The sequence below is a fragment of the Haematobia irritans genome, chromosome 2 (genome assembly GCF_050003625.1).
Source record: "Haematobia irritans isolate KBUSLIRL chromosome 2, ASM5000362v1, whole genome shotgun sequence".
Taxonomy (NCBI): domain Eukaryota; kingdom Metazoa; phylum Arthropoda; class Insecta; order Diptera; family Muscidae; genus Haematobia; species Haematobia irritans.
In genome coordinates, this window is record NC_134398.1 from 189,248,471 (window position 1) to 189,320,559 (window position 72,089).

Consider the following 72,089-nt stretch of genomic DNA (forward strand, 5'->3'; position numbering starts at 1 on the left):
ATCACAATTGTGACAAAATTGTCTATAGAAATAAAATTTTAACAAAATTTTCTATAGAAATAAAATTTTGACAAAATTTTCTACAGAAATAACATTTTGACAAAATTTTCTATAGAAATAAAATTTTGACAAAATTTTCTGCGGAAATAAAATTTTAACAAAATTTTATGCGGAAATAAAATTTTAACAAAATTTTCTATTGAAATAAAATTTTGGAAAAATTTCTATAGAAACAAAATTTTTACAAAATTTTCTATAGAAATAAAATTTTGACAAAATTTTCTATAGAAATAAAATTTTGTCAAAATTTCCTATAGAAATAACATTTTGACGACATTTTCTATAGAAGTAAAATTGTGAGAAAAATTTGTAAAAAATAAAATTTTCACAAAAATTTCTATAGAAACAAAATTGTGACAAAATTGTCTATAGAAATAAAATTTTGACAAAATTTTCTATAGAAATAAAATTTTGACAAAATTTTCTACAGAAATAACATTTTGACAAAATTTTCTATAGAAATAAAATTTTGACAAAATTTTCTGCGGAAATAAAATTTTAACAAAATTTTCTCTTGAAATAAAATTTTGGAAAAATTTCTATAGAAACAAAATTTTTACAAAATTTTCTATAAAAATAAAATTTTGACAAAATTTTCTATAGAAATAAAATTTTGTCAAAATTTTCTATAGAAATAAAATTTTGGAAAAATTTCTATAGAAACAAAATTGTGGCAAAATTTGTATAGAAATAAAATTTTGACAAAATTTTCTATAGAAATAAAATTTTCTAAAGAAATAAAATTTTGACAAAATTTTCTATAGAAACAAAATTGTGACAAAATTTTTTATAGAAATTAAATTTTGACAAAATTTTCGATAGAAACAAAATTTTTCACAAATTTCTATAGAATTAAAATTTTGACAAAATTTTCAATGGAAATAAAATTTTGACAAACTTTTCTATAGAAATAAAAATTTTTAATAGAAATAAAATTTTGATTCTAATATTCCCCAAAATCTGTTCTCTTCATTTGTTCAGTCACGCCAAAACATCTTCCCAGCACAGACACGCACACTTTGGAGAAAACCTCAACAAAGGTTTGCAATGTTTACTTATTTGCATCTTAAGCCATGATAAAATCTCCTAAGTAAACAAAAGGCATTTTTTGGCGCTTTTTGCTATCACAACAAAGTCATAATAAACAGAGAGAGAGAGAGAGAAAGTATTCCCTCAAAGCGCATGCCCGAGTCGAACATGTGTTCTGAGCGATAAAAGCCTCAAAGCTTTTTTACATTCCCCAAAGCTTTCACAGAAATATTCGGGTAAAATTTAGTTATTCTTTAATTGTCGAGCGGAACGGATTTATTTTTTCTGGCTAAGTGAACGCATGTTGTGCCAAGTCATAACGAAACCTATGGGCCAATAAAAGAGGGTCGATAGCGGAAGGAGTGTAATCGAGGACGGGATTTCTCTTTTTTGTTTTCTATTCCGTGTGTTTTTGGCATTTTAGTCTATCAGTGTTTGAGTGAGTGAGTGTGGACTAGTGCGAGTGATTGTGTTAACAAAAAAGGCCAATAATGAGAAATGAAAAAAGGGAAAAAATCAACAACCAATAATAAAAATTAAACAGGGCTAAAAAAACAACACACTCACCACTATTCCAAATACCTGTCTGTATGGCCTCTGTGCATTGAGAAATAATCATTCCCTATAATTAAATATAGGTAAGGGGCAAAAAAGCACCCTCGTCTCTTAATAATCCATAGAACTCTTGTGATTGCTAGAGCCCTTCTAAGGTGGAACTAAGGGTGGACGGCGGGGCATACCCTAGCCCCAACACAGCGGAAATGTTAATGACTGTTGGAAATGAAAAGTGATTGACATCTTTTAGTTATTTCTCTGTCGCCAGGATATCGAAAGAATGTCGCTGCTTCACCATTGCTCACGCAAGAAATACGTCGATTGCTGTGACTACAAAGGATTTCAAAGCCATGCGATTTCAAGTGATGACACATAGATAGAATGTGAAGTGATTTTATTGTGCTCCTCCTCCTCCTCGCAAAACAAAAGCAAAAAATTTATTTCGTATATGTAACTCTTACATATATGATACGACTTTATTGTTATTATAATAAAAAAAGTACATATGTATGTACTTTTACTACTGGTATTCATTCAACTACAAAGATATTGACAACCAACCAACCTAAAAAAAATAATCCATATTTGGATAAAGGCCAATAAATTCTGCAGAGGAATTGAAGGAGATTTGTTATCTCTACATTGCTGTTGTTTCCGTAACCACTCGTTTCAAAGATGCCCATATCAAGGTCGGTATGATAAGAGAGCAAAAATAAAAAAAAAAAAAAATAAACAATTCTAATAAAATTATCATAATTCATGGAATATGTATTTGACCTGTAATGATACGTTTGCTGGCTTTTGGCGCTATGTAGTCTCGATTGTTTATCATTTTAATATTTATTTATCCCCCCATCATAGGATGGAGGTTAACTAAAATAATTTTGTCATCGAAATATGGGGTTCTGATAGAAAGTCCAAATAAACCCAGTATTGAAAAAATGAAAATCCAAATGTTTTAACTCGATTTTTTAAAAAACCGCACCCTCAAAAAATTCGCCACTTTAACATATACCCCAAACACATTCTGCTTCAAGCATATGTATTAATAGGATTGGTCTAAACAAAATATTGTTTATATTTCTCAAACATATTATGTTTCAGCTTAGACGTACATTTGTAGAAACAATTTTAATAAAATTTTCTTTGTGTATATATTTTTATGGCGCCAATTGGTTACTTGCAGCATACTATCTAGGTCTCTCTTTCTAAACACATATATGTTTATAGGCTATATCTAAATTAATATATGTTTGCATCCAAGCATATTGTATTTACAAAAATGTTATGCCAGCATAAAAATTTTATGCCAGCATAAAAATTTTCTTCTAAAGGCACAACTTTAAAAGCACTTCCAAAAATGTCCTCCCAAAGATGTTATTTATTTTAACTGCACAGGAGTTCAGGAGTTCATACCCACCACCATAGAATGGTGATGGGGTGTATAATAAGTTTGCCATTCCGTTTGTAACACATCGAAATATCGATTTCCGACTATATAAAATATATATATTCTTGACCAGGGAGAAATTCTAATGGCGATTTCGATTGGGAAAAAAGGTGCAACATTCTCGAAATTGATTGCAAAATATCAAGGACACTATCTTAGATTTTGGATCCGGTATCCCTTACAATATTATGAATTAACAATAACTTTGGAATGACAATATCATTTGGGCGAAAAAACAATGAGGGAAAAAGTAGTGTAACACCAAGGCAACATATTTTTTGCGAAACGAAAACGCCCTAAGACGATATAAGCATGTCCGTCTGTCTGTCTGTCTGTTGTAATCACGTTACAGCCTTCAATAATGGTGCTATTGTCCTGAAATTTGGCACAGATTCGTTTTTTGTTTGCAGGCAGGTCAAGTTCGAAGATGGGCTATATCGGTCCAGGTTTTGATATAGTCCCCATATAAACCGACTTCCCGAAAAAACCGTAGTTTTATCCAATTTGCCTGAAATTGAAAATCTTGAGGTACTTGAAGACCATAACAAGTATATACGACCGCAAGTTCGGCCAGGCCGAATCTTATGTACCCACCACCATGGATTGCGTAGAAACTTCTACGAAAGACTATCATCCACAATCGAATTACTTGGGTTGTGGTATCTTAAAACTTCTTAACATCGTTTTCTAAATTGTGATTTAGTCCATACATGGTATATATTAGACAAAAAAGTTATGTATAGTTAAGTCTACAAATAATTACGAATCGATATGGACTTTTTGTACGTAGAGAGCCAGAATTGAAATATGGGGGTCGCTTATATGGGGGCTATATACAATTATGAACTTGATATGGACCAATTTTTGTGTGATTGGGGATCGATTTATCTGAGGGCCATATATAACTATAGACCGATATGGACCTAGTTAAGCATGGTTGTTAACGACCATATACTAGCACAATGTACCAAATTTCAACTCACTCGGATGAAATTTGCTCCTCCAAGAGGTTCCAAAACCAAATCTCGGGATCGGTTTATATGGGGCTATGTACGATTATGGACTAATATGGACCACTTTTGGCATGGTTGTTAAATATCATATACTACCACCACGTACCAAATTTCAAGCAGATCGGATGAATTTTGCTTCTCCAAAAGGCACCGGAGGTCAAATCTGTGGATCGGTTTATATGGGAGCTATATATAATTATGGACTGATAGGAACCAATTCCTGCATGGTTGTTGGATACCCTATACTAACATCACGTACCAAATTCCAACCGAATGGGAAGAATTTTGCTCTTCCAAGGGGCTCTGGAGGTCAAATCTGGGGATCGGTTTATATGGGGCCTATATATAATTATGGACCGATATCGACCAATTTTTGCATGGGAGTTTGAGGCCATATATAAACACCACGTACCAAATTTCAACTGAATCAGATGAATTTTGGTCTTCCAAGAGGTTCCGGAGGTCAAATCTGGTGATCGGTTTATATGGGGGCTATATATAATTATGAACCGATGTGGACCAATTTTTGCATGGTTGTTAGAGACCATATACTAACATCACGTACCAAATTTCAGCCGGATCGGATGAAATTTGCTTCTCTTAGAGGCCTCGCAAGCCAAATCGGGGGATCGGTTTATATGGGGGCTATATATAATTATGGACCGATGTGGACCAATTTTTGCATGGTCGTTAGAGACCATATACTTACACCATGTACCAAATTTCAGCCGGATCGGATGAAATTTGCTTCTCTTAGAGGCCTCGCAAGCCAAATCTGGGGATCGGTTTATATGGGGACTATATATAATTATGGACCGATGTGGACCAATTTTTGCATGGTTGTTAGAGACCATATACTGATACCATGTACCAAATTTTAGCCGGATCGGATGAAATTTGCTTCTCTTAGGGGCCTCGCAAGCCAAATCGGGGGATCGGTTTATATGGGGGCTATACGTAAAAGTGGACCGATATGACCCATTTGCAATACCATCCGACCTACATCAATAACAACTACTTGTGCCAAGTTTCAAGTCGATAGCTTGTTTCGTTCGGAAGTTAGCGTGATTTCAACAGACGGACGGACGGACGGACATGCTCTGATCGACTCAGAATTTCACCACGACCCAGAATATATATACTTTATGGGGTCTTAGAGCAATATTTCGATGTGTTACAAACGGAATGACAAAGTTAATATACCCCCCATCCTATGGTGGTGGGTATAAAAAGGTGTACGGAAAATGGTGCCCATCGATCCATGTTTTGGTATAGCCCCCATATAGACCGATCTCCCGATTTTGCTTCTTGGGTGTCTAGGAACTGTATTTTCTATCCGATATGCCTGAAATTGAAAATCTAGGAGTATTTTTGGACCTTAAAGAGGTGTATCGAAAATAGGGTGTATCGGTCCATTTTTTGGTATAGCCTATAGACCGAACTCCCGATTTTACTTCTTGGGCTTCTAGAAACTGCATTTACTATCCGATTTGCCTGAAATTAAAAATCTAGAGGTATTTTTGGACCATAAAGAGGTGTGTCGGAAATAGCCCGTATCGGTCTATGTTTTGGTATAGGCCCCATATAGACCGATCCCCCCGAATTTGCTTCTTGGGCGCCTAGAACTGTATTTTCTATCCGATTTGCCTGAAATTAAAAATCTAGAGATATTTTAGGACCATAAAGAGGTCTGCCGACAATGGTGCCTATCGGTCAATGTTTTGGTATAGCCCCCATATAGACCGATCTCCCGACTTTATTTCTTGGGCTTCTAGAATTCGAAATTTTCACCCAATTCGTCTGAAAGTGGAATTCTAGAGGTATTTGAAGAACGTTAAGAGGTGGTGAGTATTGGTCCATGTATAGACCTAGGTTAGGTCTTTTTGCTCTTGTAATATATATGAGGTGATCATATTCCTTATCTGTGTGTTGTTTCAAGAGAATAATGTTATATTTGGACGGGGAACATGTAACATGTATATCGCATCAATGTTATTTTCTCCGGAATTATGGAGTTAACTTAAGCAAGCATGAGTATATTTGGTGAGATAAAAATATGTTTAAGACAAAAATGTTCCATATTCGCCTTCCAAACATAACGTTTTGCTCTTGAAACATATATGGTGATCATATTTCTTCTCTGCGTGTAGTCGATATTTGCACGGAGTTTGCGACTGTTATCCATACACCGACTTATTCCACTGAGCTCAGCTCTCAATGTCAAAGAACGTCCTTCGGGCTGGCTTTTCTTCTATGACCAGAGTCCAAAGTTAGTTAAGGTGAAATCATCCTGTGATTATAAGACCATCATCGGATAGGGGTTGGGTGCTACCGTGGTGCAATGGTTAGCATAACCTGCTTGGACACAAAGGGTCCTGGGTTCGAATCTAGTTTCGAACGAACACCAAAAAAGTTTTCTGCGGTGGATTATCCCCTTTCAGTAATACTGGTTTCATTTCTGAGTGTTTTAAAGTTTCTCTATTTGGTTTCACAGTAATATGAAACGCCATTCGGTCTCAGCTATAAAAAGGAAGTGCCTTGTCATGGAACTAGTTTACCCTAATAGTTTAACTAATCATCAAATATGTTACAATCAGGGATTATAAATGATGTTGACGAAAAAGTACTAAAAATGTATTAAAAATGTACTTTTCGAAGTCAAAAGGTGCTAACATTACATAATATCAAATTTAAAGACTATTGTAAAAGTATACATATATTTAAATCTAGACCGATTTGGAAAATATTTTTAGGTTTTCTAAAAAAAACTTATTTTGTTAAATTTGATTTCTGCAGAAAATTTTGTCAAAATTTTATTTTCTTTAGAAAGTTTTGTAAAAATTGTATTTCTTTAGAAAATTTAGTCAAAAATTTTTTTTTTTAGAAAATTTTGTAAGAATTTTATTTCTGTGAAAATTTTGTAAAAATTTTATTTCTATAAAAAAAAATTTGTCAAAATTTTACTTCTATAGAATATTTTGTCAACATTTTATTTCTGCAGAAAATTTTGTAAAAATTTTATTTTCTTTAGAAAATTTTGTAAGAATTTTATTTCTTTGAAAATTTTGTAAGAATTTTATTTCTGTGACAATTTTGTCAAAATTTTATTTCTATACAAAATTTTGTCAAAATTTTATTTCTATAGAAAATTTTGTCAAAATTTTATTTCTATAGAAAATTTTGTCAAAATTTTACTTCTGTAGAAAATTTTTTGAAAATTTTATTTCTATAGAAAATTTTGTCAAAATTTTATTTATATAGTAAATTTACACAAAATTTTATTTCTATAGAAAATTTTCTCAAAATTTTATTTCCATACAAAATGTTGTCAAAATTTTACTTCTATAGAAAATTTTGCCAAAATTTTATTTTTATAGACAATTTTCTCAAATTTTTTTTTCTATAGTAAATTTTTTCAAAATTTTATTTCTGTAGAAAATTTTGTGAAAATTTTATTTCTATAGAAAATTTTGTCAAAATTTTATTTCTATGGAAAATTTTCTCAAAATTTTATGTCCATACAAAATGTTGTCAAAATTTTACTTTATAGAAAATTTTGTCAAAATTTTATTTCTATAGGCAATTTTGTCAAAATTTTATTTCTGTAGAAAATTTTTTGAAAATTTTATTTCTATAGAAAATTTTTTGAAAATTTTATTTGTATAGAAAATTTTGTCAAAATTTTATTTCTATAGAAAATTTTGTCAAAATTTTATTTCTATAGAAAATTTTGTCAAAATTTTATTTCTATAGAAAATTTGGTCAACAATTTATTTCTATAGAAAATTTTGTCAAAATTTAATTTCTATAGAAAATTTGGTCAACAATTTATTTCTATAGGAAATTTTGTCAAAACTTTATTTTTATAGAAAATTTTCTCAATATTTTATTTATATAAAAAATTGTATCAAAATTTTATTTCTATAGTAAATTTAGCCAAAATTTTATGTCTATAGAAAATGTTAAAATTTTATTTGTATAGAAAATGTTATCAAATTTTTATTTCTATAGAAAATTTTGATAAAATTTTATTTCTATAGAACATTTTGTGAAAAGTTTATTTCCATAGAAAATTTATGAAGAAGTAGGGTGAGTACAACAAATGTGGTATACCCATTTGTTTTTCGATAGCCAAATTTTTTCTCCGACGATGGCTAAGATTTTACGACATTCATTTCACTCGTAGTGTTAGCCATCCACGCAACTATGAGCAAAAAATAAGAAACCCATAATTTTGGATATATTTGCGAATTTATTAAAAAGCACATTAAGCACGAATTCATAAAATGTTCAGGTAATGTGGTACACCATAATGTAGATTTTCTTTTGTAGAAAAAATAAATGCAATATATGTATCGCAATTGCATACATTTTATGGTTATTTAGTACTAGTCAGTTATTTACATCCGAAAATTAATAAATTGAAAATATACGTTCACACAAAACGAAATGATTAAGAACCACCAAAAAAACATTCGAGTACGGCACAATGAAAGAGTTGCAAAAATCATACTGATCTTTGATTACTTCATTCTTTGACAGCTACAATCTATTCAGCTTGGTTTAGTTATTCGTGTGTTGTTAGATAGTGAAAAAAGCTACTATACCATATTACCATCCTGTACCACATTTGCTACACTCACCCTGCCTCTTGGCAAAATCTACCAAAATAAAGAATTTACCAATTTACAAAGTAAAACTTTTATAATTTTTGGAGAATTTTACTAATTGTGGCAACCGTCTCAGGCGCCAACTCTAAGCATTATTGCCAAAAACACCATGTGTGTATTTCTTCTTCTTCTTCTGGGCGTTTCAAATATATAAACTATCTTATAATACTCTGTTCCTCAGTGTTGCGGAAAAAATCACATTTCACGTTTGACGTTTGCGGACGAATGTGGTGTAGACAATATTCCTCTCAAAAATGTAGAAATCCTGTAATAAGAACTAAAATATCCTCATTTTGGAATATGTTTATTTCTTCAATGTCAGCTATTTATAATTTTTAGAGTTGAATTGATATCTGAGAAACGGCCACATATAGGACAGAGTAACTCTATATAGAGTAATTGTGATTAAAAAGTACCAAATGGCTCGCGGTCGTGCCACGGTGCTTTTGGCAGTCGAAATGTTTCAAAAAAAAAAAAAAAAAAAAACACAAAAGTGTCAACTTTGTGGAATACCCCAACTGAATAGCATTATTGTAGTGTATAACATAGTCGGTTCAACCCATCTTTAGCTTTTTCTTCCTAGGCTGAATATCAAATTCACCTGTTTATCAAATTTCTATGTAATTATATCTATAAAAAAATGCTTGTTTTACTCATTAATAATAACAACAAGGCACATTTTGGTGCCTTGAGCCATTATATCCTGTAATACATATTCCTTAGATATAGCCTGAGCGAAGCCATTTATAAAGAAATCAACAATACATGACACAAAAAAAAACAATTATTTTGCTTAAAGGCCTAAATAGACGCATGTTACACTTCAAATAGGGCATTAAATCAATATATCGATTGTCGGTTTTTTATGTTCAGTTGTAAGCCCTAATGAACTACATAAATAGGCTAGTTGCACAGTGTCTATAGAAAGTGATTACATTATGCCAACAATTTCTTTAGCCTCTATTGTGATGACTATTATTATATATATCAAAAAAAAAAGTTTAAGTCTGCTGGTAAACAGAATAGAAAAATGACTTTTTCACTTTTGCAAATTTTGACCAATCTATGAAAATATGAAAAATTTTTTACTTTTTAAAATTTAGTTTCAACAGTGATTAGTTTCGTGAGCGAGACTGCATGAGCATTGAGAGGGCTATTGTTAAAAAAAAAATAATAATAAAAAACAACAAACAACAAAAATTCTGAATTACAAATGAAGCCCCTGTGCCTATTGCTGCCCTTAGGTTAAATTATCATTAATCGCTTGTCTTCTAATGAATAATGTTTTTGTCTTTATACAACTGCCTTTACTCTATTCTCTTTTGATATATTGGGACTATCGATTGTAAGCCAACATTAAGAACCAATTGATGTATAGTATTACATCATGTAATTGTATTAGGTAGAAATAATCCGTTTTTCAAAAAGAAATGCCGATAACCCATTTCACTACACTGTGAAAATAGATACTTAGAAAATATTTTTTTTTTTTGCTTCAAGTATGATATCAAATTATTCAATTATTTTTAACAAAAATTATTTCAATCACAAAATATACAAGAACAATATTTTATGTGTGTTGTTTGTTATTTTCATTCATTGAATTCAATTAAGATTTTAATTCGAGTGATCAAAACTGGAGGACAAAAATTTGTCGTCCGATTTTTCTTTTTGCACCGATTGTCGGTTTAGCAGAAAATCCCATATTCGCTTCACCGGTAGAACCGGTGTTTTCATTATACCCCCGATTATTTTATTATACCCCCGCCATAAGATAAGGGGGTATACTGGCTTTGCCATTCCGTTTGTAAGATATCGAAATATTAGCTTCAGATTGTAGGTTGTGGTAAATTCTTAGTCGATCTCGCTATGTCCGTCCGTCTGTGGAAATCAAGTAAACTTCCGACCGCAACAAGCTATCGGCTTGAAACTTAATCGGTTTGCTATTGATGTAGGTCGGATGGTATTGCAAATGGGCCATATCGGACCAATTTTAAGTATAGCCCTCATATAAACCGATCCGCAGATTAGATTTCCGGAGCGTACAGTAGGTGCCAATTTCATTCCATGCAGCTGAAATTTGTTAAGTGATAGTTAGTATATAGCTTCTAACAACTTTAGAAAAAATTTTCCATAATTACATATACACGCAACGAAAAAAAAAACGTTTGGAAAACGTGTACCGAAAACGTTTTTCTTTTGTTAGAGTTTTTTTAATTGCTTTGTAAATTTTAAACTTTTATCACCAAAAAATTCGTTTGTTACAAAATTTTTATTTTTTCAATAAAAAAAGTTATTTTTGAAACAACAACACAGTCCATTTCGTTTATATCAAACACTGTTCTTTTCTGACTTTAGGTCTTTAATAAGACACATTTTACAGTTCAACATTTAATGTACTACAATGTAATGTTGAAAAATTTTCGGAATCTTCCGAACATATCTGGAATATATGTAAAAAAAAAAACAAACAAAAAAAACTTTGGTCGAAGCAGGGATCGAACCCACGACCCTTGGCATGCAAGTCGGACGTAGCAACCACTGCTCCACGGTGCCAAACTAAATGTTTGTTTCTGTGAAATAAACTTTGTTTATCCGGTTCGTGGGCGCCGCGAGCTATGCTATATAAATATAATTTATATGGATATTTATCTATTGATGACCATAACAGGTACATAGCTCAGTGGTTAGTGTGTTGGCTTACAAAGTGCATGGTCCGTGGTTCGATTCTCCGTCCAGGCGAAAGGTAAAAAAATGTTAAAAATTTATAAAATCGTATAATTTCTTCTACATTGTTGGTATTACAGGAAAAGGTGTTAAGAACTAAAAAAAACCCCGTGGATGTGAGAAAGATGTGAGGGAAACTGCAATTAGCAAGAAAACAATGTTTTTTTTTTTTAGTTTGTCTTTATGAAATTGTTTTTACATCCTGGAAAAGAATAAACGTTTATCACAAAAAGTATATACTTTTCTTCCAAATACACTTCCTTACAGCGAAAAGCAAATGAGAAACGAACTTTGTTTGTCTAAAATTTCGGAAAGAATTATTTTTTTGCGTGTAGTCCTCACATAAACAGACTCCAAAGATTTGAATTCCGTAACCACTAGGAGGGACAAATTTCATTCGATCCGGTTGTGTTAAATTATGGCCTCTAACAATCATGCAAAAATGGATCCATATCGGTCAGTAATGACATGGAGCCACAATATAAACCGATCCCCACATTTAGCAAATTTCATCCGATCCGTTTGAATTTTGGTACGTTATGCCAATATATGGCATTTAAACACCATAAAAAATTAATCTATATCGGCCCTCATAAACAGATTCCCAGATTTGATTTCCGGAGCCTCCAGAGGGGTAAGTTTTAATCGATCCGATCAGGTCTATTCATAAACTTCAATAAGAACACTTCCAACTGGATGTATTGTACATTTGAATTAAAAAACGTATGGTCATAATTTAATTAACTATTGGAGTATATTTTTTTTCATTTATTATTTTTTAAAATTTTCAGTAAAAAACGTTTGAATTGGCCACGTCGGTTATTTTTCTTTAAAAAACACCTTCCAACACACAAAAACTTTTTTTTTGATTCAATCCAATTAATTGAAATGTCTTCAATCACAGAAATGATAGTATCAATTAAAAAATTAATTGAGGGTCAATTAAAAATTTAATTGATCCAATTAAAAAATTAATTGATAATATTAATTTTTGAGTTTGCTTTGTATTTCAATTAAAAAATTTGTTGAATCAATTAAATTTTTAGTTGAATATTTTTTAAAACTCAATTAAAATTTGAATTCGAAAAATTTTGGTGAATTTTTTTCTGTGAAAAACGCTGAATTTTGAAAATTGGAAGTTGTTCCACAAACATTTCTTTTAAAGCGCATACCGAGATCCCCTAGCGATTTTTCCACTTCTGATGCAGTCCTTGTGGACAAGTCTTAGAAAGTACGGAATTAAGCCGTTTTAAGTGAAAATTAAAGTTTTGGACAATTAAATGTCATGAAAACAAATAGAAAATTAATAAAAAGTAAAAAAGGAAAACAAAACTACTCGCAAATTTGTTAGGCACCGCCGACTAAAAACCTTTTTTGGGAGGTTCAAGTGTAGTTCACTTTGGGTTGAGTGAATTACCCGAATTTATACTGATAATTGGTTGATAGTTTTGCTACAAGTAGAGGTTGCTGATGAGGAATGTGGTAATTCCGGAACAGCTGTACATTCAACCGTCTTGCAGTCTATAGGGCTTTGCCCAAATAAATTTGACAAGCATAATTTCCTCTGTTGGTTAAGCTACACTTGTAGTTTAGTCAATGCATGGTTTTAAGCTGAAATCAAAAACAGCAATAAAATTCAAAAATGCCGTTTGACTTTTTCACATTCTTGTAAGTTCCTTTGAGAAGGTTTTGCAAATTACGATAATTTTTAATTTTTCGTTGATTTTTAATGGAAAAAATATATTTATACAAAAAATATATGCAAAAAAAATTAAAACGATGTACGTATAAACATAAAAAATATTTTTTTTAGAAAATAGTAATATTTCAATAATAAAAAAATGAAAAACAATTACAACAGCATTTTTCATTTATCATGACCTCAAGCCAAACGATAAAATCCCAATAATTATAAAATTCCAAAGGTCAACTAAGAAAACTAAACAAAAAATATTTAATAAAAAATTTGCGCTAGTGAGATTTGAACCAGCGTTCTTTATTGTTGCATTCATAATAAAAACAAGTATATACGGCCGTAAGTTCGGCCAGGCCGAATCTTATGTACCCTCCACCATGGATTGCGTAGAAACTTCTACGAAAGACTGTCATCCACAATCGAAATACTTGGGTTGTGGTATCTTAAAACTTCTTAACATCGTTTTCTAAATTCTGAGTTAGTCCATACGTGGTATATATTAGACAAACAAGTTATGTATAGTTAAGTCTACAAATAATTACGAATCGATATGGACTTTTTGCACGGTACGTAGAGAGCCAGAATTGAAATATGGGGTCGCTTATATGGGGGCTATATACAATTATGAACTTGATATGGACCAATTTTTGTGTGATTGGAAATCGATTTATCTGAGGGATATATATATATAACTATAGACCGATATGGACCTAGTTAGGCATGGTTGTTAACGACCATATAGTAGCACAATGTACCAAATTTCAACTCACTCGGATGAAGCTTGCTCCTCCAACAGGCTCCAAAACCAAATCTCGGGATCGGTTTATATGGGGCTATATATGATTATGGACTGATATGGACCACTTTTGGCATGTGTGTTAAATATCATATACGATCACCACGTACCAAATTTCAACCAGATCGGATGAATTTTGCTTCTCCAAAAGGAACCCGAGGTCAAATCTGGGGATCGGTTTATATGGGGCCTATATATATTTATGGACCGATTTCGACCAATTTTTGCATGGGTGTTTGAGGCCATATATTAACATCACGTACCAAATTTCAACTGAATCAGAGGAATTTTGGTCTTCCAAGAGGCTCCGGAGGTCAAATCTGGTGATCGGTTTATATGGGGGCTATATATAATTATGGACCGATGTGGACCAATTTTTGCATGGTTGTTAAAGACCATATACTAACACCATGTACCAAATTTTAGCCGGATCGGATGAAATTTGCTTCTCTTAGAGGGTCTGCAAGCCAAATTTGGGGGTCCATTTATATGGGGGCTATATATAATTATGGACCGATGTGGACCAATTTTTGCATGGTTATTAGAGACCATATACTAACACAATGTACCAAATTTCAGCCGGATCGGATGAAATTTGCTTCTCTTAGAGGGTCTGCAAGCCAAATTTGGGGGTCCATTTATATGGGGGCTATACGTAAAAGTGGACCGATATGGCCCATTTACAATACCATATGACCAACATCAATAACAACTACTTGTGCCAAGTTTCAAGTCGATAGCTTGTTTCGTTCGGAAGTTAGCGTGATTTCAACAGACGGACGGACGGACGGACGGACATGCTCAGATCGACTCAGAATTTCACCACGACCCAGAATATATATACTTTATGGGGTCTTAGAGCAATATTTCGATATGTTACAAACGGAATGACAAAGTTAATATACCCCCCATCCTATGGTGGAGGGTATAAAAACGATGTACGTAAAACATAAAAAATAATTTTTTAGAAAAATATTTAATAAACAAATTTTCCGCTAGTAAGATTTGAACCAGCGTTCTTTATTGTTTCATTCATAATAAAAATAAAGGACATCTCAGGAAGTAGTTAGAATGTCATGCCGTGGTGTCATATTAGTAACATGAGTGTGCTAAGGCATTCTGTTATGGTACCAACAGACCCAAGTTCAACTCTGGGTGGAAGCGAAGAATTTTTAGAGAATAAAAAAATAAAAGTATAACAATAAATACCAATAAAAATAAAAAAAAATAAAAACTGAAATTGGAAAAAAATTGTTTTTTATTTTTTTTTTAATTTCTTCATTCAAATGAACTTCCAAGGCACAACTTCTAAAGCAATACAAAGCATCCAAAAAATGAAGTACTTCCGTCCTATGAAAAGCTCATGTAAAATTCATTGGATATGATCCCAGTTTGCATTACTTCGAAATCCAAACAACTTTGTTTTTTGAAGTTTTTTTTATGCTGGGAATTTCAGTGCTTCCAAATTTACAATTCTTATTGATTTACATAATATCGACGTTTGTAATACAGTTTTTTTCAATTATATTAAATGAACCTAAATTTAATAAAATTAATCTTACTTATGGGTTCACTGTTTCTTGTGTGTAAAAGCCAATGACCACAGATCATCTGATAAAATGTATTTTAAATTAAAAATATAGTTTATTGACTCGAATGCAAATATGTGAGTATTTTATTCGATTTGACCTGACTTGAGCCTTCACTGTTACTCTGAATCGATCAAAACAAGAATTGTAAGCTATACTAATATAAATTATTTTGAGTTGTTGTCTCTCTGCAATGCATCCAAACTGGAAGCTTAACATGGAATCGGGCAGCACTCAGTGATAAGAGAGAAATTCACCAATGTGGTATCACAATGGACTGAATAGTCTAAGTGAGCCTGATACATCGGGCTGCCACCTAACCTAAACCTAACTTAGACTGGTACCACCAGAAAAAGTCAACAAAAATGTGTATAGACGATTTAATTTTATTTTAGTTCTTTTTTTTTTTTTTTATTTTCATGTATGGATTAAACCCTTACAGACTAACAGTAATATATTACATTATATACATATTGTTTGTTAATATATCAAGTATTTAATAATAATGTTATCTTTTTCTTTACATTGTATTTCTCTTCTGACAAATCGTTGTTTTCAAAGTTCGTTCGAAAGTATTCAATGTGGAGCAGTTCAAAGTTGCGGGTAGGTCTAAAGGGTACATTGAATGATATGCTGTTAATAAGGAAGTCAGATTTAAATCTTCCGTTAATTAAATCAACCATAAAACAGATATTCAGCATGGTACGTCTACTTTTCAGTGTAGGTAATTTGATGAGCGATAGTCTTTCTTTGTAAGACGGCAAGGTTTGAGGTGTCCAGTTATTCCGACGTAAACAAAACAGTAAAAATTGTTTCTGAACAGATTCAATACGATTGCAATGAATTTGGTACTGTGGGTCCCAAATTACAGATCCATATTCCAGGATAGGACGCACAAGTGAAGTATATAAGTTTCTTGTAACAAATGGGTCAGAAAATTCCTTACTCCAGCGCTTGACAAATCCAAATGATCCATAGGCCTTATTTACAGTCATAGAAATGTGAGATCTAAAATTTAGCATGCGATCCAAAAGTATTCCAAGATCTTTAAAGGATTCAACAGTTTCAAGCGTTGTGCCATTCAAGTTATAATTCGTGTCGATATAATTTAATCTATAAAAAGAGATATGCTTGCATTTCCTTATGTTCAGTTCCATCATATTTGATGAGCACCATCTGTACATGCTATTCAGATCAGATTGGAGTAAGGATTGGTCATCACTATTCCGAATAACCTTTATAATTTTAACATCGTCAGCATACATGAGAGTGTAACCATATTTAATGGCTGATGGAAGGTCATTTATAAATAGGCAGAAGAATAGAGGGCCAAGATGACTGCCTTGTGGAACACCAGAAGGCACATGTATTGATTTTGAAATAATGTTATCAAATACTACAAATTGTGTACGATTCTTTAGATAACTTTCAAACCAGGATACCATTAATTCACTGAAGCCCATGCGATGCAGTTTGTACAGTAAAAGTGAATGGTCATTAACCATTGTAGTCAATTCCAAGATATTTGTTATGGTCGAACAAGATTTACGGAAGCCGTGTTGTTTAGGCGATAGAAGAGAGGAGACTTGATGATTCAAACTATCAGAAATAATTTTCTCCAACAGTTTTGGAATAGCACTTAATTTAGCAATGCCTCTATAATTCGTAATATCTGACTTGCTTCAATTAAATTTTTCCAAATGAAAGAAAATTTTCCTTATTTAATTGTTATACCCTCCACCATTAATATACCCCCATATTAACTTTGTCATTACGTTTGTAACACATCGAAATATTGCTCTAAGACCCCATAAAGTATATATATTCTGGGTCGTGGTGAAATTCTGAGTCGATCTGAGCATATCCGTCCGTCCGTCCGGCCGTCTGTTGAAATCACGCTAACTTCCGAAGCTATCGACTGATATGACTGAAACTTGGCACAAGTAGTTGTTATTGATGTAGGTCGGATGGTATTGCAAATGGGCCATATCGGTCCACTTTTACGTACAGCCCCCATATAAACGGACCCCCAAATTTGGCGTGCGAGGCCTCTAAGAGAAGCAAATTTCATCCGATCCGGCTAAAATTAAAAGTAAAATTAAAAGTATATGGTCTCTAACAATCATGCAAAAATTGGTCCATATCGGTCAATAATTATATATAGCCCCCATATAAACCGATCCCCCGATTTGGCTTGCAGAGCCTCTAAGAGAAGCCAATTTCATCCGATCCGGCTGAAATTTGGTACATGGTGTTAGTATGTGGTCTCTAACAACCATGCAAAAATTGATCCACATCGGTCCGTAATTATATATAGCCCCCATATAAACCGATCCCCCGATTTGGCTTGCGGAGCCTCTAAGAGAAGCAAATTTCATCCAATCCGGCTGAAATTTGGTGCATGGTGTTAGTATACGGTCTCTAACAACCATGCAAAAATTGGTCCATATCGGTCCATAATTATATATAGGCCCCATATAACCCTATCACCAGATTTGATTCAGTTGAAATTTGGTACGTGATGTTAATATATGGCCTCAAACACCCATGCAAAAATTGGTCGATATCGGTCCATAATTATATATAGGCCCCATATAAACCGATCCCCAGATTTGACCTCCGGAGCACCTTGGAAGAGCAAAATTCTTCCCATTCGGTTGAAATTTGGTACGTGATGTTAGTATAGGGTATCCAACAACCATGCAGGAATTGGTTCCTATCAGCCCATAATAATATATAGCTCCCATATAAACCGATCCACAGATTTGACCTCCGGTGCCTTGTGGAGGAGCAAAATTCCCCCGATCTGGTTGAAATTTGGAACGTGGTGGTAGTATATGATATTTAAGTCTTTAGTCTTTCGTAGAAGTTTCTACCCAATCCGTGGTGGAGGGTACATAAGATTCGGCCTGGCCGAACTTATGGCCGTATATACTTGTTTTTTTTTTTTTGCTTTCTTTAATAACATGAACTAAAAATGAGAAAACAGTTTTAAAAAAATGAATGAATGAATAAAGAACTATTTTACTAAAATGGTTCATATTTTTTCGAAAATATGTAAATTTTACATAAGTTGTATTCATAGTTTCCTAATTCCAGTAAATTTTACTTAAATTATTTCTGTCTTGAATGCTATATAGTGGCATTTGAACAATTTTGAACACATTTTTTTTTTCAAAATATGAAACTTTCTTAAACAATACAAAACAAGTAAGGAAAGTCTAAAGTCAGGCTGGGCCGACTATATTATACCCTGCATCACTTTGTACATTTACACTTTCGATACCATATCAAATCCATCAAATGTGTTGAGTGCTATATATGGGAAACATTTAAATCTGAAGCAATTTTAGGCAACTTTGCAAAAGTGTATTTATGATGTATCAGTCGATAGCTATGTATTAGAAGTATAGGACAATTTAGGCCATTCGTACAAGTTTTCGACATAGCAGTGTCGACTTTACAAGGAAAATGTTGGTAACGCACCGTGCCACAAGTCATTGAGAACGATGGCAAAAATTCATAAATTGGGCTTCGAATTGCTTCCCCACCCACCGAATTCTCCAGATCTGGCCCCCAGAGACTTTTTCTTGTTCTCAGACCTCAAAAGGATGATCGCAGGGCAAAAAATTTCTCTGCAATGAAGAGGTGATCGCCGAAACTAAGGCCTATTTTGAGGCAAAACCGAAGGAGTACTATCAAAATGGTATCAAAAAATTGGAAGGTCGTTATAACCGTTGTATCGCTCTTGAAGTGAACTAAATTGAATCTTTGTTAGACCAGGGACTTATCAGCCAACCGTTACACTAAATGTAATTAAAATTGTTTTTTTGTTTACAAATGCAATAATTACAACCAAGAAATATTTTAAATGTAATGTAATTTTATTTCAATATTGTGTCCTACATATTAAGCAAATACTAAGCTTTACCAACTTTTGTTAATATTTGTAATTTGCCTTCGACATTCCACAACACCAATTGAATATATTTGTAAAAATATTAACATACGTCTTCTTCGTGTATTTATTATGAATTTTACATACATATAATAAAACGAAACAAAATTAATTATATTTTTTGCCTAGTCTATTAGCAACCAAAGACATTGTCTTCTGTCTTTGCTAACAACCAGGCACAACACTTACCCCCTCCTCAATTTCTTTTTACTACAACGTGCTGCTAATGCATGCATGTACCTTTGTTGCAAGAAAAATTATTTGACTTTCAATAGAAACTTTCCTTCTCTTTCACTTTGCTCATTTGACATTTGTCTAGGGTTCTTTTCAAAAATTGCTATTATTTCTTTTTTATTTTTAACTTTTGCTTTTTGTTGATATTTTTGCATTCTTTCCCAAGTAGGCCATACAAATTGCAGTGTCTTGTGTTTCTGATATACATCGCGTGTCTTTGAGGTTTACCACCCTGTGTTTTTCACTTTAGATTTTGACAGCTTTCCTCTTTGATATATTTACAATCTGCACAGTGGATTGGAATAGAAATGTGTACCAAATCATTAAAAACAAATAAAAAAATCCAGGCTGAAGCTTACACTATGAAGCTATCACTATGGATTGGAAGCCTTCCCTACTTTAGAAAATCTTTAGTCATTTAAAGAACAGGCAGAAATAGGCTATCAAATTTTACTCAAATAAAATGTTCAGCTTAAAAAAAAAAAATTAAGTAAAAAATGATATACAATACAGTCAACTCCCGGCCGGATCGAAAATGTTTTTCAAATCCTAAAAATTATAAACTAGGGAAAAATATATACGGCCAGGCCGAATCTTAAATATCCTCAACCATGGATCGCATAAAATAATTTTCTTTGAAAACAATTCGGTAATATCGTGTCTGTAGTAAATTTTAGATACATAAGGACTTTGTTATGGACATTTAATTAATATTACAAGTTTAGGTGAATTTTACGGAACATACCCTTAAACCCATCAGTTCATACGGTACGTAACATTCGCTTTTAGGTTTGCAGTATTTTTGATTCTTTAAGTTCCTTTTGGATATAAAATACCTCTAGATTTTAAATTTCAAACAAATCGGGCTAAAATTGCGTCTTTACGACGTCAAATCGGGAGATCGGCCCATATGAAGGCTATACCAAAAAATGGGCGGATATATCAAAAATGGTGCAGCTCTTTACGAAATTGAGATACCTCTAGAATTAAAATATCACCCACATCGGGGGCAAATTGCGGTTTCCCTACACGGTTGCGCAAAATAATGTACAAAATTTGAAAATAATTTTATCATAAATCAAACAATTGTATCATAAATCAATTTTAAACAATTTTATTTTGAAGTTTTCATTAAGTATTTATGGTTAGTATGAATAAAATGTTTTTTCTCCGAATGAATGAATCCCTCTATTTGGCGACAATTTTTTGGGTGTAAAATATCCCTTGAATTGTAAATGTGTCGAATTTTAAATGTTAAAAAACACGGATAACTTACTCACAATGGACATGAATGTATGAAATAAAATTTTGTCAAAATTTTGAAAATTTTTTTAAAATTATTTATATAGAAATTTTATTAAAATGTTATTTCTATAGAAGAGTTCATTTAATTTTATAGACAATTCTTTCAAAATTATAGACAATCTTCTCAAAATTTTCTATACAAATTTTTCTCAAAATTTTATTTCTGTAGAAAATATTCTCAAAATTTTACATCTTTAGAAACATTTCTCAAAATTTTATTTCTATTGAAAATTTTCTCAAAATTTTATTTCTACAGAAAAATTCTCAAAATTGTAGACAATTTTCTCAAAATTTTCTATAGAAAATTTTCTCAAAATTTTATTTCTATAGGAAATTTTTTCAACATTTTATTTTTATCGAAAATTTTGTAAACATTTTATTTCTATAGGAACTATTCTCAAAATTGTACACAATTTTCTTAAAATTTTCTAAAAAAAAATGTTCTCAATATTTTATGTGTATAGACAATTTTTTTCAAAATTTTATTTCTATAGGAATTTTTTCAAAATTGCATTAAAAAAAATTTCTAAATTTTATTTCTATACAAAATTTTCACAAAATTTTATTTCTATACAAAATTTTCACAAAATTTTATTTCTATAGAAAATTTTGTTAAAATTATTTGCATAGAAAATTTTATTAAAATTTTATTTTTGTAGAAAATTTTATTTCTACAGAAAATTTCTCAAAATTGTAGACAATTTTCTCACAATTTTCTATAGAAAATTCTCTCAAAATTTTATTTATATAGAAATTTTTTTCACAATTTTATTTCTTTAGGAAATTTTGTCAAAATTGTATTTCTATTGAAAACTTTCTCAAAATTTTATTTCTATAGAAAATTGTAGACCATCTTCCCACAATTTTCTATAGAAATACAATTTTCTCAAAATTGTATTTCTGAAGAAAATATTCTCAAAATTTTACTTCTTTAGAAAAATTTCTCAAAATTTTATTTCTATAGAAAATTTTCCCAAAATTTTATTTCTACAGAAAATTTCTCAAAATTGTAGACAATTTTCTCAAAATTTTCTATAGAAAACTTTCTCATAATTTTATTTCTATAGAAAATTTTCTCAAAATTTTATTTCTATAGGAAATGTTCTCAAAATTGCAGACAATTTTCTCAAAATTTTCTAAAAAAAATTTTTCAATATTTTATGTGTATAGACTATTTTTTCAAAATTTTATTTTTATAGGAAATTTTTTCAAAATTGCATAAAAAATTTTTCGCAAATTTCGCAAAATTGTATTTCTACAGAAAATTTTGTTAAAATTATTTGTGTAGGAAATTTTCTCAAATTTTACTTCTTTAGAAAAATTTCTCAAAATTTTATTTCTATAGAAAATTTTCTCAAAATTTTAGACAATTTTCTCAAAATTTTCTATGGAAAACTTTCTCATAATTTTATTTCTATAGAAAATTTTCTCAAAATTTTATTTCTATAGGAAATTTAGTTAACATTTTGTTTTGATAGAAAATTTTATTTCTATAGGAAATGTTCTCAAAATTGTAGACAATTTTCTCAAAATTTTCTAAAAAAAAAATTCTCAATATTTTATGTGTATAGAAAATTTTTTTCAAAATTTTATTTTTATAGGAAATGTTTTCAAAATTGCATAAAAAAATTTTTTTCAAACTTTTATTTCTATAAAAAATGTTCACAAAATTGTATTTCTGCAGAAAATTTTGTTAAAATTATTTGTGTAGGAAATTTTCTCAAAATTTTATTTCTATAGAAAATTTTTTCAAAATTTTATTTCTGTAGAAATTTTTGCTCAAAATTGTAGACAATTTTATCAAAAGAAAAAAGAACATTTTATTTTTATTGAATTTTTTTTCAAAATTTTATGTGTATAGAAAATTTTCACAAAATTATATTCTATAGAAAATTTTCTCAAAATTCTATTTCTATAGGGAATTTTGTTAAAATTATTTGTAAAGATAATTTATCAAAATTTTATTTCTAGCTCAAAATCATGCATTGACTAAACAACAAGTGTAGCTTAGCCAACAGGAAAAAACCAACAATAACAAAAAAAAACGAATGAATTTTATTTCTATAGAAAATTTTCTCAAAATTTTATGTGTATACAAATTTTTTTCAAAATTTTATTTTTATAGGAAATGTTTTCAAAATTGCATTTCATAAAAAAAATTCTTAAGATTTTATTTCTATAGAAAATTTTGGTAAAATTATTTGTATAGAAAATTTTATCAAAATTTTATTTCTATAAAAAATTTTCACAAAATTTTATTTCTGAAGAAAATTTTCTCAAAATTTTATTTCTATAGAAAATTTTCTCATAAAAAAAAATTCTCAAAATTTAATTTCTATAGAAAATTTTAGAAAACTTGGTATAAATTTTATTTATATATTTTGCAAAATCTACCAAAGCATCAAGAATTCTACTAATCTACCAAACTGAAAAAAATCTTCAATTTTTGGGAGAATTGTACCAAATGCGGCATCCGTGCTTCCATACCCTCAAGAAATTTTCCTCCTCCAAATTTTCAATATCAGAAAAATCGGATGAATGTAGCGGAGTCAATGCTCAAGAAGTCAAATCGGGGGATCGGTTCTTATGGAGACTATATAGAAACATGAACCAATATAGTCATATTCGAACTTAACCTGCCTGCAGACACAAAATGAGTTTGTGCAAAATGTCAGCATATCTCAAGAAAATATAATCGGCAATCGATGTGATCCAAACGGAATGACTTATTATACACTCCCAAACCTACATAAAATTCATTGGAAATTATCTAAATTTGCACTACTTCTGGCTCACAAGTTGGATCACCATGGTTCAGTGGTTAGCATACCCGATTTGCATATGGTCATGGGTTCAATCGCAGTTTCTATCAAACACCAAATGGTTATCGGCGGTGGATTATCGCCTCTCAGTTATGCTGGTGAAATTTTTGAAACTTCATAGCTTCTCTAAGTGGTTTCACCACAATGTGGAATGACCTTCGAATATAAAAAGGAGGTCTCTTGTCATTGAGATAAACATAGAATCGGATAGCACTCAGTGATTCCAGAGTGGTATCACAATGGACTAAATAGTCTAAATGAGTCTGAAATAACAGGCTGTCACTATGCCTAAGCTAGGCATTCACACTACTAGTTTGGAACCTCTTTATTATTTAGACTTTAAACCACGCCTACTGAATTAGTAAACTAGCACATTTGAGAGTCATTAATAAAAGGAAGATTATGTCCTCATTTTCCACGTTCCGCGATAAAGTAAAGAAGCGTACATGATTGATTTATTTTGTTGTAGCTACATGGTAGATGCACGGAATACAACAACCCAAATAATACGACACAATGACAATTTTTGTAAAATTCGGAAAATCGCTTAGACGTCTATTTTCAAATCATAAAAGCCCATAAATCAACCAGCGTTAATATATTTTTCTTCGACATTTTTTAAATATTTACATACGCCTAAGTATCGAAAACAAAAACAGAAATAAAAGTTTTAGAATTTTTTATCATGATCTTAATATTCAAATGCTTTCAAAGTAGCTGTCTCGCATTTTATGAGATAATTCTTTAGGCTATATTTTCCCCATTTATATTATTTGACTTTCAAAGATTAAACTTTTCCTTAAAGTTTTAGCTAATCAGATGTAGGTTTCAAGAACTGTATATATTATGAAGCAGTCAATCGATAACACTGCCCTTTACCACCGCGAAAGAATGTCGCTGTTTACTTTCCCCCTATATATAATTGTTGGGGAAGTTTCTTGTTTTTTTTTATTTTTCTTTATTTTCCCTTTATTTGAATAGAAATGATTTAATTTCTTGTTGTCTTTAGTCTCCTTTCTTTCGCCAACATCATTTAGATTAGGGATGTGAAAATGGATAGAACTGTACTAAAATTGGTATATTCCACATGGTAAAAGGACAATATTAATACACTGATAATATACAGTCATGATATATAGTTATTATTTTGGTAAATTAATTTACTAAAATTAAATTAAAAACAAGTAAGGAAAGTCTAAAGTCGGGCGGGGCCGACTATATTATACCCTGCACCACTTTGTAGATTTAAATTTTCGATACCATATCACATCCGTCAAATGTGTTGGGTGCTATATATAAAGGTTTGTCCCAAATACATACATTTAAATAGCACTCGATCTGGACATAATTTGATAGACTTCTACAAAATCTATAGGCTCAACATTTAAGTCGGCTAATGCACTAGGGTGGAACACAATGTTAGTAAAAAAATATGGGAAACATTTAAATCTGAAGCAATTTTAAGGAAACTTCGCAAAAGTTTATTTATGATTTATCGGTCGATATATATGTATTTGAAGTTTAGGAAAACTAGAGTAATTTTTACAACTTTCGACTAAGCAGTGGCGATTTTAAAAGGAAAATATATGGGAGCTATATCTAAATCTGAACCGATTTCAACCAAATTTGGCACGCATAGCTACAATGCTAATTCTACTCCCTGTGCAAAATTTCAACTAAATCGGAGTTAAAAAGTGGCCTCTGTGGTCATATGAGTGTAAATCGGGCGAACGATATATATGAGATATATATCTAAATCTGAACCGATTTCAACCAAATTTGGCACGCATAGCTACAATGCTAATTCTACTCCCTGTGCAAAATTTCAACTAAATCGGAGTTAAAAATTGGCCTCTGTGGTCATATGAGTGTAAATCGGGCGAAAGCTATATGGGAGCTATATCTAAATCTGAACTGATTTCCACCAAATTTGGCACGCATAGCTACAATGCTAATTCTACTCCCTGTGCAAAATTTCAACTAAATCGGAGAAAAAATTGGCCTCTGTGGTCATATGAGTGTAAATCGGGCGAAAGCTATATATGGGAGCTATATCTAAATCTGAAACGATTTCAATAAAATTTAGCACACTTGACTGCACTACTAATTGTATTCCCAGTGCAAAAATTTCAAACAAATTGGGGTAAAACTCTGGCTTCTGGGACCATATTAGTCCATATCGGGCGAAAGATATATATAGGAGCTATATCTAAATCTGAACCGATTTCAATAAAATTTGGCACACTTTACTATAGTACTAATTGTTCTTCTTGTGCAAAATTTTAAGCAAATTAGGGTAAAACTCTGGCTTCTGGGCCATATAAGTCCATATCGGGCGAAATATATATATCGGAGCTATATCTAAATCCGAACCGATTTCTTCCAAAATCAATAGGGTTCTATTCTGAGCCAAAACACATACTTGTGCCAAATTTGAAGTCGGTTGGACTAAAACTGCGACCTAGACTTTGATTACAAAAATGTTAAAATGTATGTATATCGACTCAGGAGCCCACCCTGAGCATTTTTGCCAAAGACACCATGTGTCTATCTCGTCTCCTTCTGGGTGTTGCAAACATATGCACTAACTTATAATACCCTGTTCCACAGTGTGGCGCAGGGTATAATTACAAATAAATTTATTATGTGTTGTGCGGTTCCTCGTTTTTTAAGATCGGGGTTTTTCGGGTCCGGTTCCGACAAGACCGGGTATTTGGACCGTTTCTCAATAAAGTGCTTACCCAGCTTCAACAAAATATATTTTTTTTAACTTGTTTATTATTATAAAATAAAGAAAATAAATTAAAAAAATGTAATTCAGTGCTTATGAAATATGTATATAAAATAAAATAGGAGATCCGTTATTTATAAAACTAAAATATAAAATAAAAGTAAAATAAATCTTTTGATATTTATTTTGTTTTGTGTGTTCTTTTAAAAGAACTTCATGTTTCGATGAAGAAACATCATTTTTTCAATGTTATCGTAACTTAGACGATTTCGTTTCTGTGAAACGAGTTCACCGACCAAAGGGTCGGATTGCCTATTTATAGGGTCTTCGTCGAAGTACTGACGAATTTCGTTGCTTGAAGAGGCTCCTTGGGAACGATTTGGGACTTGCTATTCGATGATATTTGCGCCTTCATGTGGTATATCTTCATTTACAAATTCTAAAATTTCTGATATTTCATCATTCATATACTTCTTGCATTTTTCGGTTCTTGTAAAGACCCGGGTATGCGGAACCGGGCCTTCGGTCCATCACTAATGGATTTGTTTGACACCAATCAACAAAATTTGATTGGTGTTGACAATCTTAGAGACTAGGAAACTTCACGCTACTATTTATTCATTAATTTTGGAGGTTGGCACAATTTAATCCCAAAAATTCACTTTTTTGATCACTTTAGTACAATTGAAAATAATGATTTTTCATCCCTGCTCTAGATGACTTCTTTAAGGAAATCTATTACCACTCAAGAGAGTGTGAGTATTGCCGAGAGAGATAGAGAGAGAGAGAGTGAGTGGGGGTTTGTCTCTTGTTTTGTTTTTAATGTTTGATTTGGCGCCATTTATAGTCGTTATAAGTTTGCATTTCTTGTTGTGTGGGTGTGTGTGAACAATCTATTTGTTGTATTCATTGAGAACTAAACATTCGGGTGAATCTAAATTAATTTGAGATAAAAAATATAAATATAAACAGAAAATATTAAAAATAGAAAAAAATTGCTGTCAGCAAAATTTGCTAAAAAAAATCGTTGTATAAATGTATCGATTGGGTTTGGTAAACGACATTTAAAGATTTATCTTTCTAATTATGTATGTAAGTATGTAATATTTGCGTAAATGTTTACTATGACATCCCTATGAACTTATAAAGTGAAATCAAATTTTACAAACATTTCATTTTATGTAATAAATATGAAATTACGATGTTTCATCATCTGTAATGTACACTCAAAAAAAAAGTGAACTCTCTATTTCACTAAAGCCAATTTTACTTTATTTTAGTTGATGGAATTATTATGTTTGGAGAAAGTTTCCTTTACTCTAATAATTTTTTGTTTGCGTAAGTTAAATTAACTAAAACCGAGGAAAAAAATAAACTCAAATGAAGCATAATGTTTAACTAAATTCGTATCTTCCACAAAATAGTTCATTATTTCTTTAAATTTGTAAATTTTACCAAAAATGCGTCCATCATGAACTTCGTATGTCCCTAAAGACATTCTTGCAATTTTGAACTCCAAGTTTTTCCTTCAAACTACAAAATTTTCTTTAACAAGTGAAAAAACTTAGTTATGTCTAATAAATTTTCTTGAATTTGTCGAAAAATATTTACTTATTTTTATGACATCGGCGTGATGCCAACGTTTGTAATACTGTTAAGTTAAAATTTTCTACAAATATTCAAAATTTTCTAAAATTAACCGAAACTTTTCTTCCTGGTGGGTTCACTGTTTTTTCAGTGTAGGATTTTATAGTTTTATATAACTAGATAAGTACAGATAAAAAGAGTGAATGAGATCTTAAATTTTTTTCCTTGAACATGTGTTAGTTATTAGTAGTCACATTTAACTTCCTTTAAAAAAATACGCCTAATTTTATATATGAATAATGAATTTGCATGAAACATGTAGGAATATCATCCAGAAAAATGTAAAACATTTAATTGCCCAGCAAAAAATTGCGCAGCCAAAAAAGCAATGAAAATGAAAGAGAATTTTAGATCCGGAAGAGGTCCAACATTGACTCCAAATCAATGAATTTTACATGGGCGGAAGTCATACTTTTAAATATCCGCAGTATTTATTTCGCTTTAGTTATTTAAAATTTTCTATAGAAATAAAATCATGACAAAATTTTTTTTGTAATAAAATTTTGACATCATTTTTTATAGAAATAAAATCTTGACATAATTTTGTATGGTAATAACATTTTGACAAAATTTTCTATAGTAAAAAAATTTTGACAAAATTTTCTATAGAAATAAAATTTTGGTAGATTAATTTTGGGGATCGGCTATATATCACTATAGACCGATATGGACCAGCGCAATATATTAAATTTCACCACGTACCAAATTTCAAACGTACCAAATTTATTCCACCTCAGTAATGCTGGTGACATTTCTGAGGGATTGAAAGCTTCTGTAAGTGGTTTCACTGGAATGTGGAACGCCGTTCGGACTCGGCTATAAAAAGGAGGTCCCTTGTCATTGAGCTTAACATGGAATCGGGCAGCACTCAGTGATAAGAGAGAAGTTCACCACTGTGGTATCACAATGGACTGAATAGTCTAGTGAGCCTGATACATCGGGCTGCCACATAACCCAACCTAACCTAAATTTCAACCGGGCCGGATAAATTTTGCTCCCCCAAAAGCTCCGGAGGTCAAATATGGGGATCGGTTTAAATGGGGGTTATATATAATTAAGACCGGTTTGGACCAATTTTTGCATGGCTGTTAAAGACCATACACTAGCACCATGTACCAAATTTCAGCCGGATCGGATGAAATTTGCTTCTCTTATAGGCTCCGCAAGCCAAATCTGGGGATCGGTTTGTATGGGGGCTATATATAATTATGGACCGATTTGAACCAATTTTTGCATGACTGTGGGAGACCACTTACTAACACCAAGTACCAAATTTCAACCGGATCGGACGAATTTTGCTTCTCCAAAAGGCTCCGCAAGCAAAATCTGAGCGTCGGTTTATATGGGGGCTATACGTAGAAGTGGTCCTATATGGCCCATTTTCAATACCATCCGGTCTACATCAATAACAACTACTTGTGCCAAGTTTCAAGTCGATAGCTTGTTTTGTTGGGAATTTAGCATGATTTCAACAGACGGACGGACGGACAGACTTAGATCGACTCAGAATTTCACCACGACCCAGAATATATATACTTTATGGGGTCTTAGAGTAATATTTCGATGTGTTACAAACGGACACCCCATCCTATGGTGGAAGGTATAAAAATATTTTTAAGCAATGACTTTACTTTACTTTATTTTAATTAAAATTTCATTATTTTAAAAAAAATTGTCCTTAATAGGGTTTAATTTGCGCGTCCCAGAATTTAGGTTGCGGAATCTTTAATATCACGTAAATACTTTTTCTGTGTATAACGACAAAACTACACAAAAAAAAATATCAACTAATTTGATTGTCAATACAATTAAAATAATGTTTAAATTTGAGCTAACAACGTAATTTGTAAATACAAATACGATTTTAGTCAATTTAGCAACCAATTTTGTTATATCAACAAACATTTTGTTATATCAACAAAAATTTTGTTGAACTTAAAAATTTTCTGTAACAACAATTTATTGTTAGCTCAAAAATTATAATATTTTTTTCTGTGTACTTCATTATTGTAGTTTCTCTTTTATCGAATTTGGGGCAAGAAAAAAACTTTATATCAGTGAAATTCGAATTCGTATTTTAAGAACATGAAATCTTTGGTCTCACGGCAATATTTTTCCATTGTATACCAATTAAATCGATCTTCTTTAATTTTTAATAAAATTCTCAAAACCCTAATAAAAACTCCTAAAACTCATACAAAATTGTTGATCCACCCTGATAAACTCTTCTAACAACGAGTCGATAGGTCTTCTAGCCAGAATGTCGTGAATGTATTTGTGTATGCCAAACCAATGGTGGTGTATTTGTGGGTGTTTATTACCAACATTTTATGTCCGCTATAGTTACATTTTGTAGGTCCTTTATTCAAATACTGCATGGCTTGCATTAAATTTCACCTCATTAAAACTTTTTTAATTGCACCTTTTTTCCCCCTCATAGATTAGTTGTGTTATCATTTACATGATTCTGATTATTTGGCATTTGCTTTTGCTATTTGCTTCTTTGGAAAAGTGGGGTTAATTGGCTAGATTTCACTTTGACAATACAGAAATGTAGGGAAATTTTGTGTAATGTTATAAATGGTATCATTTATCAGAGTTTAAAATTAATAATGTCTATAAAATAAATTTTTAATTCAGACAATTTAATATTTTAATTGACATTTAGAAAAGTGAATATGTATGTATCACCCTTGGATACATTTTTTAGAAAATTTTCCAAACACCAGTAAAATTGAACTTCAATAAAGTGGAAATGTGAACTTACACAGAAAAAAAAACATACGAAATTGTTTCCAATTAAAATCTTAATTGAGTTTTAAAAAATATTCAACTAAAAATTTAATTGATTCAAGAAATTTTTTTAATTGAAACACAAATCAATCACAAACATTAATTATTTTTAATTGGATCAATTAATTTTTTAATTGACTGTCAATTATTTTTTTAATTGATACTATAATTTCTGTGATAGAAGACATTTCAATTAAAAAATTAATTGGATCAATTAATTTCGTGATTGAATCTGAAAAATATTTTTTTGTGTGTACTGAAAAAATCAAAAACCGCCGCAATTTCGTTATTTTTGTTGTGGTAACACTTACCGATGGCAATGTTCTTCTTAAGATTCTCTTCTAGATTGTAAGTTAGTCCACATATATGGGGGCTATATATTATTATGAACCAACATGGACCACAACATGTCATGCTGTGGTGTCATATTAAACTGTGACAATTTTTATCAATTTCCCGTTGGGTATTTAATACATTTCTACCCTTCAATGATACATATCGGATCATAACTGATCTGAGCTGTTATTTTGGAGGAAATTTTCTGCTAGCCAAATATTTCTATTTTCATATTTCACAAAAATTATTCATTTTGATTTTTACATTCGAAAATATATAAACATCTGCCTCAGCTAAATATTTTTAATGATACGCTATGGTAATATTAAGTAGTTGCCCGACAAGTAGGAAAATAAAATTTACAAAGAATTAAAAGTAAAGGGTACCTTAAATTTATACCTTATAAATATCAAAATCTTCAAAATTTTTCAAAAAAATCTTTTTTTTTTTCAATAAAATAATAGTAGATCCACTTTTTGAAATAGTCATTTGGGGTTTGAAGAGATATTTCATGTGCTGATGTGAGATTCATATTTTATATTTTCAATACATATAGCGTTTTCTAAATAGACTTCTTCTAATGATTTGAAGAATTTTCAATGGCCTCAAATTGAACTTTTCAATATAGTCTGGATCATTTCACATAGCTGTAATTGTCTAAGGCTATGCTCACATTGACCACAATGAGTGTCAAACATTTTTCCAGAACCATTTTCCAAATATCTTGATACAGGTTTTGGAAAATAATCCTACCATGATGTTATATATCCAATATGAGCTAAAAATGTGACCATAGCATAACAGTTATCAGCAATATAATTATTTTATTATGCCTAAAACTATGCTTTAAATTTTAAGCAAAGCTGCTACTCAAACCAAGTTTAAATATAACACTTGGTATTAACGAATTTAGTACTGTTATAAAAACACAAGGCTACTCTGTACCATTCGTCACCGAATTATAAGCTATGGGTACAAACAAAACCTTTTGAAAATACCATGTAAACGACCTTTTGTACAATTTCACCCATACCAAAAAGCGAATTTGATAATCTATGCTATACTACCGATTGTCTTTTCAGGCTTATATCTTTTGGAAGAATTGTCTATATCCTTGGGTCATATGTTTTTATTTTGATATGTTTTTTTATTTTTGTATATTGAATATTACAACAGTGAAGAATTGAAGGTATGTGCGCTACAACACTTATATATAATGGAGCCCTACATATAATTGAGCCATTTGTCTCTTGGGAGCACTTACTAAGAAAATTTATTTTGGTTTATATGCTCGAGAATAAATCAACATCTGCTACAAATACAAACGTTTGATGACATGCCATACCAATATTAAATAGTCCTTTGAGAACAGTAAATATATAATTTACAAGGATATTAGGAAAACACACGTACCTTTAATTAATACACTATGAATAAATTATTAGCTTTATTTTAATGGATGAATGGTATGGAAAGTGGAATTTTGTTTTAAAAAGAATGTAGACTAATCATGAATTACGACGAAACTTCAGCCTAACAGATTTATGTCTATAGAATTTATTCAAAATTTTATGTCTATAGAAAATTTTGTCACAATTTTAAGTCTATAGAAAATTTTGTAAAAAATTGTATTTCTTTCAATTTTGTCAAAATTGTATTTCTTTAGAAAATTGTAAAAAAAATTATTTCTATAGAAAATTTTGTCAAAATTTTATTTCTATAGAAATTTTTGATAAAATTTATGTCTATAGAAAATTTTGTCAAACTTTTATTTCTATAGAAAATTTTGTCAAACTTCTATTTCTATGGAAAATTTTGATAAAATTTTATTTCCATAGAAACTTTTGTCAAAATTTTATTTCCATAGAAAATTTTGTCAAAATTTTATTTCTATCGAAAATATTGTCAAAATTTTATTTCTACAGAAAGTTTTGACAAAATTTTATTTCTATAGAAAGTTTTGTCAAAATTTTGTTTTTTATAGAAAAGTGTGTCAACATTTTATTTCTATAGAAAATGTTGTCAAAATTTTATTTCTATAGAAAATTTTGTCACAATTTTCTTTCCATAGAAAATTTTGTCAAAATTTTGTTTTTTGTAGAAAATTTTGTTAAAATATTGTTTTTATAGAAAATTTGGCAAAATTTTATTTCTATAGAAAATTTTGTCAAAATTTTATTTCCATAGAAAATTTTTCCAAAATTTTATTTCTACAGAAAGTTTTGACAAAATTTTATTGCTATAGAAAATATTGTCAAAACTTTGCTTTTATGGAAAATTTTGTCAAATTTTTATTTCCATAGAAAATTTTGTCAAAATTTTATTTCCATAGAAAATTTTGTCAAAATTTTATTTCTATAGAATACTTTGTCAAAGTTTTATTTCTATAGAAAATTTTATCAAAATTTTATTTCTATAGAAAATTTTGTCAAAATATTATTACTGTAGAAAATTTTATCAAAATTTTATTCCTATAGAAAATCTTGTCAAAATATTATTTCTGTAGAATATTTTGTCAAAGTTTTATTTCTATAGAAAATTTTATCAAAATTTTATTTCTATAGAAAATTTTGTCAAAATATTATTACTGTAGAAAATTTTGTCAAAATTTTATTTCTATAGAACTTTTTGATAAAATTTATGTCTATAGAAAAATTTATGTCTATAGAACATTTTGTCAAAATTTTATTTCTATGGAAAATTTTGCTAAAATTTTATTTTCATAGAAAGTTTTGTCAAAATTTTATTTCCATAGAAAATATTGTCAAAATTTTATTTCTACAGAAAGTTTTGACAAAATTTTATTTCTGTAGAAAGTTTTGTCAAAATATTATTACTGTAGAAAATTTTATCAAAATTTTATTCCTATAGAAAATCTTGTCAAAATATTATTTCTGTAGAATATTTTGTCAAAGTTTTATTTCTATATAAAATTTTATCAAAATTTTATTTCTATAGAAAATATTGTCAAAATATTATTACTGTAGAAAATTTTGTCAAAATTTTATTTCTATAGAACTTTTTGATAAAATTTATGTATAGAAAATATTGTCAAAATTTTATTTCTACAGAAAGTTTTGACAAAATTTTATTTCCGTAGAAAGTTTTGTCAACATTTTGTTTTTTATAGAAAAGTTTGTCAAAATTTTGTTTTTAAGAAAATTTTGTCAAAATTTTATTTCTATAGCAAATTTTATCAAAATTTTATTTCTATAGAAAATTTTGTCAAAATTTTATTTCTATAGAAAATTTTGTCAAAATTTTATTTCTATAGAAAATTTTGCCAAAATGTTGTTTTTTATAGAAAATCTTGTCAAAATATTCTCTCCATAGAAAATTTTGTCAAAATTTTATTTCTCTCGAATATTGTCAAAATTTTATTTCTACAGAAAGTTTTGACAAAATTTTATTTCTATAGAAAATTTTGTTTTAATAGAAAATTTTGTCAACATTTTATTTCCATAGAAATTTTTTTCAAAATTTTATTTCTACAGAAAGTTTTTACAAAATTTTATTTCCATAGAAAATTTTGTCAAAATTTTATTTCTGTAGAATATTTTGTCAAAGTTTTATTTCTATAGAAAATTTTATCAAAATTTTATTTCTATAGAAAATTTTGTCAAAATATTATTACTGTAGAAAATTTTATCAAAATTTTATTCCTATAGAAAATTTTGTAAAAATTTTATTTCTAGAGACAATTTTGTCAAAATTTTATTTCTATAGAAAACTTTGTCATAATTTTATTCCTATAGATAATTTTGTCAAAATTTTGTTTTTATAGAAAATTTTGTCAAAATTTTATGTCTATAGAAAATTTTTTATAAAAATTTTATTTCTTCAGAAAATTTCATCAAAATATGTATGTCTATAGAAAATTTTGTTAAAATTTTATTTTTATAGAAAATTTTGTCAACATTTTATTTTGATAGAACATTTTGTCAAAATGTGTATGCCTATAGAAAATTTTGTCAAAATTTTATGCCTATAGAAAATTTTGTCAAAATTTTATGCCTATAGAAAATTTTGTCAAAATTTTATTTCTATTGAAAACTTTGCCAACATTTTGTTTTTATAGAAAATTTCATCAAAATATGTATGTCTATAGAAAATTTTGTTAAAATTTTATTTCTATGGAAAATTTTGTCTAAATATTACTTTTATAGAAAATTTTGTCAACATTTTATTTTGATAGAACATTGTATCACAATGTGTATACCTATAGAAAATTTTGTCAAAATTTTATTTTGATAGAACATTTTGTCAAAATTTTATTTCCATAAAACACTTTGTCAGAATTTTATTTCTATAAAAATTTTTGTTAAAATTTTATTTCTGTAGAAAATTTTGTCCAAATTTTATTTGTAAAGAAAATTTTTCTAAAATTTTATTTTTATAGAAAATTTTTCCAAAATTGTATTTCTATAGAAAATTTTTCCAAAATTGTATATCTATAGAAAATTTTTCCAAAATGTTATTTCTGAAAAAAAAATAATTATAACAAAATCGATGTTTCGAAATTTTTCAAATAAAACTTTATGGTGGTGGGAATTAAAAAGAATCAATTTAGCTTAACCTTCTAGAAAACATAGAGTAATCATTGAAAGCTGCAGCGCAGTTATTGTCATACCGTTCATTGATTGACTGAAGAACTCAATGGAATCTAATTTGCGTAAATATATACGCAAAAAATAATTCTTTCCCCCCAAACGAAATTTTTGACAAACAAAGAACGTTTCTCATTTACTTTTCGCTATAAGGAAGTTTCTTCGGAGGAAGATTCTTTTCCAGGATGTAGAAACAATTTAATAAAGACTAGCTCTAAAAAAAATCTTTTCTGGCTAATTGCATTTTCCCTCACATCTTTCTCACTTCCACTAGTTTTTTTTTTCAAGTTCTTAGCACCTTTTTCTGTAATACAAACAATGTAGAAAAATTTATTTGATTTTATAATTTTTTTAAATTTTACCTTTCGCCTGGACGGAGAATCGAAGCTAACACTCTATACACTGAGCTGCGTAACTGTTGTTGACATCAGCAGTCAAACAGTTATTTATATTTATATAGCATCGTTTTCGGCGCCCACGAGCCGATTAAACAAACTTTATTTAACAGAAACATACATTTCGTTGGGCACCGTGGAGCAATGGTTAATATGTTCGCCGTGCATACCAATGGTCGTGGGCCGAACACCAAAAAGTTTTTCAGCGGTGGATTATCCCACCTCAGTAATGCTGGAATGTGGAACGCCGTTCGGACTCGGCTATAAAAAGGAGGTCCCTTGTCATTGAGCTTAACACGGAATCGGGCAGCACTCAGTGATAAGAGAGAAGTTCACCACTGTGGTATCACAATGGACTGAATAGTCTAAGTGAGCCTGATACATGGGGCTGCCACATAACCTAACCTAAGGGTCGTGGGTTCGATCCCTGCTTTGACCGAACACCACAAAGTTTTTTTTTTTGTTTTTTTTACATATATTCCAGATATGTTCCGAAGATTTCGAAAAGATGTTCAACATTACTACTATATTAAATTTTTACTATGAGACTGTAAAACGTTTCTTATTAAAGACTTAAAGTAAAAAAAGAACAGTGCTTGATATAAACGAAATGGACTGTGTTGTTGGTTCAAAAATAATTTTTTTATTGAAAAAATAAAAATTTTGTAACAACCGAATTTTTTTAGAGATAAACATTTTTTAAATTTTCGAAGTAATTCAAAAAAATCTAACAAAAGAAAAAAGTTTTCGGAACACGTCTTCCAAACGTTTTTTTTTTCTTTGCGTGTATATGTTAAAATGTTGGTTTGGAGTTGGAGTCGAGTAAATTTTTTTCCTACTCCAGCAAAGTCTTCAGAATCCGACTCCACAGACCTGATTGATACAAACAAATTTTTTTGGTTATAAAATTTTTTAAAATTTTCGAATTTTCAAAAAACTCTAACAAAAGAAAAACGTTTTCGGAACACGTCTTCCAAACGTTTTTTTCTTTGCGTGTATATATTTGGTTACAAAAATATGAAGTATGTTTAAAATGTTGGTTTGGAGTCGGAGTCGAACAAATTTTTTTTCCAACTCCAACAAAGTCTTCAGACTCCGACTCCACAGTACTGATTGATACTGTGGTTTCCTTGATTGAAGCAATTTCAATTGATTTCGTGATTCAAGGCAAACCATTGTATTAATGTGTGGCTACTAGCTTTTTATGCTCTAAGCATATATTAATTCAAACAATTCTTGTAAACTTCATAGAACACCATAACAAAGCAACATTATTAATTTTTTCTTAGAAATTTGAAAATTATGTCATGACAAAAAGTAACTTAAATTTCTCAGCAATTGTATGCTATATTCGCTAAAACAATCTATATACTAAGAATTGATAACAAAGAAAATGCTTCAATGTTTACAACAAAATTTCTTATTGTCTTACATACGAGTGTACAAAAATTCTACTATAAAATGTTTATTTTATGAAAATCGAAATTTTATTGGTTTCCCTTCTGTTTTGTATTTTACAGTTTTTTGGATTCCTTTTCAAATGGCAATGGAGCACGTTTGACACTGGGTTCAGCGGTTTTAGTCTATCTGATTGCCTACAATGAAACAACAGCACCATGTGTGGTTTTGGCCACCGTAATAGCCACAATTTATTCAGCGTTGGCGGGTAAATATTTTATACAAGTGCCCTTCTAACTAGCCTCCTTCGGCAGGCTTTCACTTTCACCCCATTATTTCTATTAAAATGTTAAGTACACCACCCATACCCACACACACACACCGAAACACTTGAGTTGCCACTTAAATTATAATGTTGTTGGCCTGTTATTTTTATTCCAACTTGGTTTTCTGTTCTGTTTATTTTATGCCTTTAGCTCGCTGTAAAACAAGTCTAAGGTCCTTACAAATGCCATACATACGAGCTAGCAATAAATTTGACTTTGGCTGCCTGTTTCTGGCCACATGGATGGAAATGTTGGCCATTCTTTGTGCCTGTGGGGCATTGGCACGAACATTGAGCATGTGTTTGGATGCCATGACTGGTGGCTTAGCACGTATTATGATTTTGGGTAAGTTCAACCATACAATCTAGAGGGTTTCCTCGGGAGAAATAATATGCAAATATTATATTATATTTTAAAATTAAATATTTTAAAATATTATATTTTAAAATTAATTTTAATTAATTAATTTAATTTCAATTAACGTAATATTTTATTAAATTTAAAAAATAAAATTAAAGTAATTGTATTATTTTATTGATACTAAAAATAGGCTTTAAATGTATACTTCTAAAACGGCTAGTTTCAGTCAGTGTTACCCTTGTGCCACTTTAGCGGCATTTTTGCCAGTTTTTGCATTTTCTGCCTCTTTTTAGTTAATTCTGTTTCAGAGCAAGCTTTTTTTAATGTGTAAATGTGGTATACATGCCTTAGATATAGCGAATGAGATCAGTGTCTATAACTAAAAGCAATTATATGTCCAATACTACGCCTAAAGATATGCAAAGACATTTTTCTACACTAGATAAACCGGGTTTTCCTAGGAACTCTGCGATTCAACGATTCAATTTCGATGAAATGGAGATAAAAAATTTGTTGGCTTCATTTAGGGCTGGTTAAAAATTACTTCAAAAGCTTAAAAATCTAAATAATTCTTACGTGTTTTTTTTTTCATTATAAAAATGTGTGCTACGTTTTGTGTCACATTTTTTAAAATTAGTGTGTCACATATAAAATTGACCCCAGGGAAATGAGTCCCAAACCCCGAACAAAACAAGGCCCAAGTGGGGGGGGGGGGGTGAAGCTGGCGGTATACAAATGGGTCATATAACGCATATTTAAAAAATTTCCATCAGTTGGGGTTAATTTTCACATGGGTTATTACATCATTTTTTTTTATATTGGGGTCGATTTTCATGCTTCAGGTACATTTTGTTGGGGCTCATTTTCATGGGATTCATATTCATTATAAAGAGTTGCCCAACATTTGTGGCCCAGTTTCATTTTGGGTTTTGGAGCTCCTTTCCTTGAGACCCATTTGAATACCCCAAATGTAACTGAAACATGTAAATCGACCCCAAGCAAATTATGGTTCATTTTCACTTTTGACTTAAAAGAAATGTTGGGTTGGTCAAAATTAAGTCTGATGAAAAAAATTAAAGTTTTAAGAAAAAAATTAAAATATATGATTCTGTGAAGTAATCTCTCGAAATCCAATTTGAACCCTGGCCATAGGATAAATTCTTAAACACCGGCAAAAGGCTGGCCACATATTATACCGATCTGATGCGATACAATGCTATTCGGAAGAACAAAGTGTTGTGAATTATAACCCACTATTGTCATATTCCACAATTGCAACATAGATGGAGCTTGAAAACAAAGCTCATTCCCAACAACGAATTTGCGTTTTATTAACATTTTAAATATTGGGGTTTATTTTCATAATGCGAACGGGTCACAGCAATAAAATGAAGTTACTTCCCAAAAACATAAAAGTTTGGTGTAGCTTTTTATACCCACCATAGAATGGTGGCGGGGGTATAATAAGTTTGTCGTTCCGTTTGTAATACATCGAAATATCGATATCCGAGAAATTCTAAGAGGATATAACGATGTCCGTCTGTCTGTCTGGCTGTCTGTCTGTTGTAATCACGCTACTGTCTTCAATAATGAAGCAATCGTGCTCAAATTTTGCATTTTTTTGTCTGCAGGCAGGTCAAGTTCGAAGATGGGCTATATCGGTCCAGTTTTTGATATAGTCCCCATATAAACCGACCTCCCTATTTGGGGTCTTGGGCTTATAGAAATTTTTTATCCAATTTGCCTGAAATTTGAAATCTAGAGGTATTGTAGGACCATAAAGAGGTGTGCCAAAAATGGTGAGTATCGGTCCATGTTTTGGTATAGCCCCCATATAGACCGATCTCCCGATTTTACCTTGGGCTTATAGAAACCGCAGTTTTTATTCAATTTGCCTGAAATTGGAAATCTAGAGGTATTGTAGGACCACAAATACGTGTGCCAAAAATTGTGAGTGTCGGTCCATATTTTGGTATAGTCCCCATATAGACCCATTTCCCGATTTTACTTCTTGGGCTTATAGAAACCGCAGTTTTTATCCAATTTACCTGAAATTGGAAATCGAGAGGTACTTTAGAACCGTAAAGAGGTGTGCCAAAAATGGTGAGCATCGGTCCATGTTTTGGTATGGTCCCCATATAAACCGACCTCCTGATTTTGGGTCTTGGGCTTATAGAAACCGTAGTTTTTATCCAATTTGCCTGAAATTGGAAATCTAGAGGTATTTTAGGAACATAAATAGGCGTGCCGAAAATGGTGAGTATCGGTCCATATCTTGGTATAGCCCCCATATAGACCGATTTCCCGATTTTACTTCTTGGGCTTCTAGAATCCGAAGTTTTTATCCAATTTGCCTGAAAGTGGAAATCTAGAGGTATTTTCGGGCCATAAAGAGGTGTGCAGAAAACGGCGAGTATCGGTCCATATTTTAGTATAGCCCCCATAAGAACGATCTCCCGATTTAACTCCTTGGGTTTCTAGAAACCGTAGTTTTTATCTGATTTGCCTGAAATTTTAAATATTCTGGTATTTTAGGCTCACAAAAACGTGTATCGGTTTAAGTTTTTATCGGTGCATTTGGTAATGCCTCCATATAGACCGACTTCACTTCTTGAGGGTGTAGAAGGCGCACTGATCATGGAAATTGCTTGAAACTCAATGTAAAATTTCCAGATTTTACTTCTCGGATGAAAATCTACGGATTTAAGATTTCAAATCAAGACTTTATTTTATAATTTTCTTGCACACTTACAAGAGATATTAATGATTCCTCTAAAACTCAAACAAAAATGGTTCTTATAAATCCAGAATCTGATATAGTCCTCATAGGTGAAATCTTTATTTTTATATTCGGGAAGTGTCCTTAAGTCCTCAAGCCCTCCTGAAATTTCAAAGGAAACCCTAATATTTGGTTCATGGTGATGGGTATTTAAGATTCGACCCGGCCGAACTTACTGCTGTATATACTTGTTTTATATAATTTTTTGGTGGTCCTACTTCTTTTGGGTTTTGGGGCTAATTTTCATGGGCCCATATTTATATCGTCACTAACTTACTTAGCCTTATTAAAATGAAACCACAAAAGTTACTTTATATTCGCCACTTAGACCACTTTGGAAATAATCTCAAACTCAGACCAAGGACATACTTTGGACGCTGTCCATAGAAGCAAGTAACAAAATCCAGCCGAAGGCCGCTTGCTTATATCTCTTTGGAATCGCGTTAGCTCACCTTGAACTCTATCTACAGGACAAAGTCCTAAAACCCATTTATATCTCTTTCAATTGGCCTTGGACCACTTTTAATTCTGTCCATATAACAAAACCTTAATCCCCGGCAAAAGACCATCCATCTTTACCGCATTAGACACACTAAGAGGAGGAATATGATCACCAAGAGCAAACTGCTATTTTTGGATGGGGCAAAATGGAACATTTTTGCCTCAAAAATGTTGTATTATCACCAAACATAAAATGATTGTCGAAATCAGATACCTATTTTTCGAGAAAATAGCATGGTTACGGCAAACATGCTACATGTTCACCGTCCATAAATAACATTTTTCTCTAAGTGCAGAGCATTTCCAAATTTGAAGGAAAACATTGGAGTTCAAAATTGCAAAATTGCAAATCTTTAATATCATACGAAGTTCATTCATGGGCACATTAATGGTGAAATTTACAAATTTTAAGAAATTCTGAACTATTTTGTGGAAGACACAAAACTAACGTACAAAAAAATTTTTTTATGTCAAGGAAACTTTACTAAAACATAATAATTCCATGGCTTTAGTGCCACATAGGGTTAAATTTTTTTGAGTGAAGAAATTGGGGTGAATTTTCATAATGCCAATATGTAGGCTGCAAAATTGAAATGAGGGTACTTCCAAAAAATTGTGTTGTTGTTTTCCATCTGATTTGTTGAGGTTCTACCACATTGAGGTTTTGCGGCTCATTTTCACATTCATAGTGCCAGATGTTGTTTTTAATATGGCTGATATGTCATTGAGAATTTGGCAACCTTTAGTCTCAGCAATCTTGCAAAAATGAAAGTCTCAAATAAACTTTATTTGTGTCCAATATCCCTTACACCATCCTTTCAAATCTTCCTTATGAGATGAAACTAATTTTCATTATATTGTTTGTAAGAAAACTGAAAATGTTTTACCTCAAAAATTTATCTTTGTAAAATATATCATTATTTATTTAAAAGTCAGTATGTGTTCTAACACTCATACTTACACAAACACACACCAACACAAAATAAGGATATTGACTTAAATATTTTTTGTTGCCTACTTTTAGGACGCAATTCACCAGCTAACGAACCCTGGCCCGATGTTTTGGGTGTAGCTGTGGTCTTCCTAGTAACCGGCATGTTTATGCTGGGCCTAGAGGTAAGCTATTTGATTTTCTTCAATGCTTCATTACATCCATTTTTCATGCTTGACACCAAGAATTTTTTACTTATGACGATCTGGGACAATATATAATGGTCCTTTTTGTAAAATTTGTTTTCCCCAATATATTTTATTCATTGTTAATATGCATTTTTAATAGCAAATAATGTTCTTATCCTATTCATGTTATTATGTTCTCTTTCGTTTTACCCCCCCTATTTTAGCACTCGAAGGCTTTCAGCTTCATAATGGCTTTGGCCATGTTCGGTTTAAATGCCATTTTAAGTGCTGTTGGTTGGTGGAATGGTGATGCTGTTGCCTGGCATGAGACCATATTGCAGCCAAGTGGTTTCAAAAGTGTAAGTATTCCCATATTGTTTTTTATAAATAAACACCACTCTCTTCCTCGCTAGTCTACTTCACTCTACTAGCCACCAGAGTTAAGTCGAGTGTGATGTGTCCTCTCGGTTTTTCATGCATGGAAGAAGGACCCTTGTGACACTTTGTAAATTTCTTTGATTTTCTTTTCACGTTAGTGCTGGTAAAGAACCTAAAGATTTGTGAAGTGTGAGGAGGATACATTATAGAATAATATATGAGAATGGAATTAAAAAAGAAATGAAAAGCATATTCATTTTAATATTAAATTAATTTAATTTATTTTCATTTTAAGTGATTAGAAAGAAATTTATTAAAATCTTATTACCTAATTAATTTTTATAAATTAAGTCTATTTAAACTTGTTTCAAAATAGATTTTCGATTCTTTCCAACTAAGTGGTACTTACATTTTCTATAGAAATAAAATTTTGAAAAAATGTTCTATAAAAATAAAATTTTCATAAAATTTTCATAAGAAATAATATTTAGAATTTAAATTGACAAAAAATTCTATAGAAATACAATGTTGACAAAATTTTTTAAAGAAATAAAAAGTTGACAAATGAATTTATCATCTGTGATGCGCATACGAGACTGTTTGTTCTACGAAGTACACATGGTTATGTTAGGTTAGGTTAGGTGGCAGCCCGATGTATCAGGCTCACTTAGACCATTCAGACCATTGTGATATCACATTGGTGAAGTACACATAGAGTATTCTAGTACATGTAGTGATATAATGGCTTATTTATTAGCCTATCACTACCAGGTTTTATGGTGTTTGGCAAATAAACATGTTGTTCACAATGGTTGGGGAGACAGCTGTTTCGGATTTCCACATCCTCATCAGTTCCCTTTATTGGACGATTTCACGATTGGACGATTGGATTTCAATTATTAGACTATATTGGTAATGCATTCTTCTAATATCAGAGAACGAGTTTTAAAAAATCCAACATCTCCAAAATTTCCAATAGAAATAAAATGTTAACAAAATTTTCTATAGAAATCAAATTTTGACAAAAAAATCTATGGAAGTACAATTTTAAAAAAGTTTATATAGAAATAAAATGTTGACCAAATTTTTATCGAAATAAAATTTTGAGAAAATTTTCTATAGAAATATGATTTTGCCAAAATTTTCTATAGAAATATAATTTTGCCAAAATTTTCTATAGATATAATATTTTAAAAAAAATTTACTATAGAAATAAAATTTTGACAAAATTTTCTATAGAAATAAAATGTTGAAAAAATTTTCTATAGGAATAAAATTTTGCCAAAATTTTCTATATAAAAGATTTTTGCCAAAATTTTCTATAGAACTAAAATCTTTACAAAATTTTCTATAGAAATAAAATTTTGACAAGATTTCCAATAGAAATAAAATGTTAATAAAAATTTCTATAGAAATGAAATTTTGACAAAAAAAATTCTATGGAAGTACAATTTTAATAAAAGTTTATATAGAAAAAAAATTTTCTATAGAAATAACATGTTGACCAAATTTTTATCGAAATGAATTTTTGACAAAATTTTCTATAGAAATATAATTTTGCCAAACTTATCTATAGAAATCAAATTTTAACAAAATTTTCTGTAGAAATAAAATTTTGAGAAAATTTTTTAAAGAAATGAAATTTTGCCAAAATTTTCTATAAAAATAGAATTTTGACAAAATTTTCTATAGATATAAAATTTTGAAAAAATTTACTATAGAAATAAAATTTTGACAAAATTTTCTATAGAAATAAAATGTTGAAAAAATTTTCTATAGAAATAAAATTTAGCCAAAATTTTCTATATAAAAAAATTTTGCCAAAAATTTCTATAACGTCTTTTCAAAATTTTCTATAGAAATAAAATTTTAGCAAAAAATGCTCTATAGATATACAACTTTGACAAAATTTTCTATAGAAATAAAATTTTGGCAAAATTTTCTATAGAAATAAAATGTTGAAAAAATTTTCTATAGAAATAAAATTTTGCCAAAATTTTCTATATAAAAAAATGTTGCCACAAATTTCTACAGAACTAAAGTCTTTTAAAAATTTTCTATAGAAATAAAATTATAGCAAAAAATTCGCTATAGAAATACAACTTTGACAAAATTTTCTATAGAAATAAAATTTTGACAAAATTTTCTATAGAAATAAAATTTTGACAAAATTTTCTATAGAAATAAAATTTTTCACGAAATTTTCCATAGAAATAAAATTTCGACCAAATTTTCTATAGAAATAAAATTTTGACAAAATTTTCTATAAATAAAATTTTGAAATTTTTATGTATATCAAAAAAATTTCACTGTAGATTCGAATTTTGAAAAAAAAAATTTCTATAGAAATAAAATTTTGACAAAATTTTCTATAGAAATAAAATGTTGATAAAATTTTCTATAGAAATAAAATTTTGACAAAATTATCTATTGAAATAAATGTTTGCGAAATTTTCTATAGGACTAAAGTCTTTACAAAATTTTCGATAGAAATAAAATTTTACCAAAAAATTCTCTATAGAAAAAAGTTTCTATAGAAATAAAATGTTGAAAAAATTTTCTATTGAAATAAAATGTTGACAAAATTTTCTATAGAAATAAAATTTTGCCAAAACTTTCTATATAAAAGATTTTGCCAAAATTTTCTATTGAAATAAATGTTTGCCAAAATTTTCTATAGAACTAAAGTCTTTAGAAAATTTTCTATAGAAATAAAATTTTAGCAACAAATTCCCTATAGAAATACAATTTTGACAAAATTTTCTATAGAAATCAAATTTTGACAAATTTTTCTATAGAAATAAAATTTTGGCAAATAATTCTCTATAGAAATAAAATTTTGAAATTTTTCTGTATATCAAAAAAAAAAATGTCACTGTAGGTAGTAGTAACGATAAAAAAATGGATACCTCATTTTGTTAGATATGGTTGGGGATTATTTCTGAAAACCGAATATAGTGTCAGTACACTCAAAACATAGTTTACTTGGATCCAAAGATTTCGACCTTCCCTTAAGGCCAAAGATGCGGCTTATTTAAAATAAATATACAGAAAAAAATTTTCGTAGTTAAACTAACGCTAAATTTAACTTATTTTTATTGGAAAAAATTATTTGTTTGCAGTTAAATTTTATTATTTTTATCGAAATTATCCACAGCTTAATGAAATCTTACTTTTTTTAGGTATGTCTCAAAAATTTTATGAACTAAGTATAAGTATAAAGTTCAATGACCGTACACATAAGTATAAAGTTCAATGACCGTACAATAAATTCAATATGAACTAAAACAAATGAAAATGTTCATACGATTCCCAAAAATAGTAAGAATGAACTACTATATAGTTAAAAAAGTCATGATTTGGCTTCAATGATTTTATTCGTTACTTTCAGTTCATTTTTTCTTCTATGAGATGATGTAATTTCGTGAACTGCAGTTAAAAAGTACAACAGGGCATTAAAATTTCCTGGTTTTAATAACGCTTTGTGGAAATCTCAAAATGTGGAGTAAAATTTAGTTAAATTTTCGTGCGTGGTAGTTCATTCTTCCTATAAAACAGTTCACTTTTTTCGGTGAAGCTTTGAACCTACGACCAGTAAAATTTAAATTAGGATACAGATCTCATTTATGGAATTTTCAATTTCTTTTTGCAATGTATTACTAAAACTTTTCAAGTACAAATAAATACCAGTTTAAAATTTCTTAATTCCAAAATATCTTTCAACAAAAATTCAAAATCCTCAAAATAAGTCTTAGCCCTTATTTGAAGCGTTTTTATCTAAAACCTAATGTTTCACTATTTCAGGTAATTTAAAGACGATTTCTTAATATCAAAAATGTTTTTCTTTACTTTAAAGAAAATTTGTCTCGGTTCAAAGATATACAACTTTAGCGGACGGAAGCCAATTTTCAAAATTTGTGTCTTAAATTTAATAAAAAAAACATTTTTTGAAGCTAAGATTATAATATTTCTTTTATTTAAAATTTCATTATTTTAAAGAAATTTGTCCTTAAAGTTTTGAATATTGCGCATCCTAAAATTTAGGTTGCGTAATCTTTATATTTAATGCAACGATTTTTTTTTGAAATGGATAGAAATTTCATTGAAATACAGAAATTGTTTGGTGAATTGATTACCAATGTTCAACTTTTTTTTGCGGTTAACCTAAAATGAGCTAATGATCTGAGCTGGATCCTTGCTCACTGCTATTCTTTTTTTTTTGTGAAATATACTCCCTCCATTCCCAGTAAGTTGGAAGCTTCCGTAGGATCCCAATAGTTTGGGGAAAGAGGGAAACTTGTAGACAAAGCATTTAACTACAAATTTATTATTCGCATTTCTATGGACTATATTTTCGTGACAATTACAATTATAGTAACACGAATTGTCATTAGAATTTTGCGGAGTGGAAAAGCAAACAGGCAGGAAACTTAAATTAACCTTCTATTACGGGACAAAAGTTTTGATTTACATGTAATTGGTAACTTTTGGCAACAAGGAAATTAGATATGAAAATAATTATTATTGTATATTATTTTTTAGAAATTGGTTAGGGATGCAATGGCTAATGGGTAACGATGGAAACAAATAGGAATATATCAACTCAATTAATCTTTTACTCAGAAGGTGTATTTCATCTTTATTAGGTAAGGAGTTATGACAACAATTGAGTCAATGTTTAGAGTAAAATTAAATACCAAAAAATCATAAACACGCGTTCATTCACGGAGTTCGGCAATTTCGCCTTGACTACTGACAACAAACATATTAATTTTTATACCCTTCCCCACTACTGTGGTACAGGGTATAATAAGTTTGTGCATTTGTATGTAACGCCAAGAAGGAGTAATCATAGACCAACCTTTTAGTACACGGAACGGCTTAGAATTAAATTCTAAGTCGATTTAGCGATGTCCGTCTGTCTGTCTGTCCGTCTGTCTGTCTGTTGATGTATTTTTGTGTGCAAAGTACAGCTCGCAGTTTTAGTCCGATTGTCCTAAAATTTGGTATAGGGTCCTGTTTCGGCTCAAAGACGATCCCTATTGATTTTGGAAAAAATCGATTCAGATTTAGATATAGCTGCCATATATATTTTTCACCGATCTGGTCATAATTGGCGTGTATATCAACCGATCTTCCTCAAATTCCGTACATCCGAATATTTTACGGGTCTCGAAAAACTTGCAAAATATCAGCCAAATCGGTTCAGATTTAGATATAGCTCCCATATATAGCTTACGCCCGATTTACACTCGTATGACCACAGAGGCAAATTTTTAACTCCGATTTAGTTGAAATTTTGCACAGGGAGTAGAATTAGCATTGTAACTATGCGCGCCAAATTTGGGTTAAATCGGTTCAGATTTGGATATATCTCCCATATATAGCTTTCGCCCGATTTACACTCATATGACCACAGAGGCCAATTTTTAACTCCAATTTAATCGAAATTTTGCACAGAGAGTAGAATTAGCATTGTTGCTATGCGTGCCAAATTTGGTTGAAATCGGTTCGCCACTGCTTAGTCGAAAAGTTGTAAAAATTACTAATTTTCCTAAACTTCTAATACATATATATCGAGCGATAAATCATAAATAAACTTTTGCGAAGTTTCCTTAAAATTGCTTCAGATTTCACATATTTTTCTACTAATATTGTGTTCCACCCTAGTGTATTAACCAACTTAAATTTTGAGTCTGTAGATTTGTAGAAGTCTATCAAATTCTGTCCAGATCGAGTGATATTTAAATGTATGTATTTGGGACAAACCTTTATATATAGCCCCCAACACATTTGACGGATGTGATATGGTATCGAAAAGTTAGATCTACAAAGTGGTGCAGGGTATAATATAGTCGGCCCCGCCCGACTTGAGACTTTCCTTACTTGTTTTTAAATAAAATTTGTATTGAATTAAAAAAAAAAAAATAAAATATTAAAGTTTTAATCAAAATAAAATTCAATCGTAAAAATATATTGAATCAATAAAATTTTTAATTATATCAAATATTTTTCTAATTGATGTTGGTGGTTAATATTTTCGATTCTGTGACTGAAGCCATTTTAATTAAAAATTAATTGGAGCAATTAATTTCGTGATTGAAACCAAAAAGCATTGTTTTATCCCTTTTTCTTATTTTTCAAAAAAAATTTTATAAATATAAATATTCTCCTTTCCAGTTACTCACAGCCACTGCCTTAATATCGTTCTCCTTTCCGGGTGAATGTGTTAGTCCTAAAACTGGATGGAAGAGATTTACAGGATTATTTATGATTCTATTGGTAACAATATCACTACTCTTGGCTTCCGGTTGTTTAACCACAATACTGCACTACAAGTAAGGAAATTTAATATTTTCAAAATAAAAAAATTAAAACTTTATAAAAATTTCCCCTTTCTCCAGACCAATTGAAGACTATTCAGCCGTCCCTTTATTTCATATATTGGATGATAATAATTTCCATAAATTAGTACCAGCAGCTGCATGTATGCTAATGTTAACAGTATCCGGTGCCTTTTTGGAATTATTTCCGGAATTATATCGTATAATAGTGAGATTTGCTACCTCAGAATGGCGTATACTCACCAAACAGATTTCCTATGAAAGTTCCGAAAGTGGTAATCCAGTTTTGGCCGTTTTCATAGCGGGTAGGTATTTGAGTACAAAAAATTACTAAATTATCGTTATTTATAAGAAAATTTGTTTTGTTTATTTTCTCCTATTACAGGTAGCCTTTGTGCCATGTTATCATTTGCTTGTCCTTTACAAAATCTCAGCCATATATTGGCGGCAAGTCATTTATGGTCCGTATTCTTCCGGGCATTTTATTTGCTCTATGTACCCTTCCGTCCAAAATTTATTTTACAATGCAGTAAGTATTTTAGCATTTGCAGTAAGTATTTAGTTTCCTTAATTGCATATGCAAATAATAATATAGAAGAGTATGCAACCTACATTAAAGCACACAAAACATTAAATTCGTTAAAATAGAAATCTAAATAGTTTTTTTCATTAAATTATGGAAACGGCGTCCATTACAGTCGTATATCTGTCAAATAAGTCAAATTTTCCCTAACGTAAACATATTCGATACAATATTTAATTTAACAGAGATATTGAATCTTTCGATTACATAGCACATTTATAATTTTCAAATGTTAATATAAGTTCCAAATGTCAACCGAATCGAATGAAATTGGTTCCTACACGAGGCTTGGGAGCCACCGTGGTGCAATGGTTAGCATGCCCGCATTGCATACACAAGGTCGTGGGTTCGATTCCTGCTACGACCGAACACCAAAAAGTTTTTCAGCGGTGGATTATCTCACCTCAGTAATGCTGGTGACATTTCTGAGGGTTTCAAAGTAGAGGTGTGCACGTGAGTAATATTTTGCTCACGCACACTCACGACGGAATAATCTTATTCACGCACGATATTTTTTGGTAGGAATCACGCTCACGCACGCTCACGAAAAGAAAATTTGTACTCACGCACACTCACGCACGAAAATCTTTTAAATGTCGTGACTCACGAAAAATATCGTGCCTCACGAAAAATGTCGTGACTCACGAATAATTTTATGAGTGATTTACCTTTAGAACCTGACTGAAAACAGGAGTATAGTTAAAATCGTTTGCGTAGTTAAAATCTTACCACCTAGGATGTCACTAAAATTATAAAAGAATTCAAATCGTAAGCATTTTATGTTCGTCAGCGGGATTATTTTCGTGAGCGTGTTTTTCCGAAATTAGTACTCACGCACACTCACGAAGATATTATTTTCGTGACTCACGCACGACATTTGTTTGGTTAATCACACTCACCCAAACTCACGCCGTTGCCGACAGCGTGACTCACGACTCACGCATGAGTCACGAAAATGTTCGTGAGTCACGACAATTTCGTGTCACATGCACACCTCTATTTCAAAGCTTCTCTAAGTGGTTTCACTGGAATGTGGAACGCCGTTCGGACTCGGCTATAAAAAGGAGATCCCTTGTCATTGAGCTTAACATGGAACCGGACAGCACTCAGTGATAAGAGAGAAGTTCACCACCGTGGTATCACAATGGACTGAATAGTCTAAGTGAGCCTGATACATCGGGCTGCCACATAACCTAACCTAACCTACACGAGGCTTTAGATATTAAATCTTGGGCGGTTAACAACGCTTTATCTTTTATGTGCCCTATATGGACCTAATGTGCATGATTCTTAGAAATACCAAATACAAAATTTGGTCAGGATAACATGAAACGATAAGTTATTCGAAAAAAATAAAAATTTGACAAAATTTTCTACAAAAATAACATTTTGATGAAATTTTCTATAGAAATAAAATTTTGACAAATTTTCTATAGAAATAAATTTTTGACAAAATCTACTATAGAAATAAAATTTTGACAAAATTTTCTATAGAAATAAAATTTTGAAAAAATTTTCTATAGAAATTAAAATTGTAAAAATTTTCTATAGAAATAAAATTTTGACAAAAATCTCTATAGAAATAAAATTTTGATAAATTACAGTAATCCCTCGATTTACGTCGTGATTGGTTCCGGAATTTGACGACGTTAATCGAAACGAAGTAAACCGAATTAAAAATTGCTCATACTTATTCCTAAGTCCTAACGTATGTATGTGTGTGTACATAATAAAAAATCTTCAAAAATAAAGGCAATTCAGTAAGAATTTCAGAAAAAAATGTTTCGATGTCATCATCGTTGATACTTATTGTACTTATGGAAGGCGTTTTTTATAATGTGGGCAAAAAAGTCGACGACGTAAATCGAATGGCGTCGTAAATCGAAGTTTGAAGGAACAAAAAATTTGACGACGTAAATCGAAAAAACGTAAACCGAGACGACGTAAATCGAGGGATTACTGTATACGAAAGAAATAAAATTTTGACAAAATTTTCTATAAAAATAAATCTTTGACAAAATTTTCTATAGAAATAAAATTTGGATGCAATTTTCAATAGAAATAACATTTTGGCGAAATTTTCTAAAATTTTGATAACATTCGATAGAAATAAAATTTTGACAAAATTTTCGATTTTATATATATAAATAAAATTTTGACAATATTTTAAATAAAAATAAAATTTTGACAATATTTGAAATAGAAATAAAATTTTGACAATATTTTAAATAAAAATAAAATTTTGACAAAAATATCTTTAGAAATGCAGATTTGACAAAATTATACATAAAATTAAAAGTTGACAAAATTTTACATAAAATAAATTTTTGACAACATTTTTTATAAAAATAAAATTTTGTCAAAATTATTTTCGATAGAAATACAATTTTGATGAAACTTTATTTCTATCAAAAATAATTTTGACAAAATGTTTTTATAGAAATTCAATTTTAGCAACATTTTATATAAAAAAAAAAATTTGCCAAAATTTTCTACAAAAAATAACAATTTTTCATAAAAATAAAATTTTCATAAAATTTTCTATAGAAATAAAATGTTCACAAAATTTTCCATAAAAATAAAATTTTGACAAAATTTTCTATAAAAATAAAACTTTGAAAAAAATGTTCTATAGAAATAACATTTTTGCAAAAATTTCTATGGAAATAAAAGTTTGACAAAATTTTCTATAGAAATAAAATTTTGACAAAATTTTTTATAAATATAAATTATTCACAAAATTTTCTTAATTAAAACTTTGACAAAATTTTCTATAAAAATAAAATTTTGACAAAATTTTCTATAGAAATAAAATTTGCATGAAATTTTCGATAGAAATAAAATTTTGGCAAAATTTTCTAAAATTTTGATAACATTTTCGATAGAAATAAAATTTTGACAAAATTTTCGATTTTATATATATAAATAAAATTTTGACAATATTTGAAATAAAAATAAAATTTTGACAATATTTCAAATAAAAATAAAATTTTGACAAAAATATCTTTAGAAATGAAGATTTGGCAAAATTATACATAAAATAAAATGGTGACAAAATTTTAAATAAAATAAATTTTTTACAACATCTATATATATAAAATTCAATCTATGTTTGTTTATTTGTTTGTTTATTTGTTTGTTTGTTTGTTTGTATGTACCGAGTTGGCTCCGAAACGGCTGAACCGATTTACTTGAAACTTTCAGAGATCGTAGGGGGCGTTCATGTGGTGAAAATAGGGTACCTCATTTTTTGACACCTGGTCGCGGAGGGGGACCTGCCCTTTGTCGGACTTTTTGAAAATTGGACCAAAGTTGACCGATTTGGTTGAAATTTGCATTGAAGATTGGGGTTGGCATCTTAACAAAGATCCGCTACTTTTTATTTCGATATTTGGTGGCGGAGGGGGGCCTCTCCTTTGTTCGACTTTTTTTAAAGTACAGTGAAAAAACTAAAATTCTCTAAATTATCTGAGATTTACAAAGAACATGTGGTGAGGTTATGGAATTAATATGGGGTACCCGATGATTTCATTTGTGGATGGGGAGGGGGACCTCCCCCTTGCCCTACTTTTTGAAACTTGGAACAAAATTATGCGATTTGCTTGAAATGTTCATTGAATGTTGGGGTTGGCATGTAGACAAAAATCCGCTACATTATTTTTCGATATTTGGTCGGGGAGGGGGACCACCCCTTTGCCCAATTTTTTTTTTTGAAAGTTCAAACAAAAGTAAACTCCGCCGACTGAAATTTTACAGAAAAACTGGGTTACGAAATTTATATCAGGTTCCTGATTTTTTTAATAAAAATAAAAGGACATAGGGAGACATCCGCTTCTCTTAAGTACATACAGAGAAACAATTAAACTTTACCGAGTTACTTGAAATGTACAGAGGACTGGGGAGAGATCGTAACCTCCGTCAACCGTAATAGTTGATACCTGATTTTGTGATATTTGGACGGAAGAGAGGCCGCCCCTTTAGGCTTATAATTTGCTTGACATTTTCTGGGACGTTTACAAAAGAAACGCTAAATCACTTTTCGATATTTGGTCGGGGAGGAGGTCCTCCTCTAAAACTACAAAAAAAAAAATTTAAGTTTCTTGAAATTTACAAAGGCAGTGGGGGAAGGTTATGAACGAAGAGGCAACCTTCCTTGCCCCACACTTGAAGGAAAGTTTCAAGAATTTTCAGGGAAGGTTAGGGGTGTCGATACTGTATCGGGGAAAGTGACGTCCCTTTAAAACAATAGAGCAAAATTTAAACATCTCCGATCTACTTGAAATTTACAGGGACGTGGCAGGAGGTGATTAAATTTATACATAATTTTTAAATTACTATATGATTTTTCGATATCTGGTTGGGGAAGGGGAAAATTGAAATAAACTTTATCGATTTACTTCGATAGAATTTATAGGAACCATTGAGTAGTTGCGAAATTAATATAGGGTACGTGATAGTCCGATATCAGGTCGGAGTGGAGCGAAGGTGGGGAGAGGGTTCCCTTTTGTCCGTTTTTTTTTTCTTAAATTGAAAGTAGAGGGTTGTCCGTAAATGGGAACTCGGTACATAATTTTATGATTTTTGCACAGGCTTCTGCCAGACTTCTTTTTAGTCTTCTTTTTAGTAAAGAGAGGGTTCCCTTTTGTCCGTTTTTTTTTCTTAAGTTGAAAGTAGAGGGTTGTCCGTAAATGGGAACTCGGTACATAATTTTATGATTTTTGCACAGGCTTCTGCCAGACTTCTTTTTAGTAAAGAACTTAAATTTACATGAAATTGGCAGCCAACGTGGAGGGGTCATCATTTTCCAACATATTAGCAAATGTTAATGTAGTAAAATTTTTTACTACTTTTGCTTTTTCCGTTTTATTGGATGGGAAACAGTAATTATTTGTATGTTATTATAATATAGTGCTTAATTTTCAGATATGTTGAGGAGAAGGATACCTTTCCTTGACAAACCACACTTAAAATTCACAAGAAATATAGAAGATTGTCCAACTACTTGAATACAGAACATTATTTAAAAAATTTGGAATAAAGGGTACACCCTCTCCCGCCGTATTTGTACCTATAAACGAAAAATCAAGTAGTCCGATTTGTTTAAAAGAAATCAAATTTTTTCGAATTTGTTTTCAGCACGAAGGATATAGTTGACTAAGGGCGTTTTCGTTTCTCAAAAAAAATGTTGCCTTGGTGTTACACTACTTTTTCCCTCATTGTGTTTTCGCCCAAATGATAGTGTCATTCCAAAGTTATTATTAATTCACAACATTTTGAGGGGTACATGAACCAAAATTTATGACAGTGTCCTTCATATGTGGCAATCAATTTCGAGAATGTTGCACCTTTTTTCCCAACCGAAATCGCCATAAGTTAACGCAAAATGTTCCTCCAAATACGCTTCGGAAGGCGCAGCGAAGCGGGCCGGGTTACGCTAGTTTTAAATAAAAATAAAATTTTGACAAAAATATCTTTAGAGATGAAAATTTGACAAAATTATACATAAAATAAAAATTGACAAAATTTTACATAAAATAAATTTTTGAATTTTGATAAAAATTTATTTCTATCGAAAATAATTTTGACAAAATTTTTTTATAGAAATAAAATTTTGGCAACATTTTACATAAAAATAAAATTTATACAAAATTTTCTATAAAAATTAAAAATTGTCCATAAAAATAAAATTTTGACAAAATTTTCTATAGAAATAAAATTTTCTATTGAAATAAAATTGTCACAAAATTTTCCATAAAAATAAAATTAAATTAAAAGAAATAAAATTTTGTAAAAATGTTCTATAGAAATAAAATTTTGACAAAAATCTCTATTGAAATAAAATTTTGATAAATTATTCGGAAGAAATAAAATTTTCTATAAAAATAAAAGTTTGACAAAATATTCTATAGAAATAAAATTTTTACAAAATTTTCGTTAGAAATAACATTTTGACAATGTTTTCTATAAAAATAAAATTTTGGTTGATTATTTTTGGCTCGAGTGGCAACCATGATTATGAACCGATATGGACCAATTTTTGTGTGATTGGGGATCGGCTGTATATAACTATAGACCGATATGGACCAATTTTGGCATGGTTATTAGCGGCTTTATATTGGAGCTATATATAATTATGGACCGATATGGACCAATTTTGGCATGGTTGTTAGATACAATATACTAACACCACGTACCAAATTTCAATCGGATCGGATGACTTTTGCTCCTCCAAGAGGCTCCGGAGGTCAAATCTGGGGATCGGTTTATATAAGGGCTATATATAATTATGGACCGATTTTGATCAATTTTGGCATGGTCATTAGAGACCATATATTAACACCATGTACCAAATTTCAGCCGGATCGGATGAAATTTGCTTCTCTTAGAGGCTCCGGGGGATCGGTTTATATGGGGGCTATATATAATTATGGACCGATGTGGACCAATTTTCGCATGGTTGTTAGAGACCATATACTAACACCATGTACCAAATTTCAGCCGGATCGAATGAAATTTGCTTCTCTTAGATGGTCTGCAAGCCAAATTTGGGGGTCCGTTTATATGGGGGCTATACGTAAAAGTGGTCCGATATGGTCCATTTGCAATACTATCCGACCTACATCAATAACAAATACTTGCGCCAAGTTTCAAGTCGATAGCTTGTTTTGTTCGGAAGTTAGCGTGATTTCAACAGACGGACGGACATGCTCAGATCGACTCAGAATTTAACCACGACCCGGAATTTTTTGCATGGTTGTTAGAGACCATATACCAACACCATGTTCAAATTTCAGCCGGATCGGATGAAATTTGTTCTCTTAGAGGCTCCGCAAGCCAAATCGGGGTATCGGTTTATATGGGGGCTATATATAATTATGGACCGATATGAACCATTTTTTGCATGGTTGTTAGAGACCATATACTAACACCATGTACCAAATTTCAACCGGATCGAATGAATTTTTCTCCTCCAAGAGGCTTCGCAAGCCCAACCTGTGGATCGGTTTATATAGGGGCTATATATAATTATGGACCGATGTGAATAATTTTTTGCGCGTTTGTTAAAGACCACATACTAAAACCACGTACAAAGTTTCAACCGGATCGAATAAAATTTGCTACTTTCAGAGGCTCTGCCAGGCAAATCTGAAGATAGGTTTATATGCCGGGCTATAGAAAATTATGGACCAATATAGACCAATTAACCACAGAGGCTGTATACTAACATCACGTACCAAATTGCATCCATTTCTTATGAAATTTGCAGGGGGTCGGTTTATATAGGTGCTACATGTAAAAGTGATCCGATATGGCCCATTTGCAATATGTTACCATCCGACCTACAACTATTTGTATCAAGTTTCAAGTCGATAGCTTGTTTCGTTGGGAAGTTAGCGTGATTTCAACAGACCGACGGACAGACATCGTTGTGGGGTCTGAGACCAATATTTTGATATGTTACAAACGGAATGATTGATGATATTTTTTCTCTGTACATTCCCTTGCAGATCACGACTCTTCATTATCATATAGTCGCTTGAATACGGACCCAATTAGTCATAGCTCATCAGCATCACGTCTTAAACGAAGCCTATGGAATTTGAGTGTTGGTAAACCGGTGTCGAATAAAAAACCAAAACCAAAACCTAAAAATAAACAAGAAGTGGAAAAAGAATGGCTATTATTGGGTGAACCCACTTCACCATGTCCCCAAAGAGAAACAAAAGATGTCGAGTCTACCATTCTATCGGATGGAGAACCACCTGTATGTGATTTTTATCCTGTCATCTCTCTTGGACCCAAATGAAATAATAATTCCATCTTTTTTTTCGATATTTCAGCCCTCCGATTTTGAATATCCTGATAAATTTGAAAATACCGACTCTGATACTTCAACAGATATTGATGCCATTGTCGATGAATATCGACAAAAAGTTAAAGTAACCACAGCTGGCCCTATGGAAAGGACCAGTCGCATACCTACAGTATCCTCATGGCGTGTTACCATATTTGCCATAATTGTTATATTTTTGGGTTTAGCCTTAAGTTTAGCGGGAATTTTTATGCATTGGTCTCCGGCATATTTAACGGGATCTATAGGTAAGTATCAGCGAAAGGATCAGGGAGAGAGAGAGAGTAAGGTCACAGTTGGCAAAAATGTTGAGCTAAATAAGTGTGGAATTTTTAGTGACCACATACAAAAAAAATGTTTTTTCTGATTCAATCACAAAATTAATTGATCCAATTATTTTTCTAATTGAAATGTCTTCAATAACAGAAATGATAGTATCAATTAAAAAATTAATTGATCCAATTAAAAAATTAACTGATACTATTAATTTGTTTGATTGATTTTTATTTCAATTAAAAAATTTGTAGATTCAATTAAATTTTTAATTGAAATTTTTTTTAAACTCAACTAATATTTTAATTGGAAAGATGTTCGTGAATTTTTTTCTATGCAGCACTTTTTATGTCAGCCAAATATTTGCCCAATTTTCTGCTTATCCCAAGATTATCTCAATTTCCATCTCATGTCGTACTATCTTCTCGTTTCAGGGGTTTTCATTATAAGCCTTATGATGCCTTTAATACCCAAATACACGGGCAGTGTCATCAATGTCAGTCCCGTCATATGCTGTTCGGCCATTTTCATGGGTGGCATTCTATTTGCCTCATGTGCTCAATATTCATGGCCGGCTATCGTTTTCTGGATTGTGGCCGGTCTAATTATGTTAATACGATGTGATAATATCTGTTGTGATTGCTTGAATCAAAGCTCCAGTCTAAGTGAACAGCTTCTGCCAAGTGTATCGGGCGGAAGTGTGGCGGCTGCAGGAGCAGCGGGGACAACAACCACAATACGTATGCCAAGGCCACCAAAGGGCTTCATCACAATACCCACACACATCAATCCACCCAGATGACATTCGGAGTCCTCAGAGGGCGAAGATTTGTTCCATGAGGACTTTAATGTGCGTGATTTTGAAGAGGATAATGGTGATGATAATGATGATTGGACTGAATGAAACGAAATGACCATCAATGTCTAGGTGAAGGACATTTGAATGGAAAATTATAAACCAATACGAGATGAAACAAATTATTTAACAAAAATAATTTGTAAGTTTTTTTTTTTTTAATTAAAATTGTTACTCCCAAATGCCTCAAGCTAGGATATGAAATACAATTAAAAATTGAGAACTACTGTTTTTGTGCAAATTTTTTTAAAAATAAAACAAATTTTTCATAAAGCTAATATTAATGATGATGCTGCTGCTAAGATGCCAGAAGGTGATGTAAATTATTTAGATACAGTCAACAAATTAAAAAAACAAACAACTAAGAAATATTTATAAAATCATTTTCCCCAAAAATCAAAACCAAAAAAAAAGAAAAAAACAAAAACTCTTTAATACAGCAATCGAAACGCAATTCAAAAAATTCATTTAATCGAGAAACACGGAAGGAGACTTTGTATGGGCTTTATTTAGTATATAAGAAATTTATAAAAAGTTGTCAATGAGATTCAAATGGAAAACAATAGTATTATTGCAATTGTAATAAATGATAATAAACTATGGTGAAATAAAACAAAAATGATTCGCAAGTTGATTTACAGTGTTGTACAAATAAGTAAGCATGTATCAAACGGATTGACAGATTTTACCATAATTAGAATTTTATAAAGTGTTTGTATTCCCCGGAGGAATTAAAAAAATAATTTAGGTAAAATATAGTTTGCCAACATTTTATTTCTATAGAAAATTTTGTCAAAATTTCATTGCTTTAGAAAATTTTGTAATAATTTTATTCCTATAGAAAATTTTGTCAAAATTTTATTTCTATAGAAAACCTTGAAAAAATATTATATCTATAGAAAATTTTTAAAATGTTATTTCTATAGAAAATTTTTTCAAAATTTTATTGCTATAGAAAATTTTGTCAAAATTTTATTGCTATAGAAAATTTTGTCAAAATTTTATTTCTATCGGAAATTTTGTCACAATTTTATTTTTACAGAAAATTTTGTAAAAATTTTATTTCTATAGAAAGTTTTGTCAAAATTGTATTTCTATAGAAAATTTTGTCAAAATTTCATTGCTATAGGAAATTTTGTCAAAATTTTATTTCTATAAAAAATTTTGTCAAAAATTTATTTCTATAGAAAATTTTGTCAATTTTTTTTTTCTATAGAAAATTTTGTCAAAATTTTATTTCTATAGAAAATTTTCTATAGATATAAAATTTTGTCAAAATTTTATTTCCATGAAAACTTTTGTCAAAATTTTATTTCTATAGAAAATTTTGTCAAAATTTCATCTCTATAGAAAATTTTGTCAAAATTTTATTATTATAGAAAGTTTTGTCAAAATTTTATTGCTAAAGAAAATCTTGTCAAAATTTTATTGCTATACAAAATGTTGTCAAAAGTTTATTTCTATAGAAAATTTTGTCAAAACTTTATTTCTATAGAAAATGTTGTCAAAATTTTATTTCTATAGAAAATTTTGTCAAAATTTTATTTCTATAGAAAATTTTGCCAAAATTTTATTTCTATAGAAAATTTTGAAAAAACTTTTTTGCTATAAAAATTTTTGTCAAAATTTTATTTCTATAGAACATTTTGTCAAAATTTTAATTCTATAAAAAATTTTGTCAAAATTTTATTTCTATAGAAAATTTTGTCAAAATTTTTGTTCTATAGAAAATTTTGTCAAACCTTTCTTTCTATAAAAAATTTTGTCAAAATTTTATTTCTATAGAAAATTTTCTATAGATATAAAATTTTGTCAAAATTTTATTTCTATGAAAACTTTTGTCAAAATTTTATTTGTATAGAAAATTTTGTCAAAATTTCATCCCTATAGAAAATTTTGTCAAAATTTTATTATTATAGAAAGTTTTGTCAAAATTTTATTGCTAAAGAAAATCTTGTCAAAATTTTATTGCTATACAAAATGTTGTCAAAATTTTATTTCTATAGAAAATTTTGTCAAAACTTTATTTCTATAGAAAATGTTGTCAAAATTTTATTTCTATAGAAAATGTTGTCAAAATTTTATTTCTATAGAAAATTTTGCCAAAATTTTATTTCTATAGAAAATTTTGAAAAAACTGTATTGCTGTAAAAATTTTTGTCAAAATTTTATTTCTATAGAAAATTTTGTCAAAATTTTAATTCTATAAAAAGTTTTGTCAAAATTTTATTTCTATAGAAAATTTTGTCAAAATTTTAGTTCTATAAAAAATTTTGTCAAAATTTTATTTCTATAGAAAAATTTGTCAACATTTTTTTCTAGAGGAAATTTATGAAGTACCTTGTAGTTGGAGAGGAATATCTTGGAAAATCTAACAAAACATCAAGAATTCTACTAATCTACCAAACAGTAGAAAATCTACCCTTTTTGGTAGAACCTGTGACAACCGAGTTGCAGTACATATGAGCCATCCTGTAAATCATTAGTCAGATTATGAAGATGTAATTAAATTCTTGTTCATCAACTGTAAATATCTAAACGAGATATATGAATATTGCCAATATATGATATTGTCTGGCTACACTGAATGCATGTCTGGTTCCAAAGTTTTTGACTTTACTGATTTTGGTATTTATTCCGAGCCAAAGAAGCGGAGAATTGATGTAAGGATACTTTTAAGATAGAATTGTTTTTTAATTTTAACTTGTACGTACTTGATTCTAGGAAGCAAATTTTAATTTATTCGTTTTTTTTTTTTTTTGAAAACTTAAAATTTCAAATTCAAACAAGTATATACGGCCGTAAGTTCGGCCAGGCCGAAGCTTATGTACCCTCCATCATGAATTGCGTAGAAACTTCTTCTAAACACTGCCATCCACAATCGAATTACTTAAGTTGCGGTAACGCTTGCCGATGGCAAGGTATCTTAAAATCTCCTAACACCATCTTCTAAATTGTATGTAAGTCCATACGTGGTATATATTAAATAAAAAAAGATCGATCCAATACGTATATAATTCAGTTTGACAAAGTAGATATACAATTTTAACAAAATTTTCTATAGAAATAAAATTTTCACAAAATTTTCTATAGAAATAAAAATTTTGACAAAATTTTCTATAGAAAGAAAATTTTGACAAAAATTTCTACAGAAATAAAATTTTAACACAATTTTCTATAGAAATAAACTTTCGACAAAATATTCTATAGAAATAAAATCTTGGTAGATTATTTTTGGCTCGAGTGGCAACCATGATTATGAACCGAATAAAATTTGAACAAAATTTTCTATAGCAATAAAATTTTGACAATGATGAAAATTTTATTATGAACCGAATAAAATTTTAACAAAATTTTCTCTAGAAATAAAATTTTGACACAATTTTCTATAGAAATAAAATTTTGACAAAATTTTCTATATAAATACAATTTTGGTAGGTTATTTTTGGCTCTAGTGGCAACCATGATTATGAACCGATATGGACCAATTTTTGTGTGATTGGACCAATTTTGGTATGGTTGTTAGCGACCATATACTAACACCACGTTCCTAATTTGAAGCGGATCGTATGAATTTTGCTCCTCCAAGAGGCTCCGGAGGTCAAATCTGGAGAACGTTCTACATGGGGGCTATATATAATTAAGGACCGATATGGACCAATTCTGGCACGGTTGTTAAAGATCATATACTAACACCATGTTCAAATTTACAACCGGATTGGATGAAATTTGCTTCTCTTGGAGACTTCGCAAGCCAAATCTGGGGATCGGCTTATATGGGGGCTATATATAATTATGAACCGATGTGGACCAATTTTTGCATGGTTATTAGAGACCATATAACAATATCATGTACCAAATTTCAGGCGGATCGGATGAAATTTGCTTCTCTTTGAGGCTCCGCAACCCAAATCTGGGGATCGGTTTATATGGGCGCTATATATAATTATGGACCGATGTGGACCAATTTTTGCACAGTTGTTAGAGACCATATACCAATACCATGTTCCAAATTTCAGCCGGATCGGATGCAATTTGCTTCTCTTTGAGGCTTCGCAAGCCCAATCTGGAGATCGGTTTATATGGGGTCTATATATAATTATGGACCGATGTGGACCAATTTGTGCATGGTTGTTAGAGATCATATATCAACATCATGTACCAAATTTCAGCCGGATCGGATGCAATTTGCTTCTCTTTGAGGCTTCGCAAGCCAAATCTGGAGATCGGTTTATATGGGGTCTATATATAATTATGGACCGATGTGAACCAATTTTTGCATGGTTGTTAGAGACCATATACAAACATCATGTACCAAATTTCAGCCGGATCGGATGCAATTTGCTTCTCTTTGAGGCTCCGCAAGCCAAATCTGGGGATCGGTTTATATGGGGGCTATATATAAATATGGACCGATGTGGACCAATTTCTGCATGGTTGTTAGAGACCATATACCAACACAATATACCAAATTTCAGCCGGATCGGATGAAATATGCTTCTGTTAGAGGCTGCACAAGCCAAATCTGAGGGTCCCTTTATATGGGGGCTATACGTAAAAGTGGACCGATATGACCCATTTTCAATACCATCCGACCTACATCGATAACAACTACTTGTGCCAAGTTTCAAGTCGATAGCTTGTTTCGTTCGGAAGTTAGCGTGATTTCAACAGACGGACGGACGGACGGACGGACGGACATGCTTAGATCGACTCAGAATTTCACCACGACCCAGAATATATATACTTTATGGGGTCTTAGAGCAATATTTCGATGTGTTACAAACGGAATGACAAAGTTAATATACCACCATCCTATGATGGAGGGTATAATAAAAATCATTTTTAAAATAAAGTCTTGAAAAACGTCTCCTATTTTTAAGCACTTTTTTTCTTTTTTGTCAAGAGGCAGACAAACAACCAATTTAACAATTACATTAATTTTGAAGAATTTTTCACCATTATTAAAGACAAGTTGGCCTTAGTAAAATGATATTTCTTTAATGTCAGGATACCCAATTTTAAGTCGAATCACTTAACTATAAGGACAACACAACTTCATTAAAAAGTTTATCGACTTTTGCCCAAAGAAAAAACTTTTATCTCAGACAAATTCGTCTTTTATACTAAGCAAACTTAGCATTCGTATTTTAAGGACATACGTAGATAGTATAGCCTGAAACAAAATTAAAAATTTTATAGATATTGACTTTATAGAAAATTTTGTCAAAATTTTATTTTTGTAGAAAAAATTTTGTTTCTATAGAAAATTTTCTTTTCTACAGAAAATTTTGTCAAAATTTAATTTCTATAGAAATTTTTGTCACAATTCTATTTCGTTAAAAAATCTGTTAAAATACTATTTGTATAATTTTGTCAAATTCTTTTTGTCAAAATTTTATTTCTATAGAAAATTTTGTCAAAATTTTCTATAGAAATAAAATAGAAAATTTTATCAAAATTTTATTTTTATAGAAAAATTTGTCAACATTTTATTTCTATAGAAAATTATGTCAAAATTTTATTATTTGTATAGAAAATATTTTCAATTGTTTCTTTTTTGAAAGAGCCTCATTCTGAAAAAGTCACACTAACATATACACCAAGGAAACTCCATCATACAATTTATTCTTAATAATGTCTTAATTCCAATACTAAATCATCAGTTTACTGGGCTTCATAACCAAAATACTTCAATACTTCTTCAACAGGGAGTATAATTTTCTCCCTATACGCAGCATCGATTTGAGAAACTCTCTCAAACATTTCCCTTCGATCGTCATTCATATAAATATCGAAATTTTCGGGTTCTATGGCACGCATCTTATCCGCCCATCCGCTGGGTAATTTCATCAAAGGAACACAAATAGCTCTCAATACTAAAACCGGTAATAAGGCTCTTTGACAATCCATATTGAATTCTTTTGCACTGATAGAGTACTCTTCTGGCAATTGCAAACGTTGTATTTCCTTTGAAAAATAAGATCGATAACTTTGCAAATGTCCGGGAATCTCTTGATCACGTTTCTTCGAATCTTGATAACTGTTATAAAGGAAATTCAAAACATCTATTGCCGGAGGACTATAACGCATCAATTGAAAATCCACAATACGACATCCTATGGGATCTTCTTGATTGTTGTTCGTGTCGTATTCCCAAAATATATTGCTATTCCATGAATCACGATGACATAAAACATTTCGTAGACTGTTGGATGGTTTGGAAAATTCTTCCAGATTTTCCATTATTCTATAGAGCTTGGTATTGATGAACTCTTGTGCTTGGGGGTATTGAAACTTTGGATGATTTTGAGCCAAATATAAAAGACCCTGAAAATGAAAAATATTGGTTAACTTTGGTTGTCTGAGACAATGTGGAAAGTCGTTTAGTGGATTTCGACCATAATCAAAAATTTGAATAGTCGACTATAACCAAGATAAACAGATTTATCCTATTAAATGTTTTGTAAAAAAAAGTAGTCATAGTCGCCTTTTGTAATTCTTATATTCGACTAATCGGCTTTCTAAATATTCAACTATTACACACATTTATACAAAAGGTCAAAATTTATGTAAAAAGGTCAAAATATTTAAATTCAAGCAAATTATTTATACCCTCCACCATAGGACAGACTACATTTACTAAATTTGTCATTCCGTTTAGAACACATCGAAATATTGGCCTCAGATCCCATAAAGTATACTCTGAGACGTGGTGAAATTTTGAGTCGATCTAGCGAAGTCGTCCCCCAATCTGTTCAAAATTGAACCCCCAGATTTAACTTCCGCAGCCTCTTAGAACAGAAAATTGTATCCGATCCGATTGAAATTTAGTACGTAATGTAAGTATATGACCTCTAACTACCATGCAAAAATTGTTCCATTTCGATTCATAATTATATAGCCCCCTCTTGGAAGACCAAATTTCATTAGATACGGTTGAAAGTTTTTTTGGTATAGGTTATAATACGTTGTATATTCTCTGTTCAAATGTCATCTTTTCCGTTTAATATAAAGTATACAAGTAAAAATTCGAAATATCGACCCTTTGTTATTTTAACCCGGGCTGTACTAGCGTGACCATATGGTCACACACATTAGACCGTCACTAAATCTTCTCGTGTTGATCACTGATAAAGATACCATTGACATTTCATAATTCACTTTCAACGAAAAAATCGAGTTTGAAGTGAAAAAATAATGTGATTTAGATATTTATATAATGGCAACTAAAAGACTCGTTCATATTCGACTCTTCAATAATAACAAAAGTAAAAAAAAAATTGGATTTGTCAAAATTTAAAAATTTCGAAAATTTTCAATTTCAGTCATTTGCCAAAGTTGAAATGTCAAACAATTCGACTTTTTTAAATTTTGAAAAAATTAAAAGTTGAAAATAGATTTTAGCCGATCAAGAGTCGAAAAACCCCTGATTTCATCTTTTTTAAGTAATTTAGTGTGAAAATATGTTTATACCCTGCGACACACTGTGGAACAGGGTATTATAAGTTAGTGCATACCAGGGATGGAAAATGCAGTACTATAGAACTTTTTCAGTACCGTCGTACTACCGCGAATGATTTAGTACCTTTTGTGTAGACATTTTTGAGCCAATATCAGATTAATGGTACAATAGTTTTGACAAAATATTTTAATATTTTGAGAAAGTTTTTAACAAACTTATTTGATAATAGTCTTTTAGAAATTTGGCAAAACAAAAAAGTTCATGATGGAAGAAAATTTCGATTTTGTAAAAGCCATAGTCAAAAACACGATTTTATTAAATTTCAAGAATGTTTTAGTCGAATAAAGCAAGCAATTCTATATTACGCTTTCACACGAACACTTTCTATATAAGAAGTTATCGATCTCGTGCTAAATTGCGGTCACGGTCGAAACTTGGCACAAACATAATTTACCAACATTTGGAGAAAATCTTAGCAAAAACTACCACAAAAATATTAATTTGCAAAAATGAATTTCTTCATAAAGATTTGTCAATTTTTTTTCTAGAGAATTTTTTGTAAAAACATTTATTTCAATAGAAATTTTGTCAAAATTTTATCACAATAGAAAATTTTGTCAAATATTTTATCTCTATTTTTTTTTGTCTAGATTTTATTTCAATAGAAAATTTTCTCAAAATTTTATTTCCATAGACAATTTTTTTTTAATTCTATTTCTTCAGAAAGTTTTGTTAAAATTTTATTTCTGCACAATTTTTTTCAATTGTTGTTTTTTTTTTTTTTTGATTTTTTTTTTATATCTATAGAAGGTTTTGTAAAGATTTTATTTCGGTAGAAAATTTTGTCATAATTTTATTTCTATAGAATTTTTTGTCAAAAATTATTTCTGTAGAAAAATTTGTCAAAATTTTATTTCTATAGAAAAATTATTTCAACATTTTATTTCTATAGATTTTTTTTTTTTTCAAAATTATATTTCTAAAGAAAATTTTTTCAAAAATTTTATTTCTATAGATTTTTTTTTTCAAAATTTTATATTTATAGAAGGTTTTGTCAAAATATTATTTGGGTAGAAAATTTTGTCAAAAATGTATTTCTCTAGAGTATTGTGTCAACAATTTTTTTTTCTGTATAAAATTTTTTCAAATTTTTATTTTTCTATAAAAATTTGTTAAAATTGTGTATCTATAGAAGGTTTTGTTAAAATTTTATTTCGGTAGAAAATGTCGTCGAAAGTTTATTTCTATAGAAAAGTTAGTTAAAATTTTATTTCCATAGAAAAATTTGTCAAAATTTTATTTCTATAAAAAATTTGTCAAAGTTTTATTTCTAAAGAAAATTTTGGGAAAATTTTATTTCCGATGAAAATTTTTTCAAAATTTTATTTCTAGAGAAAATTTTGTCTAAATTTTATTTCTATAGAAAATTTTGTACAAATTTTACTTCTATAGAAAATTTTGTCCAAATTTTATTTCTAAAGAAAATTTTGTGAAAATTGAATTTCTATAGAAAATGTTGTCTAAATTTTATGTCTATAGAAAATTTTTGAAAAATTTTATATCTATAAAAAATTTTGACAAAAGTGTATTTCTATAGAAAATTTTTTTCAAAATATTATATTTATAGAAGGGTTTGTCAAAATATTATATGGGTAGAAAGTTTTATCAAAAATTTATTTCTCTAGAGTATTTTGTCAAATTTTTTTCTGTTAAAAATTTTTTAAAAATTTTATTTTTCAATAAAAATTTGTTAAAATTGTATATCAATAGACGGTTTTGTTAAAATTTTATTTCGGTAGAAAATTTTGTCAAAATTTTATTTCTATTCCCAGCAAAAAAAAATGTTCTTTATTTTAACTACCCATGAAGTCCTTTTAATTCAATTTTTTGTATCTTAGTTTTTTCATACTTTTAATGGGCAATTTTAACTTTTTTTGTTTCAAATAAATTAAAAACAGAGTAAGAATTCATACAATGGTACAACTCATTTAAATGTTGTCGAAAAAAATGCTAAATCAAATCTGAAAAATTTTTTAAGTTTTGAAAATATTTGAGGTCAAACGTTTCCGACAAGCGTTAGAATCCATTAAAAATTAAAAAAAATTATAAAAGTTGTTTATTTGACGAAATATCACAGAATTTTTTAATTTACATCCAAAACATTGAATTAGGATCAAACCTGAAGAAGCGATGCAAATTCAGTGCAACGGCTGTTGAAATGGAGGACTTCTGTCATATGACAAGCCCATGTTAAATCCATCGCTTCTGCGTCAATTTTGCATCACTTCCGGATCCAAAAAGAACATTTTCATTACGTTTTTGGCGACGCTTTTTTTTGCTGGGTTATAGAAACATTTGTTAAAATTTTATTTCTATAGAAAAATTTGTTTCTATAGAAAATTTTGTCTAAATTTTATTTCTATAGAAAATTTTATTTCTATAGAAGATTTTGTCAACATTTTATTTTTATAGAAAATTTTGCTAAAATTGTATGTCTATAGAAAATTTTGTCAAAATTTTACTTTTATTTCTATAATCTTCCAATGGAATTTTTGTTGAAATTTAGTGAAAAATAACTTTTTCGCTCAAAAAAATATGTTTTTTGTGCTTTCTTAAAAACTGTATTTTCCATCCCTGGTGTATTTTCCATCCCTGATTCAATCACCATATTAATGGAACCAATTAATTTTTCAATTGAAATGTCTTCAATCACAGAAATGATAATATCAATTAAAAAATAATTGATGCAATTATAAAATTTATTTATAATTTTAAATTTTGATTGATTTTTGTTTCCAATAAAAAATTTGTTAAATCAATTTAATTTTTAATTGAATATTTTTAAAATTCAATTAAGACTTTAATTGGAATTGTGGTTGTTTGCAACACCCACAATATTGCTCAGGGTCGGCCCCTGAGTCGATTTAGCCATGTCCGTCTGTCTGTGAAAACATTTTTGTAATCAAAATCTAGGTCGCAATTTTAACGCAATCGACTTCAAATTTGCCACTTTAATTAACAAATTTGGCACAAGTATAGGTTAGGTTAGGTTAGGTGGCAGCCCGATATATCAGGCTCACTTAGACTATTCAGTCCATTGTGATAACACATTGGTGAACTTCTCTCTTATCACTGAGTGCTGCCCGATTCCATGTTAAGCTCAATGCCAAGGGACCTCCTTTTTATAACCGAGCCCGAACGACGATCCATATTGCAGTGAAACCACTTAGAGAAGCTTTGAAACCCTCAGAAATGTCACCAGCATTACAGAGGTGGGATAATCCACCGCTGAAAAACTTTTTAGTGTTCGGTCGAAGCAGGAATCGAACCCACGACCTTGTGTATGCAAGACGGGCATGCACAAGTATATGTTTTCGGTCAGAATAGAACCATATCGATTTTGTAAGAAATCGGTCCAGTTTGACATATATAGCTCCCTTATATATCTTTCTCCCGATATGCATTTATATGGCCCCAAAAGCCAGAGTTTTACCCTGATTTGTTTCAAATTTTGCCAAAGGGGTACAATTACCCAGCAAAAAATTTTTGAAGTTCTTCTCAAGACACAACTTTAAAAGAACTTCCAAAAATGCTCTCCCAAATATGTTCTTTATTTTACTGCACAGAAAGTTCATTTGAGTAAATTTTTTTATAACCCGTTTTTTCATATTTTTAAAGGGAAATTTATTTTAATTTTTTTCAAATAGGTTAAAAACATATTAAGAATTAATAAAATGCTACAAATTATTTAAATTTAGCCGAAAAAAAATGTTAAATTCTTTCTAGAAAAATTGCGAATTTTTAAAAATAGTTGATGCCAAACGTTCCAGACAAGCGTTATAATGCATTAAAAATCATAAAATATTTTTAAAAATTATTTATTTGTCAAAATAACACAAAAATTCTTAATTCACATTCAAAAAAACACTGAATTCACCTCACACCTTAAGAAGTGATGTAAATTCAGTGCGGCGGCTGTTGAAATGTTGGACATCCGTCCTATGACAAGACCATGTTAAATGCATCGCTTCTGCGTCAATTTGACACCACTTCCGGATCCAAAAAGAACAATTTAACTACTTTTTGGCGACGCTTTTTTACTGGCTAGTAGTATCGTTAAGTGTGCTAAATTTTACTGAAATCGGTTCGAATTTAGATATAGCTCCCATATATATCTTTCGCCCGATTTACACCAATATGACCACAGAGACCAAAGTTGTACTCTGATTTACGTAAAATTTTGCAAAGGGAATGGAATTAGCATAGTAACTATGCATGTTAACATACTATGAAATCGGTGCAGATTTAGATATAGCTTCCATATGTATGTTTTTCCGATTTGAGAAAAAGGCCTAAAATACCCACATTTTCCTTAAAAAATCACCACTGCTAAGTCGAAAACATGTTTATATTTATTAATATATATATATATATATATATATATATATATATATATATATATATATATATATATATATATATATATATATATATATATATATATATATATATACACAGTCTTACACAAGTTTACATACGGTTTAAGAAATTGTATTTTCTTTAATTAATAAAATATAATAAAATATGCATATATATGCTTTAGATTTTGTAAATTAATTTGAAAAACAAAGTATCTGTCAATTTTCATGAAGATTTTTTTAGTCTGGATTATAAACAACAACAAGAAACATGTTTAGTTATAAAGAAAACCCTCAAGGGTATGTAAACTTATGTGAGACTGTGTATATATATATATATATATATATATATATATATATATATATATATATATATATATATATATATATATATATATATATATATATATATATATATATATATATATATATATATATATATATATATATATATATATATATATATATATATATATATATATATATATATATATATATATATATATATATATATATATATATATATATATATATATATATAAATACAAATTATTTAAATTTAGCCGAAAAAATGTTAAATTCTTTCTAGAAAAATTGCGAATTTTGAAAATAGTTGATGCCAAACGTTCCAGACAAGCGTTATAATGCATTAAAAATAAATAAAATATTTTTAAAAATTATTTATTTGTCAAATTCAGTACAGCGGTTGTTGAAATGTTGGACATCCGTCCTATCACAAACCCATGTTAAATGCATCGCTTCTGCGTCAATTTGGCACCACTTCCGGATCCAAAAAGAACAATTTAACTACGTTTTGGCGACGCTTTTTTACTGGCTAGTAGTATCGTTAAGTATGCAAAATTTTACTGAAATCGGTTCGAATTTAGATATAGCTCCCATATATATCTTTCGCCCGATTTAAACAAATATGACCACAGAGACCAAAGTTGTACTCTGATTTAGGGAATGGAATTAGCATAGTAACTATGCATGTTAACATACTATGAAATCGGTGCAGATTTAG

At 30.1% G+C, this 72,089-nt stretch overlaps 2 protein-coding genes across 2 annotated transcripts in view; one reads left to right on the top strand and one right to left on the bottom strand.

Annotated features, from left to right (window-relative positions):
- The first annotated feature begins 1,357 nt into the window (after window positions 1-1,357).
- Window positions 1,358-59,801, top strand: tadr (torn and diminished rhabdomeres). The gene is made up of 11 exons (XM_075297051.1): window positions 1,358-2,333; window positions 37,934-38,079; window positions 38,288-38,482; window positions 42,802-42,893; window positions 43,121-43,255; window positions 49,455-49,612; window positions 49,679-49,923; window positions 50,004-50,147; window positions 57,710-57,966; window positions 58,043-58,301; window positions 58,761-59,801. The coding sequence occupies exons 1-11, from the start codon at window positions 2,320-2,322 to the stop codon at window positions 59,126-59,128; spliced, it is 2,013 nt and encodes a 670-aa protein (XP_075153166.1). The 5' UTR covers window positions 1,358-2,319; the 3' UTR covers window positions 59,129-59,801.
- A 4,979-nt stretch (window positions 59,802-64,780) lies between these two features.
- LOC142224415 (uncharacterized) overlaps window positions 64,781-72,089 on the bottom strand; it is an 8,665-nt gene continuing 1,356 nt past the window's right edge. The window contains exon 3 of the mRNA XM_075294188.1: window positions 64,781-65,512. Coding sequence (XP_075150303.1) covers window positions 64,850-65,512 — 663 coding nt within the window. The 3' untranslated portion in view covers window positions 64,781-64,849. The remainder of the gene's footprint in view (window positions 65,513-72,089) is intronic.

Coding starts and splice junctions, on each gene's coding strand:
- tadr (XM_075297051.1), top strand. Junction 49,613..49,678: donor ACCACAATACTGCACTACAA/GTAAGGAAATTT, acceptor CCCTTTCTCCAG/ACCAATTGAAGACTATTCAG. Junction 49,924..50,003: donor TTTGGCCGTTTTCATAGCGG/GTAGGTATTTGA, acceptor CTCCTATTACAG/GTAGCCTTTGTGCCATGTTA.